This window comes from Cetorhinus maximus, unplaced genomic scaffold (assembly GCF_964194155.1).
Source record: "Cetorhinus maximus unplaced genomic scaffold, sCetMax3.hap1.1 HAP1_SCAFFOLD_2025, whole genome shotgun sequence".
NCBI classification, from domain to species: domain Eukaryota; kingdom Metazoa; phylum Chordata; class Chondrichthyes; order Lamniformes; family Cetorhinidae; genus Cetorhinus; species Cetorhinus maximus.
Window position 1 is genome coordinate 1 of NW_027597965.1, and position 58928 is coordinate 58928.

General features: G+C 44.8%; 3 non-coding genes and 2 pseudogenes across 3 annotated transcripts; 3 read left to right on the forward strand and 2 right to left on the reverse strand.

Annotated features, from left to right (window-relative positions):
• Positions 1-11727: 11727 nt before the first annotated feature.
• LOC144676858 (uncharacterized) lies at positions 11728-36422 on the reverse strand (annotated as a pseudogene).
• On the reverse strand, positions 25347-25418 carry trnae-cuc (transfer RNA glutamic acid (anticodon CUC)). The gene has a single exon. It is a non-coding gene; the product is annotated as a tRNA-Glu (tRNA).
• On the forward strand, positions 27519-27600 carry trnas-aga (transfer RNA serine (anticodon AGA)). The gene has a single exon. It is a non-coding gene; the product is annotated as a tRNA-Ser (tRNA).
• On the forward strand, positions 32779-32852 carry trnan-guu (transfer RNA asparagine (anticodon GUU)). The gene has a single exon. It is a non-coding gene; the product is annotated as a tRNA-Asn (tRNA).
• A 5059-nt stretch (positions 36423-41481) lies between the features above and the next one.
• On the forward strand, positions 41482-51830 carry LOC144676859 (uncharacterized; annotated as a pseudogene).
• Positions 51831-58928: the final 7098 nt, after the last annotated feature.

Consider the following 58928-nt stretch of genomic DNA (forward strand, 5'->3'; position numbering starts at 1 on the left):
CACAAGTTAGTTCCTTCTGAGGGATCACCCTCCCCCCTGTCTCCTCCATCCTCACCTCCAACAACAAGTGTGTGGAGCTCATGGAGCTTCTTTGTCACTAAGATTGAGACAATCCGATCAGCTGCCTCTGCTGCTTCCCTCCCTTCCACTAACCCACCGGGAAAAACTGTCTCTAAAGATCCCCCGTGTCTGAGCCCTGAACCCACATCTTTCTCCAGTTTCTCTCCCATCTCCGCTCGTGTCTTCTCAGTGGTCATCTTGTCCATGAGGCCCACCTCCTGCTCCATCGACCCTATTCCCGCTAAACTGCTGATCACCCAACTTCCCCATGTTCATTGACATTGTTAATGGTTCTCTCTCTTAAGGTAATGTCCCTCTCTCCTAATCTGCCATCATCACTCCCTCCTCAAAAACAAACCTTTGACCCAACCGTTCTTGCAATCTCCTGCTCCACCTCCAAATTCATGCTCCTCTCCACATGGTTTCAACATGCTGTCACCTTTCAAATACTGGGATTCTCAGTGTGAACAGGGTGGGATGTGTTTGGAGACAGGATGTCCCAGTTTTCCACCTTTAAAGGGACAGGGAGAGGACCAGCTGGGCTGAATGATGCTGCTTTATGACATCACTGCAGTGCCTAGTAACCATTCTCCCTGAGCCCTGCTCATTATGGGCTGGCTTTAGCTCAGTGCTGTTCCAGGGAGGGAAACAGGAGGAGGATTCGAGCTGTGTGGAGCTCAGGATTAATGGGGAGAGATACAGTATCAATTTCTACCTTACTGAGTGAGAAATGTCATTGTCCCGGACACTCCCTGTCCCTTGGTATCTGTATCCGCGGGACAGGCTGATGGGTTTACTCTGTATCTAATCCGTGCTGTATTTGATTGGAGGTTGTTTGAGTCTGACAGAAGCCGTTCACCTCGATGATGATGAGATAAAACCATCAGCTTCCCCCCTGGACACAGATCCTGAAGGACAAGGAGTATCTGGAATAGTTTGGATCATGTCCTTGATCCAGTTTTGAACTTTCTCACATCTTCTCTCATCTGGCTTAGTTCTAATGAAAAGACCCCCAGTTTCTCCAGTCTCTCCTCATGGGAAAGAGAAATTGGAATTAAGTTCGAAACTCAAACAGGAGCTTCACAGCAGACAGGTCACCATGAGAAAACATTTCATTCCACAGTCAGTTGTTATCATCTGGAATACACTGTCTGAAAGTTTGCTGGGTGCAGGTTCAACAGTAACTTTCAAAAGGGAATTGGAGAAATGCTTGAAGGAAAACATTGACAGGGCCATGGGGAATCAGTAGGGGAGTGACTATTCAGATCGCTCTTCCAAAGAGCTGGCAAAGGCACAATGGGCCGAATGGACCCCTTATTAGCTGGAGGCTCTCATCCGTGGTGTCATCTGTGAATCTCCCCTGCACCCTCTCCATGGCCTTGACATCATTCCTGTTATAAGATGCCCAGGATTTGACTCAATATTCTAAATGCAGCTTAACCAATGATTTACAAGTTAATTTCATAAAGAAAAGTGAAGTAACAGGTTCAAACAGCATTTTAAACTTGCCCTTCAAACTTAAAGATCTGTGTATCTGAACCCCTTGTAACATGGCTAAAATTATTTGAGGTAAATTCTCTGATATAACGTGTGTTATGGGATAGAGAAGTTTAGTCTGAATTAGAAACTCAAACAGGCTCTTCACTGCAGTCAGGTCACCATAGCAACACTGATAAGACATTCCATTGCACAGAATCAGCTCATTGGAAACTCGAATCAGATCAGGGAAAAGTTCAGAGTTTGTCTGTTATTAACCACAATATAAACTGAAACTAGAGTGAAGAACAGAATATATCAGATTATAATGTGTGATGTTTATCCCTATAATTGTGTAACTATCATAAATAACAGAATTAACAGTTGGCAGGGGAGTTTTTGGAGAATGAGAACATTCCTGAAGAAAAGTAATTGTTGGGAACCAGGGAATGTCTCCTTGTAAATCACAGGTTAGAGAAATTCCAGCTGTCTTTTCCTCACTTCCTGTCAAAACCCAGCAGGGAATCCAAAGAAGATTCAGGGGCCAGAGCTGCATCACCACAGGTTATAAAAGTGAGGGGACACTGATGTAAGGGGGCAGTCGGGACTGGAGATACCGGAGATCAAGCTCAGGGTGCCCAAGGTTCCATCCAGCGGGCTGACCTCGTGTAAGTGACTGTGGACACACGGGACTTGCATATTTACTCTGATTGATGGATCAATATAATATACAGTAGAGGACAAAGAATCTGCTCAGCTTTCTTAAAAAGGTACTAAAATTGTTAACACTGGACTCTCAAATCTACTGATTTATGAAGACAAATTGTTCGCTGGAATCACCCACCTCTTTACTGTTCTGACCTTCTACTCCCTTTAAACTGTTCCCATTCACAAATATCAAGGGGAATTTTTGACTGATTATGGAGCACCTGTAAATGGAGAAGAAATTGGAACCAGTCAGAGAACGTCTGTAAATGGAGGAGAAATTGTGACGGTCGAAGGAGAGTCTGTAACTGAACAGCAATGTGACTTGTCAGAGAGGGTCTGTAAATGAACAGCAATGTAAATGAGCAAGAAATGGCGTGGTCAGAGTGTGTCTGTACAGGAAGTAGAAATGGTCACAGAGACCCCTTGGTTACTTATGGGAAATTTTGGAGTTGGATGGAGTTGAGAGGGAGGAACATAGTGATAGGCTAAAGGGATAGATGGATAGAGCGAGAGAGAAAGAATAAAAGAGAGAGGGAGAGAGAGACCAAAAACTAATTAAAGAGGAGAAAAGGAGTCAGATTCCATGTGGCAGATAAACAGAATTTTTTTTAAGTATATACTGCTTTGACAGTTAGTGGTCTTAGAAAAGAAAAAAACAGCTGATGTCTGATCAGGAAAGAGGAAGCTGGTTGAGGGGCTTCAGTTAGTTTAACACAATCTCAGTAAATGGAGTGATACACAGACCAGCCTCCCATGCGGGTGAGTGGCAGCAGCAAGAACCACATGAAAACAGGAGATTGTGGAAGGTCCAGCAGTGTCAGGACCCAAGAATACAGGACCGACAGAGGTTATTCAGCCTATCAAGTCTGTACCAGCTCAAAGACCAACCCAGTTCATCCCACTCCCCCTCTTTCCCCGTACCCCCCAGTTGTTAACCCTAACAAAGGCCTGAAAGGTTGACTCTCTCTCTCCACAGATGTTGCCTGAGCAGCTGAGTATTTCAAACATTTTCTGTTAAATTCTTGGGAAATGAGTTTGTTGAAGAAACAACCCCAACCACCTGCCCTCATGCATCAAATATAAAATTAGTAAACAAACACCGACCCCCCTCAACCAATATAAAAGGAGTTTTGTTTTAGAAACAAATATATCTCTACAGGCTTTTCATTCTTGGTGTGTGGGCATTGGTAGCAAGTCTATTAATTATATTGCGCATCCCCAGTTAGTCTTTGTGCAGGTACTGATGGGCCACCATCTCCTTGACCCACTGTCTAGTGAAGGTGCCCCCACAAGGTCATGACGTAAAATCCTGAGATCCACTATTTTCACTCAGCGATAAAGGAGCAGTGAGAATATGCACAAGACAAGGTGTGTGACTGAGATGGAAAGATGGGGATAAGGGTGTTCCCCAGCATCTGCTACCTTTCTCCTTCTACGTGGCGTAAACCTTAGGGTTTGAAGGTTCCATAAAAATTCGGTTGTGTTGCTGATGTATAAAATCTTTGGTCATCACCTTGTCCCGTCTCACTCTCTCTCTCCTCAGGTAGGGACAAAGACCAGATGGCAGGTTCCACTCCCGTGATCTTGCTGGCTGTATCAATTGAATTAATAATGATAATATGGCTGGCGCCAATCATAATCGGAGCTCGGAATATGATTTTGTGTTTAACAACGTCACGGTTCAATGGCGCTGCAGTTACCCAGCATTCACCGAGAGGCAGAATATGCTCTATCTTCACTGGAGATCATCGCGCAGGCGCAGTTCCAGTCTATGGGCGGAGCATGCGCATTGTCAAGTTGTGGCAGGAGCATGCGCATTGTCAGGTTGTGGGCGGAGCATGAGCATTGTCAGGTTGTGGCAGGAGCATGCGCATTGTCAGGTTGTGGCAGGAACATGCGCAGTTGCGGTGCAGGGCGGAGAGTCGCGGTCGGGTGGGATCAGGGAGGAGAGCAGAAGAAGAGTGGAGCCAGCGGGCAGGTGAAGGCGCATGGAACCGGCGAGCGGGTGGGACGCCTTCATAAATATACACTGCAGGCCTCAAACTACGAATAAGAAGCATCCGACCCCGCGTTTGCGCCGATTTGGCGTTTGTCACGATATCAGGTGCGATTGATGCTCGTCATCTTTTTGGGACGCGTACAGTTCTGCGCATGCGTGGCCTTCATCTTTATCGGGGGCAATGGGCAGCAGTGCGCATGTCGGTCCGCCATATTTATAGGGGGCAATGGGCAGCAGCTGTGACCACAGTTGCAGCAATTAAAATGAGGAATTGTCAGCAATCCAGAATTAGAGAAAGTGAAGATATCTGGGGGGGACTGAGAGACTGGAGGAGATTACAAAGGAATGGATGAGAGTTTCAGCAGCAGATGAGCTGAGACTGGGGTGGAAATAGGCGGTCTTGGTGATGATGTGGATCTGTGGTTGGAAGCTCATCTTGGGGTGAAATATTTCACCATGGCTGTGAACAGTCTGGTTCAGTCTCAGACAGTTGTCAGGGAGAGGGATGGAGTCGGTGTCAGGGGAGTGGAGTTTGTAGCGGGGACTGAAGACAATGTTGAGTCTTCCCAATATTTAAATGGAGGAAATTTCTGTTCATTCAGGACTGGATGTCAGACAAGTCAGGACAGTGTGTTAGTTGAAGGGGAACTTGGAGGTGACGGTGTTCACATACACCTGCTACCCTAGATCTTCTAGCGCGTGGAGGTTGAGGATTCGGAAGATTCTGTCAAAGTTCTGGTTGAGTTGTAGAAATATAAAATCCCCCTGCTTTACCGGGTGCCTCTACCACCTCTCTCATTCTTGCTCTCTTCCCCTCTTCCCAGAGGGTCCATAGTCTTGTGTACACCCAGACCGGGCGGCAGGTTCCCTTCCCTGAAGGACATTAGTGAACCAGTTGGGTTTTTATGACAATCCAGCAGTTTTCATGGTCACTTTTTCCTAGTGCCGGCCCCACAAATTCCCAGATTCATTCAGCTCAATTTCACAATCTGCCTTTCTGTTTTTGTGGGTTCTCTCTCTCTTTCCCTTTTCTGTTTTAAATCAATTTCACAGGGCTTTAGAAGGGGAGGATTTGCAGTTGGGAAACTGAAACCAAACTACACATCAGGATCTGACGGAGCCGCCCAATTTATCGTAACCTCAATATCATCAGATTTTGAACATAGAAGGAAAAAGCACCGTTCACAGTGGGGAGAAACTGTACACGTGTTCTGTGTGTGGACGAGGCTTCGTCTGATCATCTGGCCTGTCAGAACATAAATCCTGTTACAGCCGAGAGAAACTATCGAAATGTGGGGATTGTGGGAAGGGATTCAATTACCCGTTTGAGCTAGAAGCAGATCGACACACTCACACTGCGGAGAGACCGTTCATCTACTCCCAGTGTGGGAAGAGACTCAGTCTCTCATCCAATCTGCTGAAGCATCAGCGAGTTCACAGGGTTGAGAGACTGATTAGTTGTCCAGACTACAGGAAGTGCTATATAAGTTCCAAAGACCTGATGTCCCATCAATGAGCTCACTCTAACAAGAGACATTTTAAATGCCCAGACTGCAGGAAGTGCTTTAAAAGTTCTGGGGAGCTGATGTCCCATCAACGTGTTCGCACTGACGTGAGACCTTTCAGGTGCTCTCATTGTGCGACTGGGTTCAAGACAGTAAATCACCTCACAGTACACCAACGAATTCACATTGGGGAGAGACCGTTCACCTGCTCCAAGTGTGGGAAGGGATTCACTCAGTCACCTGACGTGCTGAGACACCAGCAAGTTCACACTGGGGAGAGACCATTCACCTGTTCCAAGTGTGGGAAGGGATTCACCCAGTTATCCAACCTGCTGACACACCAGCGTGTTCACAAATAACTACCGTGATTGTATTTTGCTGTTAATCACATCCAGGACTGAACCATGTTCATTGGGATCTGTTTCTGTTGATGTTAATAAACCCCAGCCCAGCTTGTGGTTAATATCTGGATAAAGTCAACAAATCAGCTTTGAATTAAAAGCCTGATTTGAACAGACGAGAGAGGAGCAAGAGGAGGCCATTCAGCCCCTCAAGCCTGCTCCGCCATTTAATAAGATGATGGCTGATCTGATTGTGGCCTCAACTCTGGATTCCGCCTACCCCTGATAACCTTTAACTCTCTTGTTAGTTAAGAATCTATCTATCTTTGCCTGACTGATAAGCGATGACCCAGCCTCCACCCCTCTCTGGAAAAGAGAGCTGCTAAGACCAACAACCCTTCGAGAAAAAAAATCTCCTCATCTGTCTTAAATGGGAGACCCCTTATTTTTAAACTGTGTCCCCTAGTTCTAGTCTTTCCCACAAGGGGAAACATCCTTTCAGAATCCACCCTGTTGAGCCCCCTCAGGATCTTATATATTTCAATAAGATCACCTCTCATTCTTTTAAGCTACAATGGGTACAGGTCCAGCCTGTCCAACCTTTCCTCATAAGATAAGCCGCTCATCTCAGGTATCAGTCGACTGAACCTTCTCCGAACTACGAACACACTTATATCGTTTCTGAAATAAGGAGACCAAAACTGTACACAGTACTTCAGATGCTCACCAACACCCTGAACAACTGTAGCAAAGCACCCCTATTTTTATGTTCCATTCCCCTTGCAATAAAACAACACCATTTGACTTCCTAATCACTTGCTGTACCTGAATACTAACATTTCCTGATTCATGTAGCAGGACACCCAGATCCCTCTGTATCTCAGAGTTCTGCAATCTCTCTCCATTTATATAATATGCTGTTTTTCTATGCTTCCTGCCAAAGTGGACAAGTTCACATTTCCCCACATGATACTCCATCTGCCAAATTTTTGCCCACTCACTTAACCATCTCTATCCCCTTGCAGGCTCCTTAGGTCCTCTTCACAACTCACTTTCCTGCCAATCTTTGTGTCAGCAATCAGCAAATTTAGCAACCATACATTCAGTCCCTTCATCCAAGCCATTGCAATAGATTGTAAATAGTTGAGGCCCCAATATTGATCCCTGTGGAACTCCACTCGTCACATCTTGCCAGCCTGAAAAAGACCCAGTTTCCCTCTTCTGCTTCCTGTTAGCTAACTAATCCTCTATCCATGTGCATGTGTTACCCCTTCTCAATTCGGGACAAAATTAAGTCATGTGAGCAAATGTGGGTTAATTCAGGAACACCAGCATGGAATTGTTAAGGGAAAATTGTGTTTAATAAACTTGCTTAAGGTATTTGGAGAGGTAACAGAGTGGGTGATGAGGATGCTGCTGTTAATGTGGTGTACATGGACTTCCGAATGGAATTAGAGAATGTGCCGCACAACAGACGTGAGCAGAGTTAGCTCATGGAATAAAAGAGACAGTAGCAACATGAATACAAAACTGGCTGGGTATAGGAAACAGCGAGTCATGGTTAATGGATTTTTTCAGACTGGAATAATGTTTATAGTGGAGATCCCCAGGAGTCGCTGTGAGGACTCCTGCTCTCCTGAACCTATATAAATGACACAGACCTTGGTGTTCAGGCTCAATTTTCAAATTTATGGAGGAGTCTTGAGTGGGCACAGCGTGAATAGCGGCTTCCCTTCCCTGAAGGACATTAGTGAACCAGTTGGGTTTTTTAGGATAATCCAGCAGTTTTCATGATCACTTTTTCCTCGTGCCGGCCCCACAAATTCCCAGATTCATTCAGCTCAATTTCACAACCTGTCTTTGTGTTTTTGTGGGTTCTCTCTCACTCTCGTTTTAAATCAATTTCACAGGGGATTAGAACGGGAGGATTTGCAGTTGGGAAACTGAAACCAAACATCACATCAGGATCTGATGGAGTCGCCCAATTTATCGTAACCTGAATATGATCGAATTTTGAACATGGAAGGAAAAAGCACCGTTCACAGTGGGGAGAAACCGTACACATGTTGTGTGTGTGGACGAGGCTTCAGCGATCATTCGCTCTGTCAAAACACAAGCGCAGTCACACTGGGGAGAAACCGTGGAAATGTGGGGATTGTGGGAAGGGATTCACGTGTCCATCTGAGCTGGAAATTCATCGGCGCAGTCACACTGGGGAAAGGCCGTTCACCTGCTCTGAGTGTGGCAAAGGATTCGCTCAGTCATCCTACCTGCTCAAACACCAGCTAAGTCACACAGACAAGAGACCTTTTAAATGTGCAGACCGCGTAAAGTGCTTTAAAAGTTCCGGAGAACTGATATCCCATCAACGTGTTCACACTGACGAGAGACCATTCAGGTGCTCTCACTGCGGAACTGGGTTCAGGCGATCATCTGACCTCACTAAACATCAGCGCAGTCACACTGGGGAGAGACCTTTCACCTGCTCCGAGTGTGGGAAGGGATTCACTCAGTCATCCAGTCTTCTGGCACACCAGCGAGTTCACACAGGAAAGAGATCTTTCAAATGCCCAGACTGTGGGAAGTGCTGTATAAGTTCCAGGAACCTAATTACACATCAACGTGTTCACACTGATGAGAGACCGTTCATGTGCTCTCAGTGTGGGGCTGGGTTCAGGCGATCATCTGAACTCACTGTACACCAGCGAGTTCACACTGGGGAGAAGCCGTTCACCTGCTCTGATTGTGGGAAAGGATTCACTCAGTCATCCAACCTCCACAGACATCAGCGAGTTCACAGGTCACTACAGTGATGGGATTTTGCTGTCAGTTACTTCCAAGACTGAACCATGTTCATTGGGGTATGTTTCTGCTGAAGTTGGTAAGCTCCAGGACAGATATAGTGGTTCATATTTTGGATAGAAGTAAAATAAATCAGCTTTGTGTTAAATAAAGTGTGTTGAATCTTTTTACTATTTCTAATGCAAGTTAGTTCCTTTTGAAGGTCTCCCCCTCTTCCCTGTCTCCTCCATCTTCACCTCCAACAACAAGTGTGAGGAGCTCATGGAGCTTCTTTGTCACTAAGATTGAGACAATCTGATCAGCTGCCTCTGCTGCTTCCCTCACTTCCACTAACCCACCGGGACAAACTGTCTCTAAAATTCCCCCTTGTCTGAGCCTTGAACCCACATCTTTCTTTAGTTTCTCTCCCATTCTTATGCCCTCCCAGTGCTCATCTTGTCCATGAGACCCACCTCTTGCTCCATTGACCCTATTCCCACTAAACTGCTGATCACCCAACTTCCCCATGTTCACTGATATTGTTCACAGTTCTCTCTCTTCACGTACTGTTGATCTCTCCTTCAAATCTGCCATCATCACCCCCTCCTCAAAAATCAAACCCTTGACCACATCATCCTTGCAAACTATTGCCCAATCTCCAACCTCCCTCTCCTATCCAAACTTCCTGAACATGTGTCACCTCCCAAATCTGTGCCCAGCTTTCCCAGAACTCCCTGTCTGAATCCCTCCAATCAGGTTTCTGCCCCTGTCACTGGACGGAAACAGCTCTGATCAAAGCCACCAACTACATCCTATGTGACTGTGACAAAGGTACACTATCCCTTCTCAACTTGTCTGCAGCCTTTGACAAGCTTGACCACACCATTCTGCTCCAACACCACTCCACTGTCATCCAGCTGGATGGGGCAGCTCTCTCCTGGTTCACCTCCTGACTCCCCAAAGCCTGTCCACCATTGAGAAGCCACAAGTCAGGAGTGTGATGGAAAACTCCCCACTTGCCTGGATGAGTGCAGCTCCAACAACTCTCAAGAAGCTTGACATCATCTAGGACAAATCAGCCCCGCTTGATTGGCACCCCATCCACAAACATTCACTCGCTCCACCAATGATGCATAGTAGCAGCAGTGCATACCATCTACAAGATGCACTGCAGGAACTCACCAAGCCTCCTTAGACGGTATCTTCCAAACCCATGACCACGACCATCTAGAAGAACAAGGGCAATAGATACATGTGAACATCACCATCTGGAAGTTCCCCTCCAAGCCGCCCACCATCCTGACTTGGAAATTCCTTCACTGTTGTTGGGTCAAAATCCTGAAACTCCCTCCCTAACAGCACTGTAGGTGTACCTACGCCACATGGACTTCAGCGGTTCAAGAAGGCAGCTCATCGCCACCTTCTCAAAGGCAATTAGGAACGACAATAAACACTGGCCCAGCTGGCAATGCCTACATCCCAAGAATGAATTAATATGAAAAGAAGATTGATGGTCTGATGGCTATTTGTGGAATCTTACTGTGCACAAACAGGTAAACAGTAACAATTTGTATTTATATAACACGTTTAATGTAATAAAACATCCCAAGGTGCTTCAGAGAAGCATCCTGAAGAGAAATTTAACATCAAGTCACATACCATATTAGAGTAAATGGACAAAACCTTCATTGGAGAGGCAGATTTTAACAAGGACCTTTAATCAGGAGAGAGAGCTGGAGAAGTTCAGGGAGGGAATTTCAGAACTTCATGCCAGGCATAGCCAACAGTGGTGGAGTAATTAAAAGCTGGGATGTTCAAGAGGCCAGAATGAGAAGGGCACATATATCCCTGAGGGTTGAGTGATGGAGGTTGCAGGGGTAGGGAGACACGAGGCGACAGGGGGATTTGAAAACAAGGATGTGAGTTTTAAACTTGAGGCATTGCTTGACTAGGAGCCAATGTATGTCAGCGAGCCAAGGGGTGATGGGTGAACAGGACATGGTGTGAAAAAGCACACGGGCAGCAGAGTTTTCGATGATTTATGTTTCTGCGTGGGGGTGGGGTGAATGTGAGAAGCTGGTCAGGAATGTATTGGAATCATCAAGTCTCAAGGTAACAAGGGCAGGGATGAGGGTTTGAGCAGCAGATAAGCTGGGGTCAGGTGGGGACATGCAATTGCATGGAGATTGAAGTCCCTGGGGGACACTAAGTCGAAGGACTGTGCAGAGGAAAGTGAGTTTGGAGATGGGGTGGAATTTTAGGGTGGTGGGGTCAAGTGTTTTTTCAGGTGATAACAGTGGATTTGAAATTGAGAGAGACAGTACCAGAAGAAAGATAGAGAGAGCCATTAACAATATCAGCTGAGATAGGGAAGCTGGGTGATCAGTAGTTTAATGAGAATGGGGTCAATACAGCAGAGGACAAGATGAGTACTGAGAGGGCATGAGGGGAGAGAAACTGGGGAAAAATGTGAGTTTGGGGCTCTGACAAGGGGAACTTTAGAGACAGTTTGTCCCGGTAGGCTAGAGGAAGGGAGGGAAGCAGCAGAGGCAGCTGATTGGATTGTCTCAAACTTAGTGACAAAGAAGCTCCATGAGCTCCTCACACTTGTTGTTGGAGGTGAGGATGGAGAAGACAGGGGAGAGAGAGAGAGCCCGTCAAAAGGAACTGACTTGTGTTAAAGATATGAAAAATGTTCAACATAATGTGTGTTTAATACAAAGTTGATTTATTTGACTTCATCCAGAATATTTAGCACCTCCAACATGGTTGGAGCTTTTCAACATCAGCAAAAACAGACTCCGATGAAATTTGTTCAGTCCTGGATGTAATGAACAACAAAATCCAATCACTGTAGTTAATTGTGAACTCGCTGGTGTGTTGGCAGGTGGGATGACTGAGTGAACCCCTTCCCACACTCAGAGCAGGTGAATGGTCTCTCCCCAGTGTGAATTCGATGGTGTCTAAAAAGGGTGGATGAATCAATGAACCCCTTCCCACACTCTGAGCAGGTATACGGTCTCTCCCTGGTGTGTCAGCAGGTGACATAACTGAGTGAATCCCTTTCTACACTCGGAGCAGGTAAACGTCCTTACCCCATTGTGAATTCGCTGGTGTACAGTGAGGTGAGATGAGTGCCTGAATCCGGTCCCACAGTGAGAGCACCTGAACGGTCTCTCGTCAGTGTGAACACGTTGATGGCACAACAGTTACCCAGAACTTTTAAAGCACTTCCCGCAGTCCGAACATTTAAAATGCCTCTCATCAGTATTGAATCGCTGGTGTCTCAGCAGGTTGGATAACTGAGTGAATCGCTGCCCACATACAGAGCAGGTGAACGGCCTCACCCCAGTGTGAACTCGCTGGTGTCTCAGCAGGTTGGATAACTGAGTGAATCCCTGCCCACATACAGAGGAACAGGTGAACGGTCTCTCCCCAGTATGAACTCGCTGATGAGTTTCGAGCTGAGATGGGGAATTGAATCTCTTCCCACAGTCCTCACATTTCCACAGTTACTCCTCAGTGTAAACACTGCTTTTTCCTTCCATTATCGAGCTTGATGGATCGAGTGACTCTGTCAGATCCTGATGCGATGTTTGGTTTGAGTTTCCCGACTGTAAATCCTCCCCTTCTAACACCCTGTGAAATTGATTTAAAACAGAAAAAAGGGAGTGAGAGAGAACCCACAAAAACACAAAGGCAGGTTGTGAAATTGAGCTGAATGAATCTGGGAATTTGTGGAGCCGGCACGAGGAAAAAGTGACCATGAAAACTGCTGGATTGTCATAAAAACCCAACTGGTTCACTAATGTCCTTCACGGAAGGGAACCTGCCACCCGGTCTGGGCCTACACAAGACGCTGGCCTCTGTGGGAGGAGTGCGAGTGTGAGAGGAAGGGCAAGAGAGAAGCGAAGGAGAGAGAATATCTTGACCCTATACAAATAGAACAGAAATACATCAGGTTCTTGCAAACCATCAACCTCCACTACCTAGAAGGACCAGGGTAGCAGGTGTGAGTGAACACCATCACCTCAAAGTTCTCTTCAAAGTTACACACCGTCCAATACTGGATGAGCAGAAATTTCCTTCATTTAAATATTGGGAAGACTGAAACCATTGTCTTCAGTCCCCACTACAAACTCCACTCCCCAAATACCTACTCCATCCCTCTCCCTGACAACTGTCTGAGACTGAATCAGACTGTTCACAATCATGGTGAAATATTTCACCCCAAGATGAGCTTCCAACCACATCTCCACATCATCACCAAGACCACCATTACCTTCTCAATGGGTAACAAGAGATGGGCAGTTTATATAATAGACTTGCTACCAACGCCCACACACCCCGAATTAAAAGCCTGTACAGAAATATTTGTTTCTAAAACAATACACTTTTTAGAAGAACATAAGAAATAGGAGCGTGATGCTGCACCATTTAATAATCTTCTACTTCAACACCATTTCCCCATACTATCCCCAAATTAATTAACCTTCTGTAACTATTCTCACATCCTCTGAGATTTGTAGATATCTTTTATTTCTCTACTTTCTCTCATTGTCTATCCTTTGTCATTATAACTTCACTCATTGATCACTTCCTGTTTCCCCCTCAATTTTACATATCATTCATTGCTTTCTTTCTGTATTCTCTCTCTCTCAGAATCTGTGGGTTTGAGAGTCCAGAGTCAGCAACTTCAACACCTCATTAAGAAGCATATGCTGAGCAGATTCTCTGTTCTCTACTGTATCGTATATTGATCCATAAATCAGAATAAACATGTAACTCCCATGTGTCCAGAGTCACTTACACGAGGTCAGCCCACGGGATGGAACCTCGGGTGCCCTGAGTTTGATTTCTGGTGTCTCCAGTCCCGGCTGCCTCCTTACATCAGTATCCCCTCACTTTTATACCCTGTAGTGATCCAGCTCTGGCCCCTGATTCATTGTCTTCTCTGCTGGGTTTTGGCAGGAAGTGAGGAAAAGACAGCTGGAATTTCTCGAATCTGTGATTCACAAGGACACATTCCCTGTTTCCCAGCAATTACTTTTCTTCAGGAATGTTCTCATTCTCCCTAAACCCCCCTGCCCATTGTTAATTCTGTTATTTCTGATAGTTTCACAATTATAGGTATAAACATCACACATTATAATCTGATCTATTCCTCACTCTGGTTTCAGTTTATAATATGGTCAATAACAGACAAACTCTGTCCTTTTCCCTGAACTGATTCGAGTTTCCAATGAGCTGATTCTGTGCAGTGGAATGTCTTATCAGTGTTGCCGTGGTGACCTGTCTGCAGTAAAGAGCTTGTTTGAGTTTCGAACTCAGACTAAACTTCTCTATCTCATAATACACGTTATACCAGACATTTTACCTCAAAGTATTTTAGCCATGTTACAAGGGGTTCAGTAACATAAATCTTTAAATTTGAAGGACAAGTTTAAAATGCTGTTTGAACCTGTTACTCCATTTTTATTTATAAAATTAATTTGTAAATCATTGGTTAGGCTGCATTTAGAATATTGAGTCAAATTCTGGGTATCTTACAACAGGAAAGATGTCAAGGCCATGGAGAGAGTGCAGGAGATTCACAGAGACGATACAATGGATGAGGGGCGACAGCACAAAAGGAGGCCATTTGGCACATTGTGCCTTTGTCAGCTCTTTGGAAGAGCTATCTGAATAATCCACTCCCCTGCTGTTTCCCCATGGCCCCGGTCAATGTTTTCCTTCAAGCATTTCTCCAATTCCCTTTTGAAAGTTACTGTTGAATCTGCTCCCACCAAACTTTCAGACAGTGTATTCCAGATGATAACAACTGACTGTGGAATGAAATGTTTTCTCATGGTGACCTGTCTGCTGTGAAGCTCCTGTTTGAGTTTCGAACTTCATTCCAACTTCTCTTTCCCATGAGGAGAGACTGGAGAAACTGGGGGTCTTTTCATTAGAACAAAGCAGGATGAAAGGAGATGTGAGCAAGGAGTTCAAAACTGGGTCAAGTACATGGTACAAAATATTCCAGATACTCCTTGTCCTTCAGGATCAGTGTCCAGGGGAGAAGCTGATGGGTTTATCTCATCATCATCGAGGTGAATGGCTTCTGTCAGAATCAAACACTCTCCAGTCAAACACAGCACGGATTAGATACAGAGTAAACCCATCAGCCTGTCCCCCGGATACAGATACCGAGGGACAGGGAGTGTCTGGGACAATGACATTTCTCACTCAGTAAGGTAGAAATTGATCCTGTATCTCTCCCCATTAATCCTGAGCTCCACACGGCTCGAATCCTCCTCCTGTTTCCCTCCCTGTAACAGCATTGAGCTAAAGCCAGCCCATAATGAGCAGGGCTCAGGGAGAACGGTTACTAGGCACTGCAGTGATGTCATAAAGCAGCATCATTCAGCCCAGCTGGTCCTCTCCCTGTCCCTTTAAAGGTGGAAAACTGGGACATCCTGTTTCCAAACACATCCCACCCTGTTCACACTGATAATCCCAGGGTGGAGAACTGGGACATCCTGTCTCCAAACACATCCCACCCTGTTCACACTGAGAATCCCAGGGTGGAGAACTGGGACATCCTGTCTCCAAACACATCCCACCCTGTTCACACTGACAATCCCAGGGTGGAGAACTGGGACATCCTGTCTCCAAACACATCCCACCCTGTTCACACTGACAATCCCAGGGTGGAGAACTGGGACATCCTGTCTCCAAACACATCCCACCCTATTCACACTGAGAATCCCAGGTTGGGGAACTGGGACATCCCGTCTCCAAACACATCCCACCTTGTTCACACTGAGAATCCCAGGGTGGAGAACTGGGACATCCTGTCTCCAAACACATCCCACCCTGTTCACACTGAGAATCCCAGGGTGGAGAACTGGGACATCCTGTCTCCAAACACATCCCACCCTGTTCACACTGACAATCCCAGGGTGGAGAACTGGGACATCCTGTCTCCAAACACATCCCACCCTGTTCACACTGACAATCCCAGGGTGGAGAACTGGGACATCCTGTCTCCAAACACATCCCACCCTATTCACACTGAGAATCCCAGGTTGGGGAACTGGGACATCCCGTCTCCAAACACATCCCACCTTGTTCACACTGAGAATCCCAGGGTGGAGAACTGGGACATCCTGTCTCCAAACACATCCCACCCTGTTCACACTGAGAATCCCAGGGTGGAGAACTGGGACATCCTGTCTCCAAACACATCCCACCCTGTTCACACTGACAATCCCAGGGTGGAGAACTGGGACATCCTGTCTCCAAACACATCCCACCCTGTTCACACTGACAATCCTAGTATTTGGGAGGTGACAGCACATTGGAACAGTATAGGGAGGAGCGGGAGCTTGGAGATGGGGCAGTAGTTTGCAAGAATGGTGGATAAAAGGTTTATTTTTGAGGAGGGGGTGGTGATGGCAGATTTGAGGCAAAGAACAGCACCTGGAGAGAGAACCAGTAACCATGTCTTCAAACATGGGGAAGTTGGGCCATCAACATTGTCATAGGAATAGGGTCGATGGAGCAGGAGGTGGGTCTCATGGACAAGATGAGCACTGGGAGGACATGAGGGGAGATGGGAGAGAAACTGGAGAAAGATGTGGGTTCGGACATTGGGGAACTTTAGAGACAGTTTGTCCCGGTGGGCTAGTGGAAGGGAGGGAAGCAGCAGAGGCAGCTGATCGGATTGTCTCAATCTAAGTGACAAAGAAACTCCATGAGCTCCTCACACTTGTTGTTGGAGGTGAAGATGGAGGAGAGAAGGGAGAGGGAGAGCCCTTCAAATGGAACTGACAGAGATGTTTAACAGATTCAACACACACTGTATTTAACAAAAAGCTGATTTATTTAACTTCATCCAGAATATTAGGAGTCGATGAACATCAGCAGAAATGGGCCCCGAAGAACATGGTTCAGTCTGGATGTGATTAACAACAAAATCCAATGGCTACAGTTACTTGTGAACTCGCTGGTGTCTCAGCAGGTGGGATGAGGTAGTGAATCGATTCCCACAATTAGAGCAGATGAACAGCCTCTCCCCAGTGTGAATCCATTGGTGAACGGTGAGCTCAAATGATGTCTTGAATCCAGTCCCGCAGTGAGAGCACCTGAATGGTCTCTCGTCAGTGTGAACATGTTGATGGTATATCAGGTTCCCAGAACTTTTATAGCACTTCCCACAGTCTGGGCATTTAAAAGGTCCCTCATCAGTGTGAAGTCGCTGGTGTGTCAGCAGTTGAGATGATTGTGTGAATCCCTTCCCACACTTGGAGCAGGCGAACGGTTTCTCGTCAGTGTGAACACGTTGATGGTACATCAGATTCCAAGAACTTTTATAGCATTTCCCACAGTCTGGGCATTTAAAAGGTCTCTCCCCAGTGTGAAGTCGCTGGTGTGTCTGCAGGTGGGATGACTGAGTGAATCCCATCCCACACTCAGAGCAGGTGAATGGCTTCTCCCCAGTGTGAATTCGCTGGTGTACAGTGAGCTGAGATGATGTTTTGAACCCAGTCCCACAGTGAGCACCTGAATGGTCTCTCGTCAGTGTGAACACGTTGATGGCACATTAGTTCCCTGGAACTTTTATAGCACTTCCCACAACCTGGGCATTTGAAAAGTCTCTCCTCAGTGAGAACATGCTTGTGTGTCAGCAGATGGGGTAACTGAGTGAATCCATTCCCACACTGGGAGCAGGTGAACGGCCTCTCTCCAGTGTGAATTCTCAGGTGTACAGTGAGATCAGATGATGTCTTGAACCCAGTCTCACAGTGAGAGCACCTGAACATCCTCTCATCAGTGTGAACACGTTGATGGAACATGAGTTCCCCGGAACTTTTATAGCACTTCCCACAGTCTGGGCATTTAAAAGGCCTCTCATCGGTGTGAACTCGCTGGTGTTTCCGCCGGTTGGATGACTGAGTGAATCCTTTACCACATGTGGAGCAGGTGAATGGCCTCTCCCCAGTGTGACTGCGCTGATGCTTTTCCAAGTCAGATGGGTATTTGAATCCCTTCCCACAGTTCCCACATTTCCACGGTTTCTCTCCATTGTGACTGCATTTATGTCCCATTAGGTCAGATGATTGATTGAAGCCTCGTCCACACACAGAACACGTGTACAGTTTCTCCCCACTGTGAACGGTGCTTTTTCCTTCCATGTTCAAAATCTGATGATATTCAGGTTACGATAAATTGGACGGCTCCGTCAGATCCTGAGCTGATGTTTAGTTTCAGTTTCCCGACTGCAAATCCTCCCCTTCTAATACCCTGTGGAATTGATTTAAAACAGAAAAAAGGGAGTGAGAGAGAACCCACAAAAACACAAAGGCAGGTTGTGAAATTGAGCTGAATGAATCTGGGAATTTGTGGGGCCGGCACTAGGAAGAAGTGACCATGAAAACTGCTGGATCGTCATAAAAACCCAACTGGTTCACTAATGTCCTTCAGGGAAGGGAACCTGCCACCCGGTCTGGGCCTACATAAGACTCTGGTCTCCATAAGAACTGAAGTAATAGGAACAAGAGAAGACCTAACACCCCGTCGAGCCTGCTCCACCATTCAATACGATCGTGGCTGATCTTGGGCTTCATCTGCAATTTCCCACCCACTCCCCATGTCCCTCGACTCCCTGAGAGACCAAAAATCTCTCCATCTCAGCCTGAAATATATTCAATGATGGAGCATCCACAACCCGCTGGGCTGGAGAATTCTATGTGACAGAAGGAGAAAAGGAGAGAGAGAGAAAGTCAGAGAGAGGAGTGGGAGAAGCAGGGGGTGAGGAGAGGGCTTTTCATAGACCTACAAATAAACCAGAACTTTGACAGAATCTCCCAAACCTTCAACCTCTACCCCGGAGAAGGACCAGGGTAGCAGGTGGATGTGAACACCATCACCTCCAAGTTCCCCTCCAAGTCACACACTGTCCTGACTTGTCTGACATCCTGTACTGGATGTACAGAAATTTCCTCCATTTAAATATTGGGAAGATTGAAGCCATTGTCTTCAGTCCCCACTACAAATGTCACTCCCTAGACACCGACTCTATCCCTCTCCCTGACAACTGTCTGGGACTGAACCAGACTGTTCACAACCATGGTGAAATATTTCACCCCAAGATGAGCTTCCAACCACATATCCACATCATCACCAAGACCACCTATTTCCACCTCAGTAACATCGCCCGACTCCACCCCTTATTTTCAAATTCCTGTATGGCTGCTCCCTGTTGCTGGAAGCTCCTCCAACATAACAACCCTCGGAAATATCTGCGCTCCTCTAATTTGGCATACTGAGTGTTCCTGATTTCTATTGTTCCACATTCGTGCCCATTCTGTCACTTTCCAAGGCTCCAAGCTCTGGAATTCACTCCCTAAACCTCTCCCATTCTCTACCTCATTTTCCTCCTTTAATTTACTCTGTAAAACCCACTTCTTTGACCAAACGCTTGATCACCTGCCCTAATATCTCCTCATGTGGCTCAGTGTCAAACCTTGCTTTGTAACATTTCTGTGAAATGCCTTGGAACATTGTCTTACATTAAAAGTGCTTTATAAATACAAATTGTTCTTGTTGATTTGGACATATATCACTGTTCCTTCATCATCACTGGGTGAATAACCTGTAACTCCTTACCTAACAGCATCGTGGGAGCACCTTCACCACACGGACTGCAGCGGTTCAAGAAGGTCAAACATCATCTTCTCCACAGGCAACTGGGAATTGGCAATATTTGCTGGTATCTGTGGAGAGGGAAACAGAGTAAACATTTCAGGGTTCGCAGAATGATTTACAGGGAGTAAAATTGCTGCAGAATTTGGTGATCAACATAAGCTCAGAAGTGGAATAGAAATGGACTATAGCGCAGGAAAAACAGTTCCTGACTATGAAAGATACTGTGGGAAGATAAAGCTGGGAAACCAGCAGCACATGGTCAGGGGATGGGCAGCGGAGGAAACCTCATTGAGACACAGTCCGCAGAAGTAACAATAAAATACTAAACATAACTCAAATAGATCCATTATTAGAGACAGAGGAAGGTGGACAATGGTAGAGAGGTGATCAGGGAGGGCAGAGGTGAAACAGAGCAATGGATGGACATGGATTCAAATCCTCAGTAAAGGAGCCACACCAGTCCCAGAGACTTGGAACCTCTCACAGAAAACATCACAGCACTAAAAGCTCTAAATTGTAGATGGATGGTGAAAAATACTCACCTCTGAAAGAATATCACCATTTTCAAATTTAAACTCTCCTGTTGCAGCCTGTAGCTAGAAAGATATCAGAAGCACTGGAGTCAGTGAAAAATCTCCCAGTTGAGGATATACCTGGGGAGCGGGGTGATGTCACCGTGTAATTGTTGATGTGTGATGATGTCACAGTGTAATTGTCGATGTGTGATGATGTCACAGACACAGAACATCTGGGTCTGTGCAAACCAGTGATCACCACACATTATGAAGGATGTGAGGGTCCTTGAGAGGGGGCAGAGGAGATTTATCAGAATGGGTCGAGGGATGAGGGATTTTAATTGTAAGATTAAATTCAAGAAACTGAGGTTGTTCTCCTTGTAGTAAAGGAGCTTGAGGGGAGATTTGATAGAGGTGTACAGTATTATGAAAGGTAGTTAAATTAAAGCTGTTCCCATTGGCTGATTATGAAAGGATTAAGGGACAGAGATTTAAGATTTTAGGTAAGACCCACAATGTGAGGAAGAGATTTTTTACCCAGTAACTGAAAACGACCTCAATGCTTACATTCAAAGGCTGGTGCTATTCAGGTCCTGGTGAATCAAGAGACTTTCAGATTTTGTCATGATGTTTGGTTTCAGTTTCTCATCTCCCTCAAGTATCCCTTGAGTTCCTCCTCTTCTAACATCCTGTAAATGGAATTCAAAAAATCCATCACGGTCAATCCAGGATTGAAATTCAGAAAGAACAAACGTTTCTCTTGGTTTGAGTTTGCTGTGTCTAAATCCTCCCCTTCTTACCCCCTGTGAAAGGAGTTTCCAAAATCCATCCCTGTCGGTCCGGGATAGAAATGCACAACAATCTCTCCTCCTGCTACCTGGACAAGGATGACCGCGCATGCGCCCTGCTGCACATTGCCCCCTATAAAGATGGCGGCCGTTACCCCGGGCCTGGAGAAGGGAGAAATCCAGACTTTTTCGGCCCGTTCTCTGCAAATACAAGACCGGTACCTTGTTATTTGAGGTCTGAGGCCTGCGCTGTGTCTTTATGAAGCCTCCCTGCCCACTCCGCTGGCTCCATTCCTCCTCACACACCCACTAACTCTGTTAGTTTGCTCCACTCGACATTCTCTCACCCGCTCTGAGCAGCTTCAGTCACAGACCAGCACTGCGCATGCTAATGGATCCGACCGCAATGCGCATGCCCCACCACACTCAGCACTGCGCATGCGTAGGCGCTGCTGTTGTGAAGAGAGGGCACATTCTGCCCCGCAGCGAATGCTGGGTGGCCGCTCCGCCATTGAAATATCACGTTGTAGAACAGAAACCGCTATCCTGTAATCAGAATACGATGGGTGCCATAGGGGCAAGACATAAAATTGTTGAATCAATGAAACAGCGGCCAAATTGCTAAGGGGTCCACCGCAATTCTCACCTGGATGCAGAACAAACCCCGACAGTTAGATCTGAACTCAGTGTAGTCTCAGCAGATGCGGTGAGCTGGTAACATTTCCCCCGATACATGGAACATTTAAGAGAACAGATCTCTGCTCTGATTGTTGATCAAATCTTTTGAACTTTTAAAGTTGGAGTGTTAACGTGTGGGCAAACTGAATAAAGCACTTTGCACACGTGAAGTATCTGAATGGTCTCCCACCAGCAAGACTGTGTTGCTGTGTCAGTAAAAGGGATGAGAGTGAATCCCTTTCCAATTTTAACTGGTGAACAATCTGTTTACAGTGTGGGTTTACCTACACATTTTCAGCTCAGACATGGATCTCGAAATTGACTGGTAATGGGTTCCACATTCTTAGCACTACATAAGAAAAAGGAACAGGAGTAGGCCATTCGGCCCCTCAAGCCTACTCCGCCATTTAATAAGATCATGGCTGACCTGATAGTCACCTGAAATCTGTATCCCACCTATCACTGATAACCTATCACCCTCTTGCTTCCCAAGGACATATCGACCTCTGCCTTAAAAATATTCAAAGACTTTGCTTCCACAGCCTTTTCAGGAACAGAGTTCCAAAGTTTCACGACCCTGTGAGAGAAAAAAAATCGCCTCATCTCCATTTTAAATGGGTGACCCCTTGTTTTTAAACAGCGATTCCGAGTTCTAGATTCTCTCACAAGAGGTAACATCCTCTCCAAAACCGCCCTGTCAAGTACCCTGAGGATCTTATATGTTTCACTGATCAGGTAAAGTAAAGCAAATTACTGCAGATGCTGGTTATCTGAAATAAAAATAGAAAATGCTGGAATTCTCAACAGCTCTGGTAGTGACTGTGGAGAGAGAGGCATGGTTTTCATTTCAGGTCCGTAACCTTTCATCAGAACTGCACTGCATCTGAAATGTTAATAATGCCTCTCAATCCAAAAATGCTGCCAGATGTAGTAAGGGAACTCAAGAAGGAAATGAAAATCCACTTTGAGGAATGGAATCCAATGCGAATGAAGGGTGACCTGCCCGACTGACCAGAGACAGTCAAGGCACCTTTCCTTTCTTTAAGACGCTGGAACAGTGACACTAACGTTATCAGTGAAATTAACTGATTTGAGACATTGAAAGGATTCTCGTTACTGCACATCAGGAATTCAAACCTAATATCGGCTTCGGGACTATCAGAATACTTGGTAACAGATAAGACAATGAAAGGCTCAAAGGGAGATGGCACCGGTTGTAGGAGAGCTGGTTCCCGGTGACATGGATGTGTCTGAAGTGGGTGGGATCAGACTGTTTCCATATATCTGGAATGAATGTCCCACCCTTTATTTTGGAAGAGTAAAACTGACAGAGCGTGATAGCTATCTGGGTAGTGGAAATCTGAACATTAGACTCACTGACACCCTGGTTTGGATACCTTGTCAGTTAGGTTTGTGTAAGTGTCTGTGGCGCAATTGGTCAGCGTGTTTGTCTGTTAACTGAAAGGTCGGTCATTCAAGACCACCCAGTGGTTTAAAATTTTTACTGTTTTTCCCCCTCAGCACCATTCATTGTCACCCATTTCCAGGTTGTCATTGGGTACTTGGGCTGCAAGATATCCCCAAACGGTGGCAGGTCTTCTGTTGTCCAGTGAGCTCCCACAAAAACAGCTTCTTTTTAAAATTACGTTTTCTGTCAAATACAATGAGAAAAGATTTGGACCCACTCTGTACCTTCATCTAACCCATCAGAAATTCATGAAATTATTGGAATCAAACGAACCCCTCAATTATTCTCTCTTCCTCAACTCCACAGTGAGTGAGACAGAGAAAAGCAGAAAAGCAGCAGTGTTCCGGCTCCACACTCTCCAATCACTCGCTGCCAGCAGAAAGCGGCGACTGCAGCTTCAATCAGCGGGTTACTGCCCATCCCTGGAATGCAAGATACTCCAACCCGGGCCAAACCTCCCAATACACCGAGCACAGGCTCAGGAAAACGCAGGTAGATTATATCCCGGTCACTAAACCTCCGAACAGCATTTACAGAATACCCGAGTGACTGAGTCACAAATAAAAGTCACACCAACTTTCTAAACTTTTCACTGTAAAATTCCTTCATTTTATTGAAAATCTGACTGTTGTGAATCTGAAAATGAGCACCATGGGATTTGTGTTACCGAGTGACTTGTTTTCCATTGTTTGCCCGTCAGGTTTGCAATTCAAATTGTGTTGGATATTGAAGCGATTCTGATTTCAAAATGAGGACACGAAGCAGGTAAATATTAAATCCAGGAGAAAATCCTGAGGAAAATGGATCACAGTATTTGGAAGGAGGTGCAGCTAAGAAGTGGAAGATGTGAATGATGTTATTGATGATTGAGGGGAATGCATTGCAACTTTGGTGCATTTGTCGGCCGATTACGTTCCACACTTTAAAATTCCGGTCAAGCTGAGGTATCAGGTAGAAAGCAGCAGGTTTAACCATGTATATTGAGATACAAAACAATTTTTCATGTTCCTCACTAGCTTACTTGGCAGAGCATGAGAATGTTAATCTTTGGGTCATGGGTTCGAGCCCCACGCTGGTGCTCTAATACTTTGAAAATCTGAATAAAAGTCGTACTGTCTGGAAACATTGACCCTCGCTCCAGCTGCTGAGTTTTTCCAGCATATCCTGCTTTTGTTTCAGATTTCCATCATTCAAGGTAATTTGCTTTTATCTTTTTAATTTGAAATCTTGCTGCTTAAATAAAACACCAACTGATCACTGCGGCTCCTGTGAAACTTACAAGACAGACATTCACCACTGAAATTCAAAGTACGTTCATGTCGCATCTCTTTCTGCTTCTGTCTCGCCCCCAGCTCCCTCTGCCCGTCCAGCTCCCAGGTCAATTAGGTGCTTCATGCAGACACAGTGAATTCGTGGGAATGGGTAAAACTCGTGGGTAAAGAGACAACTGGATCTCATCTTCCTGATTCTCCCAGATACTGATTACAGGAAACTCTTTCGAGTTACCAACAGTCACAGATTGCAACTTCTTTCGAGTACAATCACAGTTCTTGGTTTTCCAGGAGTGGGACATGAACCCACAACCCTCTGATTCAAAGGCGAGGGTGCTATGAACTGAGCCACAAGTACCCACAGTCACTACCCTCCAAGTTGTTCAGCTTTTTAATTGATTTTCACACTGGGTTTCAATGTGAAGAAAGCAAAGCTGTGATAAGCTTATATTGTTCAACAGATGTACTGCAAGAAGATACATGACAGGCCGATGATAACAGTGCTCTTTGGACGCGGTGAGCTCCAGTGAAGGATTGGCACCATTAATGTATCGCCCAATTAGTCTCGTGACAAATCTCGTGCTGGAAATGACAAGAAAACTCGTTGAATTTGGTCCGTGTTTTGGTTTCAAAAGAGCCGAATACAAGGTAAGAAAGTACATCTCGCTCGAGTGGGTTATAAAATGGCAGAATGACCCGTGCTGTTGCTTTAAAATTATAGAAAGTTACAGCACAGAAAGAGGCCATTCGGCCGGGCGTGCTGCTTTCAAAGAGCAGTAGTGATTGTTTGATCCATCAGGAGTGATATTTGTGCCGGTGCAAACAGTAGGCAGCAAAATTCGTACTTCTCCCACTCATATTTTGCCTCACACCAACATTTCTATAGTCAGTGCTTTGCAACTTTTCCTCTTCCTTCATTCCCTCACTCCACTTGAACCAAGTGTGATGTTTTCCAGCTCTGAGGCGAAACTTAAACTCTCACTTCTCTGATTCTGGTGGAGCTTTTAAACGTTTCCAATCAATGAAAAATCAACATTCATTCCAACAAATTCAATAACTCGACATTCCCTGACCGGGAATTGAACCAGGGTCGCGGCGGTGAGAGCGCCGAATCCTGACCACTAGACCACCAGGGAATCTGCACCAGCAGTTTTTGATTTGGCTTATCTGCGCTGCATTTGCCTATTGTTTTTCAGTTCAGATCTCCTTCACCACAAAACTGCCTGTTTAGGTTCAAGATAAACGACTTCTTCAGCCAATGAAAACAACGGTTGCTGTGATCTGGAACATGAAATTGACAGTGAGGTGAAATAGCCCCACAAGCTGCTCATGTATAACTTTCAATTTCCAAAACCCTCCACCCTATTCGCTGTTGGTCCAATGGAAGCGCCGATTCCCAGTCACTGGACATCAGGGAAACTACCAACAAGGCTTGACATTTGGATTATGGAGGCAACTTATGACATTTTCTTTTTCATTCCCGATCTCCTTCACCAGAGACAACTTTCTCCGACTAATTGGTCTGTTTGGGTTGAACACAGGTGACTTTTCCCCAATGAGAAGAACCATTGCTGATGGCTGGAACATGAAATCGGTACTTTCCTCCTTTTAGACAGTTCTTAAAGCCTCCCCCTTTGACCGAGCTTTTAGACATCTGACCGAATATGTGTCTCAGTGTCACACTTTGTTATACAATGCTCCTGGGGAACGTCTTATGACGTTTCATTCGGTAAAAGGCACTGTTGTTGTAGGCTATATATAGAAAGTTTCAGTTTTTTATCTTTTTACTTTTAAAATTTTGCTGCTTGAAATAAAAAAAAAACACCAACTAATTACTGCGGCTCCTGTGAAACTTACAAGACTGTCATTCATCACTGAAAGCAACTGACATACATCTAATTCAAAACACTTTCATATCGCATCTCATTCTGCTTCTGTCCCTGTTTGGCCTCCAGCTTCCTCTACCCGTCCAGCCCCCAGGTTAATTAGGTGCTTGATGCAGACACAGCCAGTTCGTGGGAATGGGTAAAACTCGTTGGTAAAGAGACACCTGGATCTCATCTTCCTGGTTCTCCCAGATACTGATTACAGGAATGTGCCTAGTGCCGATTATCCACAGTCAGTCTCCTCCCAGTTGTTCAGCTTTGTAATTGATTTTCACACTGGGTTTCAATGTGTAGAAAGCAGAGCTGTGATAAGCTTTATATTGTTCAGCAGATGTACTGCAAGAAGACACATGACAGGCTGATGATAACAGTGCTCTTTGGACGCGGTGAGCTCCAGTGAAGGATTGGCACCATTAATATGTCGCTCAATTAGTCTCGTGACAAATCTCGTGCTGGAAATGACAAGAAAACTCACTGAATTTGTTCCTTGTTTAGGTTTCAAAAGAGCCAAATACAAGGTAAGAAAGCGCATCTCGCTCGAGTGGGTTATAAAATGGCAGAATGACCCGTGCTGTTGGGAAATATAAAATTACAAAAAGTTACAGCACAGAAAGAGGCCATTAGGCAGGGCGTGCTGGTTTCAAAGAGCAGTAGTGATTGGTTGATCCTTCAGGAATGATATTTGTGTCAGTGCAAACAGTAGGCAGCAAATTTCGTACTTCTCCCACCCATATTTTGCCTCACACCAACATTTCTACAGTCAGTGATTTGCACCCAGCCTTTCCCCTCTCCTCTTCCTTCATTCCCTTACCCCACTTGAACTAAGTGTGCTGTTTTCCAGCTCTGAGGCAAAACTTAAAACCACACTCCCCTGATTCTGGTGGAGTTTTAAACGTTTCCAATCAATGAATAACCAACACTCGTTCCAACAAATTGACATTCCCTGACCGGGAATCAAATGCGGGTCGCAGCGCTAAGAGCACCACATCCTAACCATGAGACCACCAGGGAAGCTGCACCAATAATTTTCGATTTGGCTTATCTACGCTGCTTTTGCCTATTGTTTTTCAGTTCAGATCTCTTTCACCACAAAACTGCCTGTTTAGGTTCAAGATAAACGACTTTGTCAGCCAATGAAAACAACGGTTGCTGTGAGCTTTGTAAGCTTATGTGATCATTCTCACTCTTTCATTTCCAATTTGGTGGGAAGAATGAGGAGAGACAGAATAAATTTCAGGGTTCTGGGGAAAAGGCCAGGTAATGGCCATGACAAGACGGGCAGAAAGATCGCTTTCTCTGCTGTAACCTTTACGATTTCATACAACTAATAATGGTATAGGAGCAACCTCTGTAGTCGTGGCCGAGTGGTTAAGGCGATGGATTAGAAATCCATTGGGGTTACCCCGCGCAGGTTCGAATCCTGCTGACTACGTTTCCTGTTATTTCTGACTTTAACTGCACGCAGACAGAACTAATTATCGTTTGAATCGAGGAAAAGAGATCCAAACACATCCGTGATTTCTTATGTCCATTCATTGTCAGCCTTCTGCAAATCTCCAGTCGGAAATGAAAAAAAAGAGCCAGTTTGGTGACATGATTTCATCCTGGCATTTGCCTCTCCTTAAGCCCATGTCACTCTCGATGTATAATCTCTGTTTGTTCTTGTGTGTGGGTCAATGTGGTTTAGTTCCCCGAGGAGGTGAACACATTTTTACGAGCACAAACTGTATTCACATTCGTGGTGCAACTTCACATTACAATGTTACAGTGAAAAATATCAGGATGAAAGAGACAACAGGAGTCTGTCTTTTTCTCTGTATGGAGTACAACAACAACTTATATTTATAAAGCTCCTTTTACCTCATGAAACGTCACAAGGCGTTCCCCAGGAGCATTGTATAACAAAGTATGACGCTGAGCCTCATATTCTGTCAGATGACTAAAAGCTCTGTCAAAGGGGGAGGCTTTAAGAACTGTCTTAAAGGAGGAAAGTATCGATTTCATGTTCCAGCTCTCAGCAATGGTTTTTCCCATTGGCTGAAGACGTCACTTGTGTTCAAATGACATAGACCATTTGGTCAAAGAAACTTGGCCCTGGAAAAAGGGATCTGGAAAGGGAAAATGCCACAAGCAGCCTGAATGTGTCAAACTGCTGGGTTAGTGGTTAGAATGCGGTAATTTTATCAGTACAGCCTGCGTTCGATTCCTGGTTAGGGATTTGAAACTTATTCCTCCTGGGCGAGCTGATCAAATCAATGTGATTAATTTGTTGGTTGTAAATAACACTGTAAAGCTCTGCTAGAAATGATGGAGTAAGAGTGTAAATTTCACATCAGAGCTGGAAATGTCACAAGGGCAAAACTCGGGAATAAACCCAGAGTCGGAGTAAGGGAGTGAAAATAAAAGAGAAGGACTGTGGTAGGTTACAAAGCACTGACTATAGAGCTGGTGGTGCGAGGCAGAATATTATTCCTGTATTACCCATGTCACATGCAGCTCTAATTTCCTGATTTATCCCATGCCCAACATTACCACTACAGTTTAGTGGCCTATAAACAACTCCCACCAATGTTTTCTGCCTCTTGTTGTTTCTTAGCTCCACCCAAACTAATTCCATATCTTGATCCTTCAATCTAAGATCCTCTGTCACTAATGTACCGATCTCGTTCCTTATTAACAGCGCGACCCTGCCTCGATTTCCTTTTTGTCCATTCTTCCTAAAAGTATTCAGGTCAACCAATCACACTGTTCTTTGAAAGCAGCACACAGGGCCGAATGGCCTTTTTTCTTTGCTGTAACTTTCTGTCATTTTATTTTTCCTAATACCACGGTTAAGATGAATTTTCTGACCTTCCATATGATGCTTTGAATTCAAGACATTCAGCAAATTCAGCGAGTTTTCTTTTCATTTATGGCAGGGAATTTGGAACCGGACTCGTTGAGCGGCAATTAAATGTTCTCAATCGTCAGATGCAGCTCACTGAGTCCAAACAGGCACTGTCAGCATCAGCCTGTTATGTACATTCTTGCTGTGCATCGTCTGAGCTATAAGCTAATCACAGCTCCACTTTCTGCACATTGAAAGACAGTATGAAAATAAGCACCATTTCAAATCTTAACAACACGCATATTTGTGATTTTCTGTGTGTGTCAATGTGGTTCAGTTTCCCATTTTTACCACCCAAACATTGGCCATGTTAGTTCTGTGGCTTCATGTTAAGATGGTACAGGGAAAAAAAGAGCAGTTTTAAAACATTTCTCTCTTTTCTTTGAGTGTAAACTGTTCAGCAACTAAACGTCCGGATGTTACTGGGTGATGATTGAAGTTTTCACATGACCTTATTAAGTAGCTGAGAACGCTCGAGGGGCCGAATGGCCAATTCCTGATCATAATGTTTTATATTGTGTTATGTTATATTATATTATATTGTGTCAATGTTGGTGAAGACAATGTTTGTGTCTAATCTGAATGTGGTAGTGAGGCTGAGTGGGCTCAGCCGCTGGTTCAGGTTTCGATCTCTCTGGTGATTTGGGCTTCACTCCCACCGCTGCCAAACTTTCTGGTGGTTTGTTATTTGAGGCGCTTCCCAAAAATTCTCCGTGCGGTGAAGGGGCAGCTGATCTGTGCCGTGTTGTATTTCATTTGGAAGAATGAGGAGAGACAGTATAAATCCCAGGGTGACTGGGAAAAGATGGGACAATGACACAGACATGAAGACCTCCTTTCACTGGAACTCCCTGTATTCATTCCCTAATTTTAAGCAACATGCAGCCTTTACCCAGTTGTCCTGGCCGAGTGCTTAAGGCGTTTTTCCACATGGTTCGAATCCTGCCAATTCCCCTTCTTCTCATTCTTGATTGACATAAACTGTCTGCAGAGTAAATTATCCATCAAATGAAAAAGAAAACCACCCAAATACCCCCGTGTTTCTTACTTTTGTTCATCTACAAACATTCACTACATTTGGCCCCTGAAATGGAACAATAATTGACCAAGTTGGTGACATCCTTGCTTTCTGGGTGTTTGTCTCTCCTGAGGCCTCTGTCACTCTCGGTGTATGTGTCGGTTTGTGTTCCTCTGTGTGTGTCAATGCGGTTCAGTTCCCCGAGGTGGTGGACACATATTCACTTCATAAACTTGACTCACATTAATTGTGCAGCTTCATATTAAAATGTCAAAGAGAAAAATATCAGGATGAAAGATGCAAGAGAGAGTTTGCAATGTTTGGAAGGAGGTGCAGCTAAGAAGTGGAAGATGTGAATGTTATTGATGATTGAGAGGAATGTATTGTAACCTTGGGGCTTTTGTAGGCCGATTACCTTCCACACTTTGAAATTCAGAACAAGCTGAGGCTCCAGGGAGGAAGGAACATTGATCTCCCTGAATTTTTGCATAGGGAGCAATGACTGTGCATTCCCAGCTAGCTTACCCGGTAAAGCGTGAGACTTAATCTCAGCGTCGTGGCTTCGAGCCCCACTCTGGGCGCTGCCGTTTTTTTAAAACTTTGATGGGTGATCCCCAACTCCCCATCCCTCCAGCAGTGTCACCGCTCAAACTGAGTCTTTCTCCATCCCGCTTTGTTAATATCACAGCCGTTGGCTTCTGAATGAAAACAGCCTCGGCTTCACTGGAAGTCAAAGAGCCTCGTGCTTCGGATTTAATACTTTCACCACCACAGCCCAGGTTCAACTCCTGATCAGGAGCTAACTTTTTTCTTACCGCTGTGTGAACTGTCACAATGCACAGGAATTCCTCGTGTAAACTGTTAAAGCGAACCTGAAATTTAATGTAGGGAAGTGTGAAGTGATTCATGTTGGTCGGAAGAATGAAGAGAGGCAACATCACATAAAGTGTACCATTCTGAAGGGGCTTCTGTGTTACAGAGCGAGTGGTTAGGATCTGGAATGCACGGCCTGAGAGTGTGAGGGAGACAGATTCAATCGCGGATTTCAAAAGAGAATTGGACAGAAAATTCAGGTCTCCGGGGAAAAGACGGGGGACCATAACATTCTAACATGAAGTTGCACGAATAATGTGAATGAAGTTTGTGATGGTAAAAAAGTGTTCATCCCCACAGGGAACTGAACCACATTGACACACACAGAGGAACACACACAGACACATGCATCGAGAGTGACAGAGGCCTCAGGATCCACAAACACCCAGAAAGTTAGGATGTCACCAGCTTCTCCAATTATTGTTCCATTTCAGACTGCAGATTTGGTGAATGCTTGCAGATGAACGGAAATGAAGAAATGCGGAGGAGATGCAGGAGAAACACACGGGAGTGTTTGGAAAGTTTTTATTCCATTTCACCAACAATTAATTTAATTCTGGATTCACCTAAAGTGTGGAGCAGCAGACATTGAGGATTCAAACCTACATGGGGAGAGCCCAGTAGATTTCAAACCCATTGTCTTAACCACTCATCCGCAATTACAGGTCTCGCATCAATTTCAATCTTGTTCATATGAAATCACAGAAAGGTTATAACAGAGGAAGAGGGAATTCGGCCCCAAATATCCCCAGTCACCCTGCAATTCATACTGCGTCTCCTCGTTCTTCCTGCCAAGATGAAGATCTTAAGACATCGACGGCCGTGAGCCCATGCTCAGGTGAAGTGGCTGAAAGAACAAATCAACTGAAATTTCGAAACGAACCCACGAAGAGAACAGAGCCCAAACAAAATACCTTAACCCAGCCGGCCACGCTCCCACTATCAAAGGTAAACTAACCATTGCCTTGGGTGGTAACAGCTCCAAAATAGAACATAACAAATAGAAGCAGGAATTGGCCATTTGCCTCTCCAGCGCCTCATAGTGTCAGAGAATCACAGCTAAGGCTACACACAGATGGAGGCAATTCAGCCTGGGTCGGAGGAACAAAGGTCTCAGGGGCAGGAGTGGGCCATTCAGCCCCTTGACCCTGCTTTACCATTCATTGAGGTCACGGCAAATCTGGTTGTGGTCTCAACTCCGCCTTCCTGCCCGCCCCCCATAACCTTTGACCCCCTTGTCTATCAAAAATCTGTCCAATTCTGCCTTGTGTAAATTCAATGACCAAACCTCTGATGAAAATAATTCCACAGGCGAATGACCCTATGAGAGGAAATAAATCTCCTTAACTCCGTCTGAAAAGGGAGATCTCTTTCTCTTCTGGAAACTAACTCACCTGGTCCCACTCCCCCGCGTTTGTCCCTGGAGACCTGCATTTTCTGTCCAATTCTCTTTTGAAATCCGCGATTGAATCTGCCTCCCCCACACTCTCAGGTGGTGCATTCCATATCCTAACCACTCGCTGTGTAACAGAGAAACCCCTTTAGAACTACCGGCTTTGGGACAAGCAGAATACTCAGTAACAGACAAAACACAGGGAGGCTCGAAGGGAGACGGCACCGGTTGTAGGAGAGCTGGTTCCCGGTGACATGGATGTGTCTGCAGTGGGTGGGATCAGACTTTTTCCATGTGTCCACAATGAATGTCCCAACCTTTATTTGGGAAGAGTAAAACTGATAGGGAATAATTGTCATTGCAGTCACGGCAATCTGAAGCTTTCTCTCACTGAGCCATTGGTTTAGGATATCTTACAGAGTGCCAGCGTCTCCATCAAGTCTCTGTGGCGCAATCGGTCAGCGCGTTCGGCTGTTAACCGAAAGGTTGGTGGTTCGAGACCACCCAGGGACGAAGCTGGCATTTTTTCCTCCCCATCATTACTCATTAACGCTCTGATTTGTTTTGGGGCCCTGAAACTACAAGAAAATCCATCCCACCCCCCACGTTGAAAACTCGGCTGTCACCCACTGAGTTCCCACACCAAGCTCTGTTTATGGATATTCATTTCAGATATAACAAAGAATATGAACGATCATGAACCCCCATCTAAATCAATAGAGATCTATGAGGCTATTGGATTGAAACAAGCCCATCAATTCGTCGCTCTTGCTCAGCTCCACAGTGAGTGAGACAGGAACAAGTAACAATATTCCAGCCCTGCACTCTCCAATCACCCGCTGCCAGCTGAAACATCTTCTTATTTTGCTGAATGTTATCTTCAGAAATGGTGAAGAGCGAATCTAATGTGGCTGCAAGATCCAGCATTCAGCTCACATTCAACAACAAACAGGAATGGGAGCGATACAACTTTTCCACACAGTTGGGTGATATCTCTGAGATCTCCTCGAACCCCACACGTCTCTGAGATATCTGTGCCCCTCTAATCCTGGCCTGTTGTACATTCCCAATCAGAATCGGTCCACCATTGGTGACCGAGGTTTCAGTTACCGAGGCCCCAAGCTCTGGAATTCCCTCGACCTCTCTTTCCTCCTTTAAGACGCTCTGTAAAACCTATCTCTTTGACCAAGCTTTTGTTCACCTGGCCCAACATCTCAATATGTGTGTCAGTGTCAGACTCTGTTACATAATGATCCTGTCAACCATCTTTGGAGGTTTAATTACGTTAAAGACGCTATCTAAATGTAAGCTGTTGTTGTAATGGGGCATATAGAGAAGGAGACAAGCTCCTCTTCCAACTTTCACCCTGATATTTTTTTGATCTGAAGTTGCACAACTAATGTGAATAAAGTTTGTTCTGTTAAAAATGTGTCCATTCCCTTGGGGAACTGAACCACATTGACACACACAGACCAACGGAAAGAAGAAACCACGGGAGTGTTTGTGTGGTTTTGATTCCGTTTATCCAATAATTAATTCCATGGGCACCTTATTAAAATCAAGAATGATGAGAACTGGAGCCGGTAGGATTTGTACCTCTGTGAGGAGACCCCACAGGATTCCAACTCCATCCCCTTAACCACTCCACCGTGAACACAGGGCCGATAATGACGTCACTGCTGTTTGTATAAAATCATAGACGGCTACATCAGACGGTCATTCAGCATCTCTATGCAAGAGCAACTCAACTACTGTAATTCCAGACCCCACCTTTTCCCCACAGCAACTCTCCTCGTCCTCCTTGTCAATATGAGGTGATATCTGCTTGTGCTAATGGGGCTGCTAAATGTTGAGCAGCGGTGGGACGCGAACTCATGACTTCGTACATACTTTAAGCCAGCGCCTTAGCTCGCTCAGCCTCGCTGGGCGAAATTTGTGAACCACTTCCTTCACAAGTTTTGGCACTGAAATAGAACAAAAACTATAGATTAGGAATAGGCAAAATACTGCGGATGCTGGAAATCTTAAACAAAAGCAAAAAATGCTGGAAAAACTCAGCAGGTCTGACAGCATCTGTGGGGAGAAAGGCAGGATTAACGTTTCGAGTCCGTATGACTCTTCTTCAGAGCTAAAGGGAAGTAGAAATATGAAGTCCTACTTCCCTTTAGTTCTGAAAAAGAGTCATGAGGACTCGAAACGTTATCCCTGTCTTTCTCTCCACAGATGCTGTCAGACCTGCTGAGTTTTTCCAGCATGTTTTGGTTTTGTTTCAGAGTAGGAATAGATCATTCGGAACCTCAAACCTGCTCCGTTAGTTAATCAGATCATCCTGCACTTCGTAACAAACAGAAATCATCTCCACTCAAAAACACAACGAGCTGCAGTGAAGGGTCAGCACCATTTAAACTCAATGAACTGGTCTGGTTCCAAATCTCCTGCTGGAAATGGCAAGAAAACTTCTCATTGAATTCACTCCGGGTCTTGACTTCAGAAGGACAGGACACAAAGTAACAAAGTACATTTCGACAGAATGGGTTATAAAATGGCATAATGACTGGGAAAGAGCATCCGTGCTGTTGGGAAACATAAAATTATGGAAAGTTCCAGCTAAGAAAGAGGCCATTCGGCCTGGTCTGCTGCTGTCAAAGAGCAGTTGTGATTGGTTGATCAGGAGTGGTCAATTACTCTTCCATTTACGACTGTGAATTTAGTGAATATTTGCAGATGAACAGAAATAAGAAACACGGGGTATTTGGATGTTTTATATTCAATTTAACGGATAACTAATTCCACAGACCGTCAGTTAAAATCAGGAATGATAAGAAGCATAAACTACAGGGCTCAAACCTGCGTGAGAAAACTCCAGCCAATTTCCAATCCATCAGTTTAACCAATTCGCCACAATACTGAGTGAAAGTTCGCTATTGTTTGTATAAAATAATAGAATGGAGACAGAAAGTAACAGGGAAAAAAGATTTTCAGTCCGTGCCATTGCCCCAACCACCTCTCCCCATTCCCCCAACCAAAATGCAACACTGCACAGGTCAGCCGTCCCCTGGCCGCACGGAGGATTTTTTGGAAGCGTCTCAAACAACAAAGCACTGGAAAGTTTAGCAGCCGCGGGACTGGAGCCCAAAGCAGGAATGCCTCGGCCAGCATCTTAGCCCACTCGGTGACTCAGTACCACATTTAGAGCAGAAACAACCATTGCCTTGACCGGCCTCGGCTCTGAATTAGAGTGTGGGAAAAATATGATCAGGAATAGGCCATTCGGCCCCTCGGGCATTCTCAGCTATGTAATAAGATCATTTGAAAACTTCAATCATGCTCCGCTTTGTAACATCCGGGCATTTAGTAGCTGAACAGTCTTCACCCAAAAAGAAACAGAAATAAATGTCCTCTTGCACCTTTTAAAACAGCGCTTTTGTTTTCTCTGGACCATCTTAATATGAAGCCACATAACGATCGTAAACAATGTTTGGATGGTACAAATGAGGAACTGAACCACATTGACACACACAGAGGAACACACACAGACATTTACACCGAGAGTGACAGAGGACAAGGGATTGTTTCTAAGGAGAGACAAACACCCAGAAAGCAAACCTGACACCAACCTGGCTCCGTTTTTGTTCCATTTCCGACTAGACGTTTCGTGAATATTTTCGTGAGTGAACGGAAATAGGAAAACGCCCGAGTGTTTGGATGGACTTGATTCAATGTAACCGGTAATTAACTCTGTAAACACAGAGTTAAAACCAGGAATAATGAGAAGCGGGAAACCCCAATGGATTTGGACTCTATCGCCTTCACCACTCAGTCACCACGACTGACTCAATGCACAGGGTGATGTTGCTAATATGAAATCATGGGTGGCTACAGCAGAGAAGGAGAACATTCTTGTCCGTGCCGGCTCTCTGGAAGAGCAGTTTAACTCGTTCCATAACCCTCGTCTTTTTCCTCACAGCAATTTATTTTGAATCTGTCTCTCCTCGTCCTTCCTGTTAAAATGAAACACCGCACACAAACCGTACAATTCGATTTGAGCTGGCACTTGTTCAACTCGCTGTTCAAGCTGCTCATGTAGAACTTTCAATTTCCAAAACCCACCAACCTCATCACTGCGGCTCCTGTGAAACTGACAAGGGAGCCCACGACAGAAATTCATCACTGAAAGTAACTGACACACGTCAAATTCTAAACGCGTTTACCTTGGTAGGAGGCTGTGGCACAGTGGTACTTTCACTGGTTTGGGATTCTGGGGATCAAATCTCACCATGGCAAATGGTGAAATTTGTTTTCAATGAAACATCTTGTGATCATCACTAATGGCAGTAGGGACGAAAATCTGCTGTCCCAGCAATAACTCTTATATACTCTCTGGAAGAGGGCTGACCTAGCCAGGGACTACCCACCCGTCCAGTTTATGAACTCAATCTTTCCCTGGAAAGCAGGGAATGGGAATGTAGGACACGAGAAGGGTTCACAGGACCTGATTGTCCCAGACACTGATAATAGGAATGTGCACAGTATCAATTATCCACAGTCTTGTGTATGTTGTTAAACATTGAAATTATTTTGAACTGATTTTCAATGTGAAGAATCGGAATGAGCTTATTTTGTTCAGTAGATATACAAGAAGGTACATGCTCATGTGCAAGCACTGTGTGTTTGAAACTCAAGTGAATGGTTCCGATCATTTCTGCAGTTGTACTAGTCTGGTTTCAAATTCAGTTCCTAATCCGTTTAGTGTCTGAGATTCAAAGTGTTGGATAGAAGGGCAAGATATACATCTCGCGAGATTAAGTTATGAAATGCCAGAATAACTTAGAGAGATGCAACCGGGGTGTTAGGAAACACAAAATGACAGAAAGTTACAGCAAATAAAGAGGCCATTTGGCCCTGTGTGCTGCTTTCAAAGAGCAGTGTGATTGATCTGAATATTCAAGGGTATTCGTAATTTAGGAAGGATAGACAAAAAGGGAAAGGAGGCGGGGTCGCGCTCTTAATAACGACAAGATCGGTACATTCATGAGAGAGGGTCTTAGATTGAAGGATCAAGATGTCGAATCAATTTTGGGGGAGCTAAGAAACGGGCAAGAGGCAACAAACATTGGTGCGAGTTGGTCAACAAACTGCAGTGGTAATGTTGGGCACTGTAATAAATCAGGAAATTAGAGCTGCAAGTAACATGGGTAATACAGAAATAATATTCGGCTGTGCACCACCAGCTCTATAGTCAGTGCTTTGTAACCCATCACAGCCCTTCTCTTTCATTTTCACGCCCTCTGGATCTGTTCTTGACTTGTTGCACGTGTGACATTTCCAGCCCTGATGTGAAACTTTGACTCTCACTCCCCTGACTCTGACAGAGATGTTCTGTGTTGCTTTCAGCCAGGAAGACAATAACATTGGTTTTAAAAGTTCGCCCAAGGGCAGTAAATCCCAATTTCCTGACAGGGAATCGAACTGGAGGTACAGCAGTGAAAGTGCTGAACCCTAACCAGTCGGCCATCAGGGAAGCTGTTAACAGGGCTGGAAATTTGGCTCATGAAGGCTGATTTTGGCATTTTTTCATTCCCGATTCCTTTCACCAGAGATAAATTTCTCTGACCAAATGGTCTGTTCAGGTTGAACACAATGAGCCAACGAGAAGAACCATTGCTGTTATCTGGAACATGAAATCGATAGTTTCCTCCATTAATACAGTTCTTCACCTTTGACAGAGCTGTTAGTCACCTGACCGAATATGTGACTCGGTGTCACACTTTGTTATATAATGATCCTGTGGAACACCTTGTGGCGTTTCATTAGGTTAAAGGCGCTTTATAAATATAAATTGCTGTTGCAGTTTAACATACAGAGAAATAGACAAACTCCTCTTGCATCTTTTACCCTGAGAGTTTTTCCTTGTAATATTTTAAAATGAAGTTCCACAACTAAAGTAAATGAAGTTTGTGCTGGTAAAATGTATTCAATCCCTCGGGGAACTGAAGCACATTGGCACATACAGAGGAACACACACAGACGGATACACCGAGTGTGACAGAGGCCTAAGGAGAAACAAACGCCCAGAAAACAAGATGTCACCAACTTGGCTCAGTTTTTGTTTCATATCCGACTGGAGACTTGCAGAAGACTGACACAGAAATGGATTTGTTTGGATGGTTTTTCTTCTATTTGAATGAGAATTAATTCTACAGTCAAGCAGAAATAACGAGAAGCACAGTCAGCAAGATTCAAACCAACGTCAGGAGGCCCCAATGGATTTTAAACCCATTCAACTTAAACATTGGACAACAACTACAGAACTTGCTAACATGCTAATATTATTTGTTTAAAATCATAGAATGGTTACAGCAGGGAAAGTGGGCCTTCTGCCCGTCCTAGCATTGCCATTACCTGACCTTTCTCCAGAACCCTGCAATTTACACTGTCTGTCGTCGTTCTTCCTACAAAATAATAGCATGTTTAGTTAAAACACAGAAGACTCGTTCAGCCAATAACAGCATCGAGTGTGTTAGACATGAACATGAAGTGAACAGTGAGGTGAAATAATGCCACAAGCTGCGGATGTACAACTTTCAATTTCCAAAACCCACCAACCTCATCAATGCGGCTCCTCTGAAACTTTCAAGGTAAATATTGATCCTTAAAAGGGGCCGCCCCCAGATCTATTCACAGTCCTCCAGGTGTGATCTAACCAGGGCTTTGTATAGCTGTAGCAAACCTTTCCCTCTTTTCTATAACAATCTCTGTAACAGGTTGTACAGCAAAATATATTAGATTGTATATTTCGACTGAGAAAAATGAGGAGGCGCTTGAACTCACAGCCATGTGTCCTGGTCAATGTTCACGAATATTAATCCGCAATATAATGAAAAAAACATTTAGGCCGGCATCGAGCCCCTCCGAAATCTATAGAATTATTGGATTCAAACAAACCCATCATTTATTCTCACTTCCTCAGCTCCACAGTGAGTGAGACAGGGAAAAGCAGAAAAACAGCAATATTCCGGCCCCGCACTCTCCACTCACCTGCTGCCAGCAGAAAGCAGCGACTGCAGCTTCAACGAGCGGGTTACTGCCCATCCCTGGAACACAAGATACTCCAACCCGGGCCAAACTTCCCAATTCACCGAACACAGGCTCAAGGAAACGCAGGTAGATTATATCCCGGTCCCTAACCTCCGAGCAGCATTTACTGAATACCCGAGGGAACGAATCACAAACAAAAGTAACACCAACTTTCTAAATCTTTTTATTGGATGTGTTCATTTCATTTTAAGTTCTGTAGATGGGAAAATGGCCGAAATAGAGGTTGGTGAATAACAGCTTGGAACCTTGTTCCTCTCGCCCACTGCAATGCTGATCCTTCCAATTTACAGGTATTTGGGGGCAATTATCAGTTTGATACTCAGATTAGCTCCGTCTCCATATTATAAGATGAATCTAGAAGCACTGGAGAAGGTAGAACCATAGAACCATAGAACACTACAGCACAGAAAACAGGCCATTCGGCCCTTCTAGTCTGTGCGGAAATATTATTCGACCAGTCCCATTGACCTGCACCTAGTCCATAGCCCTCCAGACCTATCCCATCTGTGTATCTATCTAATTTATTCTTAAAACTTAAGAGTGAGCCCGCATTTACCAGGTCAGATGGTAGCTCGTTCCACACTCTAACCACTCTCTGAGTGAAGAAGTTCCCCCTAATGTTCCCCCTAAACCTTTCCCCTTTCACCCTAAAGCCATGTCCTCTCGTGTTTATTTCTCCTAATCTAAGTGGAAAGAGCCTACTCGCATCTACTCTGCCTTTTCCCCTCACAATTTTGTTAACTTCTATCAAATATCCCCTCATTCTTCTATGCTCCAAGGAATAAAGTCCTAATCTGTTTAATCTTTCCCTGTAACTCAACTCCTTAAGACCCGGCAACAATAAAGATTTACTGGATTGATGTTAGAACTGAAAAGTTTTAACATTCAACAAAGATTGAATTGATTAAACAGGTTTTCTCTAGAAAACAGGGTGAGGCATGACCCGATCGAAGCCTTTAATATTCCGAAAGGGTTTGGAAGATGCTTCCACTTATGGATAGACAAGAATAAATAAAAGTTGGTCACCAGGAAATCCAATGTCCAATTCAGAAGCAACGTCTTTAATCAAAGATGGAAGCAGAAAATGATGGAAATACTCAGAAAATCTGGGAATTAAACTATGTCTCTCCTCAGACGCTACCAGACCTGTTTAGAATTCGAAGTTCTGTTTTTATTTCAGATTTACAGCATCGCCTTTCATTTTTTTCTTCAGAAGAGAATGTAGAGCCCATTGCCAGAGGATTAGAAATCCAAGTCTGTGCTGGACACGCCTAGGTAAAGTCACACTGTGAAAACATCATTCAGCAGCTAATTATGGAAAAAAGTTTACTCGATCATCTGATTAGCTAACACAGCAGCAGTCACATCTGATGGAGAAAATTTAGAGATTTCTTGCGTGTGAAGGCATTTACTCAGTTTGGCCACCAGTGAACAATCCAGCTATAAAAGTTCAAAGGATTTGCTCCGCAATAGGCGCATTCTTACTGACAAGACGGAGTTTAAATGCTTGGTGTATGGAAGGAGAAATCACTTCTTCACCTCAAATGCGAAGAATCCAGTGAATTGACATCTAACTGTAGGGGTTTGTTTTGTTGTTAATTACACCCAGGACAGAAGCATGGTAGAGGCCGATACAATTTATCGTATCAATTGATTGTATAATTTAAACCTTGACCATAAAGCTGCAATTACCATCGGATCATAAAAATTTATTGGATATGCAATTACGTCCTCCCACCCAGCATTCAATGCGGGACAGAATGTGCCCTATCCAGAGCGCCAGGGTCGTACGCATGCGTATTGCGGAGTCTGATTCGCACCTGCGCATTGCGGGCTCTTGGCTGAACATGCGCAGTGCTGTCCTGTGACTCGAGTGGCAGAGTGGGTGAGAAAATGGCGACTGGAGCAGAATAACAGAGTTAGTGGGTGTGCGGGAGAAATGGAGCCAGCGGAGTGGACAGGGAGGTTTTATAAACACTTGGTGCAGCCCGCAGAGCCTTAATCAGAAACTACAGGCCCCGCGTTTGCAGCGAACAGACCGGATATGGCTGGGTCTCCCTCTGCTCGGCCCGGGGGCGCGGCTGTGCAGCAGAGCGCATGCGCGGTCATCCTGGTCCAGGTAGCAGGAGGACAGAATGTTGTGAATATCCTGGACTGACAGGGATGGATTTTGGAAACTCCTTTTCCAGGGGGTTAGAAGGGGAGGATTTACACACAACAAACTCAAACCAAGAGAAATATTTCTCATTTTCTGTCCTGGACTGACAGTGATTGATTGTTTTGTAATCTTTTCATAGGATATAACATGGGAAGGATTTGCAGATGGGAAACTCAAACCAAACGTCAGATCAAGATCTGACAGACTCACTCGATTCATCAACCTTTGAGAGTAAGTAATGAGTTTCAGGTCATTATCACTCATTGTGTAAAATTTTTGCTCACACCCCTCCTGTAAATCTTGCTTCTTAACTTAAATCTGTGTCCCATAACCCTTTTATGATCAGATAATGTGAACAGCTTTTCTTTAACTACCTCATGTAAACCAGTCATTAACTTGTATACCTCTATCAAATTTCCCCTCAATCTACTTTGCTCCAAGGAGAACAACACCAGTTTTTCCAAACTAATCTAAAATCCTTCACCCGTTGAACCACTCTGGTAAGTCTCCTCTGCACCCTCTTAAGGACCCTCTCATCCTTCATAATGTGTTGTGATTAGTGGTTTACACAAACCCAGATGTTCTGTGTCCATGTCTGTGATGTCATCACAGATCGACAATTACACTGTGACATCAGCACACATCGATAATTACACTGTGACATCAGCACACGCCGACAATTGCGCGGTGACATCACCCCGCTCCCAGGGTATTTCCTCAACTGGGAGATTTTTCTCTGACTTCAGTGCTTCTGATATCTTTCCAGCTACAGTCTCTGGCAGGAGTTTCCAAAGCTGAAAAGAGTTAAATTGTTTCACAGGTGAGTAGTTTTGACAATTCATCTACAATTTGGAGCTTTTAGTCCTCTGTTATCCGTGTGAGGTCCGACAGCTCTGCGGCTGGTGTGACTCCTTTACTGTGGATCTGATTCTGTGTCTATCCATTGCTCTGTTTCACCTCTGCCCTCCCTGATCGCCTCTCTGCTGTTGTCTAACTTTCTCTGTCTCTAATAGTGGGTGTATTTTAGCTCTTTTTAGGATTTTACGGTTACTTCTGCCAACTGCTGCCCTGACCATGTGCTGCTGGCTTACCAGCTATAGCTTCCCACCATGTCTTTCATAGTCAGGAGTTGTTTTTCCTGCGATATAGTCCATCTCGCTTCTACCCCTGAGCTTATATTGATCATCAGCTTCTGTATCATTTTTATTCCCTGTAGTTCATTCTGCACCCCTGAAATGTTAACTCTGTTTCTCTCTCCACAGATACTGCCTGACCTGCTGTGTATTTCCAGCATTTTCTCTTTTTATTTCAGATTTCCAGCAGCTGCAGTATTTTGCTATTATTCTATTGGCAGGCAAAGTTACTGAGGTGGAAATAGATGGTCTTAGTGATATGTAGTCAGAAGCTCAGCTTAGGGTGAAATATGACACTAAGGTTGTGAACAGTTTGGCTCAGCCTCAGAGTTGTCAGAGAGATGGATGGCATTGATGGTTAGGGAGTGGAGTTTGTAGCAGGGACTGAAGACAATGGCTTCAATCTTCCCAATATTTAAATGGAGGAAATTTCTGTTCATCCAACACTGGATGTTAAACAAGTCAGGATGGTGTGTGACTTGGAGGGGAACTTGGAGGTGATGGTGTTCACATACATCTACCCTGGTCTTTCTAGGGGATGGAGGGTGAGGGTTTGGGAGATGTTGGTAGAATTGCAGATGCATAAAATCCCTTTCCTTCACCCCCTGCCTCTCCCATCTCCCTCTCTATTTCCCCCAGTAGATGCTGGTGTTTTGTATAGTCCCTGACCAGTTGGCAGGTTCCCTTCCCTGAAGGACATTAGTGAACCAGTTGGGTTTTTATAACAATCCAGCAGTTTTCATGGTCACTTTTTCCTGGTACTGGCCCCACAAATTACCAGATTCATTCACCTCAATTTCACAACCTGTTTTTGTGTTATTGTGGTTTCTCTCTCATTCACTTTTGTCTGTTTAAACTATTTCCCCAGGATTTTCAATTGTGAAACCCAACATTTCATCAGAATCTGACGGTGTCGCACAATTAGTCGTAACCTGAATTTCATCGGATTTTGAACATGGAAGGAAAAAGCACCGTTCACCGTGGGGAGAAACCGTACACGTGTTCTGTGTGTGGACGAGGCTTCAGCCGATTATCTGACCTGTCAAAACATAAATGCAGTTACAGTGCGGAGAAACCATGGAAATGTGGAGACTGTGGGAAAGGATTCAATTATCCATCCAGGCTGGAAACTCACCAGCGCACACACACTGGGGAGAGGCCTTTCACTTGTTCTGTATGTGAGAAAGGATTTGTTAATTCATCCACCCTCCTGAGACACCAGCTCATTCACCTGCTCCGAGTGTGGAAAGGGATTCACTTGGGCATCCAACCTGCTGAGACACCAGCGAATTCATTCTGGGGGGATGCCATTTACCTGCTCCGAGTGTGGGAAGGGATTCATTCAGTTATCCTACCTGCTGACACACCAGAGAGTTCACACTGGTGAGAGGCCATTTACCTGCTCCGAGTGTGGGAAGGCATTCACTCAGTTATCCAACCTGCTGACACACCAGCGAGTTCACACTGGTGAGAGGCCATTTACCTGCTCCGAGTGTGGGAAGGGATTCAGTCATTCATCCCACCTGTTGACACACCAGAGAGTTCACTCTGGGGAGAGACCATTCACCTGCTCCGAGTGTGGGAAGAGATTCACTCGGTCGTCAAACCTGCTGATACACCAGAGAGTTCACTCTGGAGAGAGGCCGTTCACCTGCTCCGAGTGTGGGAAGCGATTCACTCAGTTATCCAACCTGCTGACACACCTGTGAGTTCACACTGGGGAGAGACCATTTATCTGCTCCGAGTGTGAGAAGGGATTCGTTAATTTATCCGATCTGTTGAGACACCAGCGAATTCACACTGTGGAGAGACAGTTCACCTGCTCCCACTGTGGGAAGGGCTTCACACAGTCATCCCACTTGCTGAGACATCAGCGAATTCGTACTGGAGAGAGGCCGTTCATCTGTCCTGTATGTGGGAAGGGATTCACTGCGTCCTCTGACCTCCTGAAGCACCAGCGAATTCACACTGAGAGAGGCCATTCAGCTGCTCCTGGTGTGGGAAGGGATTCACCTGGTCATCCCAACTGATGAGACACCAGCGAGTTCACAAATAACGAACAGGATGTTGCTGTTAATCACATCCAGGACTGAACCTTGTTCATTGGAGTCTGTTTCTGCTGATGTTAATAAACTCTAGCCCAGTTATTGGGGCTAATATTCAGGATAAGGACAAATAAAATATATTTGTGTTAAATATAGCATATTGAGTTTTGTTTATATCTCTAACACAAGTTAGTTTCTCTGGAAGGGCTCTCCTTCTCCCCTCCATCCTCACCTCTAACAACAAGTGTGAGGAGCTCATGGAGCTTCTTTGTCACTAAGATTGAGACAATCCGATCAGTTGCCTCTGCTGCTTCCCTCCCTTCCACTAGCCCACCGGGACAAACTGTCTCTAAAATGTTCCACCTTGTCCAAGCCGTGAACCCACATCTTTCATTAGCTTCTCTCCCATCTCCCTTCCTGCCCTCTCAGTGCTCATCTTGTCCATGAGACCCACCTCCTGCTCCATCGACCCTATTCCCACTAAACTGCTGATTACCCAACTTCCCCATGTTCACTGATATTGTTCACAGTTCTCTCCGTTCTGGTACTATCCCTCTCTCCTTCAAATCATCACCCTTTCCTCAAAAAACAATTACTTAACTCTACTGTCCTTGCAAAGTATTGACCCATCTTCAACCCCCAGTTCCTCTCTGAACTCCTGAAAAGTGTTCACACCTCCCAAATCCATCTCTATCTTTCCCAGAACTCCCTGCTTGAATCCATCCAATCAGGTTTCTGTCCTGCCACTGTACTGAAACAGCTAAGATCAAAGCCACCAATGACACCCTATGTGACAGTGGCAAAGGGAAACTATCCCTTCTCGACCTGCTTTGACAAGGTTGACCACACCATTCGGCTCCAACACCTCTCCACTGTCGTCCAGCTGAGTGGGGCTGTTCTCTCCTAGTTCCATTCTTCTCTATCTAATCATAGTCAGAGAATCACTTGGAATGTCTTCCCTTCCCACTCCCACAGTTACCTCTGGTGTCCTCAGAGGATCCAGCCTTGGCTTCCATTTATTTCTCAGCAAAATTCTCCCCACAGCGACATTATCTGAAAACACAGTGTTAGTTATCACGTGTACACTGACAGTGCCCAACTCTACCTCACCACCACCTCTCTCCACTTCTCCACTTTTGTTAAATTATCAGACTGTTTGTGGATGTGCAGAAATTTTCTCCAATTAAATTTTGGGAAGATTGAAGCTATTGTTTTCATTCCTGAGCTACCAACTCCATTCTTTATCCTATTTCTATCAGGTCATCTCTCAGCCTTCTCTATTCTAGAGAAAAGAGCTTCAGGCTGTTTAGCCTTTCCTGGCGATTATAATGTATCCGTTCCTGTAACATTTGTGAATGAACTTTTATGTCCCTGGCCCTTGCAACGCCTGACAGCAGTTTCGAGTCTGTATGACCCTTCTTCAGAGGGCGTCTCTATTGGACAGAGCGGTTTCTGGGCCGCAGAGAATTGTGGGATTTTGAAAATGGGAGAAGAAAGCACCGTTCACAGTGTTCTACATGTGGATGAGGTTTCAGCTGATCATCTGGCCTGGTCAAAACGTAAATGCAGTCACAACTGAAAGCAGCTGTGCAAATGTTGACACTGGGAAGGGATTCATTTACCCATCGAAATTGGAAACTCATCAGAGCATTCACACTGGGGAGAGGCCATTGACCTGCTTAAAGTGTCAGAAGGGATTCACTCCATTATCCCACCTGCAGACACGCCAGCGAGTTCTCACTGGGGAGAGGTCATTCATCTGTGCTGTGTGGAAAGAGATTCATTAATTTATCCAACCTGATTGCACATCAAAGAGAGCTTTCAAATTTCAGGACTGTGGGAAGTGCTTTACAAATTCTCAGGAACTTGAACGACCACCAGCAAAGTATTCATACTGATGAGAGACCGTTCAGATGCCTTCTTTATGGGACTGGGTTCAGGCAATCATCCCACCTCTCTCTACACAAGTGCTCTCACACTGGGGAGAGGCTGTACACCTGCACCAAGTGTGGCAATATACGCATTCAGTCATCCCACCTGCCGAGACACCAACGAGTTCACAACGAACTACAGTGATTGGATTTTGCTGTTATTAATGTACAAGAATGAACTATACCCATTGGGGTCTGCTTCAGCTGATGTTAATAAACTCCGGCCCAGTTATAAGTTTAATATTCTGGATAAAGGTCAAATAAATCAACATTCTGTCAAACACAGAGGATGTTGAATTTTTAAAAACATCTCTAACACAAGTTAGTCCTTGTTTTGGACTCTCCCTCTCCCCTGTCTCCTGCATCCACACCTCCAACAAGTGTGAGGAGCTCATGGAGCTTCTTTGTCACTAAGATTGAGACAATCTTGAGAAAATTGAGATCAGCTGCCTCTCCTGCTTCTCTCCCTCCCACGAGTACATCCTTGACGCCGACATCCTTGCAATTCTTATTCAATCTCCGACCACTCTTCTGTCTCCAAATTCATGCTCACCTCCCAAATCCATGCACAATGGTCCTGCAACTTAGGGGTAAAATGACATTGTGAAAGGATTGTTTACCGGCTGAATTGTGACGTTCTTACTGACAAGACAGAGTTTAAATGTTCTGTGTATGGGAAGAAAAAATAATTGTTCACACCGCCTACTGAGATTCCGGTGAGTTTACATCTAAATGTCGGGGGTTTTACTGCAGTTATTTACACCCGGGACAGTATTATGGCAGAGGACCCATGCACTTTGTTTGTCATACCAATTGACTGAATAATTTTGTATATTGGTCTTGGGCTTCGTTCGTCATCAGATCACAAAACAGAATTTTCTATTCAAAAAAACGAACTCTCAATGGCAGCCTCGTTACCCAGCATTCAATAGGGGCCAGAATGTGCCCTATCCTCACAAAAGGAGCTCCCTACACATGCGTATTACGATGTGTGTTTGGAGCATGCGCAGTGTGGCCCATTTCATGAGCATGCGCAGTGCTGGTCTGTGACTGAAGCTGCTCAGAGAGGGTGAGTGAATGTCGAGTGGAACAAACTAACAGAGTTAGTGGGTGTGTGAGGAGGAATGGAGCCAGCGGAGTGGGCAGAGAGGCTTCATAAAGACACAGTGAAGGCCGCAAACCCCAAATAACAAGGTACAAGTCTTGTGTTTGCAGAGAACTGGCTGAGAAAGTCTGGATTTCTCCCTTCGCCAGGCCCGGGGTAACGGCCGCCATCTTAATAGGGGGCAATGTGCAGCAGGGCGCATGCGCGGGCATCCTGGTCTAGGTAGCAGGAGGAGAGAAGATTGTGGAATTCTACCCTGGACTGGCAGGGATGGATTTTGGAAACTCCTTTTACAGGGGGTCAGAAGGGGAACATTTACAGACGGGTGAGATCTGACAGAGTCACTCAATTCATCAGGACCTGGATCCTCCTTTTTTAATGCTCTGTACAAACCATTTCCCAAACCTGCCACACTCAGTCCAGGATAGAAATTCAGGACCTGGATTCTATCGGCCTCTGACTGTAAGCATTGAGTTCCAGGTCATTACCACTCACTGTGCAAACACTTCTTTCTCACATCCCTCCTGTACATCTTACCCAAAATCTTAAATCTGTGACCACGATCCTTTCACGATCTGCTACTGTGAACAACTTTTCTTTAACTACTTTATGTAAACATTTCATAATTTTGTACACCTTTTGTTAAATCTCCCCTCAATCTACTTTACTCCAAGGAGAACAATCCCAGTTTCTCCAACCTAACCTTGCAACTAAAATCCTTCATCCCTTGACCCATTCTGGTAAATCTCCTCTGCCCCCTCTCAAGGACCCTCCCATCCTTCATAATGTGTGGTGATCACTGGTTTGTACAAACCCAGATGTTTTGGGTCTGTGTGTGTGACATCATCACACATCGACAGTTACACTGTGACATCATCACACTTCGACAATTACACGGTGACATCATCACACATCAACAATTACACGGTGATATCATCCCGCTCCCCGGGTATTTCCTCAACTGGGAGATTTTTCTCTGACTCCAGTGCTTCTGATATCTTTCCAGCTGCAGGAGATTTTAAAGTTGAAAACTGAAATTGTTTCAGAGTAGAGTATTTTTGACCATTCATCTACAATTTGGAGCTTTTAGTTCTCTGCTCTGTTATCTTTTAGAGGTTCCATCGCTCTGGGGCTAGTGTGGCTCCTTTCCTGTGGATCTGAATCCATGTCCATCTTTTGCTCTGTTTCACCTCTGCCATCCCAGATCACCTCTCGGTCATTGTCTAACTTTCTCTGTCTCTAATACTGGGTGCATTTTAGCTGTGTTTGGCATTTAACTGTTACTTCTGCTGATTGTGTCCAAATAAGGTTTCCACTGCTGCCCATCCCCTGACCATGTGCTGCTGTCTTACCAGCTTTATCTTCCCACAGTATCTTTCACAGTCAGGAATTGTTTTTCCTGCGCTATAATCCACTTCTGAACTTATATTGACCATCAAATTCTGCACCATTTTTATTCCCTGTAATCCATTCTGCACACACTGAAATGTTAACTCTGTTTCTCTCTCCACAGATCCTGCCTGATTTGCTGAGTATTTCCAACATTTTTTTATTTATTTCAGATTTTCAGCAGCTGCAGTATTTTGCTATTATTTTATTGCAGGCGTTGGTCACAGAACTGAGTCACAGACGGACCAGTTAAGAGCTGGTTTGTATCAGGGTGGGTGTTGGTTACCAGAAGTTGGTCCCTGGCCTCCAGTGTAGGTCCTTTCTCATCAAGTCACAGAATCACTGAATGATGGCGATATAGACGGAGGCCATTTAGCCCATTGTGCACATGCTGGCTCTCTGCAAGAGCAAGTCAGCTAGTCCCACTCCCCTGCCCTTTCACTAACAAGACCAGCAAATATCGCCAATCCCCAGTTGCCTGTGGAGAAGATGATGTTTGACCTTCTTGAATCGCTGCAGTCCGTGTGGTGAAGGTGCTCCCACAATGCTGTTAGGTAAGGAGTTACAGGTTATTCACCCAGTGATGATGAAGGAACAGTGATATATGTCCAAATCAACAACAGCAATTCGTGTTTATATAGCACCTTTAACGTAATAAAACTTTCCAAGGCATTTCAAAGAACAGTATGCGTTTATAAAAAGCATTAGAGATTAGGAATGTACAGTCAAAGCTCTCTGCTGTTGACTGAGTTCTGAATTGGCTGATTGATGGACACTGTAACCAGGTCAGTCTGAGTTTCCTCGTGGTGAGTCTGCAGTGGGACCTGAGTCTGAGGAGGACGAGAGATTAACCCTATGAAGACAGAGTAAAACAGAACAACTGCGCTTGCACAATGGCAGCAAACACAGCCTTTAAAATAAGGATGAGAATTTTATAATTTAGGTTCTGCTTAACACGGAGCGTTTGTAGGTCAGTGAGCACAGGGGTGATGGGTGAACAAGACTTGGTGCAAGTAAGCACACGGGCAGCAGAGTTTTGGATGACCTCAAGATTACAGGGAGGCTGAATGTGGGACGCCGGCTGGGAGTGTGTTAGGATAGTTAAGTCTAGAGATAACAAAGGAATGGATGAGAGTTTCAGCAGCAGATGAGCTGAGACTGGGATGGAGTTGGGCGATGTTACTGAGGTGGAAATAGGCGGTCTTGGTGATGATGTGGATATGTGGTTGGAAGCTCATCTTGGGGTGAAATATTTCACTATGGTTGTGAACAGTCTGGTTCAGCCTCAGTTGTCAGCGAAAGGTGCAGAGTCAGTGTCTGGTGAATGCAGTTTGTAGTGGGGACTGAAGACAATGGCTTCAATCTTCCCATTATTTAAATGGAATAATTTTCTGCTCATCCAGTACTGGATGTCAGACAAGTCAGGACGGTGTGTGACTTGGAGAGGAACTTGGAGGTGATGGTGTTCACATACCTGTTACCCTGGTCCTTCTAGGGGGTGGAGGTTGAGGGTTTGGGAGATTCTGTCAGGGCTCTCCTGCATCTCTCACTTCTCTCTCGCTCTTTCTCCCTCCTCTCATAGAAACCTGAATCTTGTGTAGGCCCAGACTGGGTGGCAGGTTCCCTTCCCTGAAGGACATTAGTGAACCAGTTGGGTTTTTATGACAATCCAGCAGTTTTCATGGTCACTTTTTCCTCGTGCCGGCCCCACAAATTCCCAGATTCATTCAGCTCAATTTCACAACCTGCCTTTGTGTTTTTGTGGGTTCTCTCTCACTCCATTTTTTCTGTTTTAAATCAATTTCACAGGATATTTGAAGGGGAGGATTTGCTGTCGGGAAACTCACACCAAGACCTGAGAGAGTCACTTGATTCATCAGGACCTGAATATTATCAGCCTTTGAACATGGAAGCAGAAAGTGCTGCTCACGCTGGGGAGAAACCGTGTAAGTGCGGGGACTGTGGGAAGGGATTCAATTACCCGTCTGACCTGCAAACTCATCGATGCACTCACACTGGGGAGAAGCCATTCACCTGCCCTGAGTGTGGGAAGGGATTTACTCAGTCATCCACTCTGCTGACACACCAGCGAGTTCACACTGGGGAGAGACCGTTCACCTGCTCTGAGTGTGGGATGGGATTTATTAGTTCAACCAACCTGCAGACACACCAGCAAATTCACAATGGGGAGAGACCATTCACCTGCTCAAAATGTGGCAAGGGATTCACTCGATCATTCGACCTGCTGACACACCAGCGAGTTCACACTGGGGAGAGACCGTACACCTGCTCTGAGTGTAGGAAAGGATTCACTAGGTCATCCCACCTACTGAGACATCGGCTGGTTCACTCAGACCAGAGACAGTTTACATGCTCAGTCTGCGGGTAGTGCTATAAAAGTTACCAGGACCTGATCTTGCATCAACGTGTTCACACTGACGAGAGACCGTTCAGGTGCTCTCACTGCAGGACTGGGTTCAGGCGATCATCTGACCTCATTGTACATCAGCGCAGTCACACCGGGGAGAGGCCGCTCATCTGTTCCATGTGTGGGAAGGGATTCACTCAGTCATCCAACCTGCTGAGACACCAGCAAATTCACACTGGAGAAGGGGCTGCTCACTTGCCCTGACTGTAGGAAGGGATTCATCAATTGAACCTACCCACTGAAACACCACCGAGTTCACACTGAGGAGAGACCAGTCAGCTGGTCTGTGTGTGGGAAGCAATTCACTCAGTCATTTGTGCTGCTGAGACACCAGCAAGTTGACAAGTAACAGCAAAATCCAATCATTGTAGTTAATCACATCCTGGCTGGAACCATGTTCATTGGGGTCTGTTTCTGCTGATGTTAATAAACTTCAGCCCAGTTATAGAGGCTAATATTGTCGATACAAATCAATTAAATCAACTTGGTGTGAAATACAAGGTGTGTTGAATCTTTTTAATATCTCCAATACTCTCCTTCTCCCCTGTCATCTCCAACAACAAGTGAGAGGAGCTCATGGAGCTTCTTTTTCACTAAGATTGAGACAATCTGATCAGCTGCCTCTGCTGCTTCCCTCCCTTCCACTAGCCAACTGGGCCAAACTGTCTCTAAGGTTCCTTCTTGTCTGAGCCCTGAACTCACATCTTTCTCCAGTTTCTCTCCCATCTCCCCTCATACCCTCTCAGTGCTCATCTTGTCCATGAGGCCCTCCTTCTGCTCCCTCGACCTTATTCTCACCAAACTGCTGATTATCCAACTTCCCCATGTTAGCTGATATTGTTAATGTCTCTCTCTCTTCTGGTAATGTCCATCTCATCATCAAATCTATCGTCATCACCCATCCTAAAAATAAACTTTTGACCTGACCATCTTTTCAAACTACCGCCCCATCTTCAACCTCCCTTTCCTCTCCAAAGTCCTTGTACTCGGTGTCCCCCGAGGATCTATCCTTGGCCCCTCCTATTTCTCATCTACATGCTGCCACTCGGTGACATCATCCAAAAGCACCGTGTTAGTTTTCACATGTACACTGACAACACCCAGCTCTACCTCACCACCATCCCTCTCCATTCCTCCACTGTTACTAAATTATCAAACTGCTTATCCTACATCCGGAACTGGATGAGCAGAAATTTCCTCCAATTAAAAATTGGGAAGACCAGAATCATTTTTTTCAGTCACCATTACAAATTCCGTTCCCTAACTACCGAGTCCATCCCTCTCCCTGGGAACTGTCTGAGGTTGAACCACACTGTTCACAATCTTGGTCTTTTATTTGACCCCAAGATGAGTTTCTGACCACATATCCACACCATCACTAACACCAGATATTTCAATCTCCATAACGTCGCCTGTCTCCACCCCACCCCCAGCTCATCTGCTGCTCAAACCCTCATCCATGTCCGTGTTACCTTTAGACTTGAAAATTCCAATACATTCCTAGCCGGCCCCTCACATTCACCCCATCCCCACACAGAAACATGAGATCATCAAAAACTCTGCTGCCCATGAGCCTTCTCACATCAAGTCCCGTTCACCGTTCACCCCTGTAGCCATTGACCTAAATTGGCTCCTGTTCAATTTTAAAATTCGTAACCTTGTTTACAAATCCCTTCATGGCATTATCCCTCCCTATCTCTGTAACTCCCAGTCGCACAACCCTCTGAGATATCTGTGCTATCTCATTCCGTACTCTTTAGCATCCCTGATTTTAATTACTCCATCATCGGCTGTGCCTAGGTGCAAAGTCCTGGAATTTCCTCCCTAAACCTCCCCAGCCCCTCCAGCTCTCTCTCCTGATTAAAGATGCTTGTTAATATCTGCCTCTCCAATCAAGGTTCTGCCCATTGACCCGAATATCTCCCCATGTCACTCGATGTCAAATGTTTCTTTATGAGAGTCCTGTGAAGCACCTTGACACATTTTGTTACATTAAACGTGTTTTATAAATACAAGTTGTTTCTGTTTCATGACAGCCAGTTTGTGCACAGTAAGATTCCACAAACAGCAATCAGACTAACTGATTAATCCAGTTTTATTTGGTGGTGTTAGTTAAAACACGAATGTTGGTCCCACTGCACCAGGAGAACTCCCCTGTGGACAGGATGTGGAGTTGTTGAGCTCTCCTGAGCTGAGAGTGGAGCTGATTGAGCTGTCGGGCCTGCAGTGTACCTTGCAGAGCCGCTGTCTGGGATCTTTCCTCTAAATTTACTGACTCCCAGCTGACGTTGTTTCTGCAGTTAAATAGTTAACTTTGAATATCGATCCCAATTTAATCTTCGGAGCAAAATCTGCAACTTTAAATCAGCTGCAGAAGAGAAAGAAATTTCTTGTGTTCATTTATCATCTTTCACACCCTCAGAAAATCCCAAAGTGATTCACAGTCAATGATGTATTTTGGAAGGAAGAATGAGGAGAAGCAGAATAAAGTAAATGGTACAATTTTTAACAGAGTGCAGCAACAGGGTGACTTAAGAGTGTATGTACACAAATATTTATATGTGACAGGACAAGTTGATCAAGCTGTTTAATAAAAAGCTAATGGGGTCCTCAGTTTATTCATGGAGAACAAAAGCATGAAAGTTATCCTGAATCTTTACAAATCAATGATTATTCCTCAGCTGAAATATTGTGTTCAATTCTGAGCACCACACTTTAGGAAAGATGTCAAGGCCTTGGAGAGGGTGTGGGGAAAATTTCCCAGAATAGTATCAGGGATAAGGGGTTTCAGTTCTGTGGAGAGACTGGGATTATTCTATTTTGAGCAGAGAAAGTTAAGAGGTGATTTAATTGAAATGTGGACATTTTTGAGGAGTTTCCCTCCACATAGGGAGAAGTAGTTTTGATTGGCAGGATGGTTGGTAACCGCTGATCACAGCTTTAAAATAACACTGTGTCTCCTGTCAATGTAAAATATCTGTCTGCACATGCTCAGTGGTCCATGCAGATGTCACTCTGCTGCTCCCAGTCTGTCAGAAAGCCTCTAAATAGAAACATGTGTATCCTTCAGAAACAGCAGCTTCCCACTTTGTTACACAGCACAAGGGAGGAGAAATAGAGAGTATGGAGTGAGAGACAGTTTCAGAATGAGTCAGGGCTGAGTCACAGATGGTCAGACATAGTATCGGTTCCAGAAAACCCTGTAAAGCCTGGTTTCACCTAGAAAACCTCTATTGGAGAGACAGAAGATGCAGTCTCATCTCTGACTGATATTGTATCAGAGACAAACACAGTATTAATCTCGCACTCAGGGGCAGTGCCAGCCAGTGATAAAATGTCCCATATTTGACCCTCTCTTACCTGTTGTAATCTCTGCAGATTTCAGAGAGAAAGGTCTTTCACTCACAAATCCAAACCTGCGCTAGACATGGCCCCTTCCCCACTCTCTGCAATAAACAGAGGGAATGTCCCTGTCTCTTCAGAACCCGGGATGTGTCCGGGTGCAGTCAAAGTTTCTGTTCATTTCCTTTTTCACAGATTCAGGGTGACAGTCTGTGAAACAGTGAACATGGTGGAGAAACAGTGCATGTGCGGCATTGGCAGCAAACACAGCCTTAAAATAACTGGCAATAAATCCATGGTGGAGATGAGGTGAAATGCCTCAGGAAGTGGCCAGACTGACAAATGACATTTTCTTCAGAAGTTCAGGGTCAAGGATACGAGCCTGTCCAAGAGAAGGATAGCTTCATCGACACTTTCCTGACTGTCACTGTAATGCCCATGGATGCCAGATTTTCTTTATTCTTTCATTTTCATCAAGGTCAGCATTTGTTACCTAATTGAACTGAATGCCTTGCTAGGGAAGTTAAGCAGCAACCACATGTAGGCCAGACCAGATGAGGATGGCAGATTTCTTTCTGAGGACATTAGTGAAGCAGATGGTAGCTGAGATCATTTCCTAGAATCAATTAATTTAAGTTAAATTCCACCAGCTGCTATGTTGGGATTTGAGCCCATGTCCCTAGAGAGATTATTACTCCAGTGACATTACCACTGCACCAGTATCTCCCTCGAGGATTGATTTATTCGATTGAGCAACACCCAGGATAAGTTATTTCAATTCCAAGTTTGTACTGTGATTTTATTCTAAGTGGGGCATCCCATTAATGACAATTCTATCTCATTCATGAGCCCTAGAGAAACCTCAATGATTAATTCAATTTTCAGAATACTGTTTGAAGATCAGAGACAGAAGTAGTTGCAATCAGTTTGGAGGTAACTCCCATATCTCCCGTTCTCAAGCACTTTACCTTGAAAGATAACAAATGGAATGAAGCCAAATCTTTAACGTGGCAAAGTCTGCAGTTTAAATTGTCAACGTACTGTCAATGGAAAGGGTTAACTTCTCTGCTTCTTTGCAAAAGGGTGGATCAAACATTCACAAATATGCACAATTGTGTCAACTTTACATAACATTATTTTCAGGTCAAAGATGAACCAAACACCATTTTAATCTGCTTTTAAAATCTTTTGCTTTTTTCTCAGCTTTTCTTCAGGCATCTTTCCAAATAAGTGCAAAAAAAACTGAAGAAAAGTAGAACTGGAAAAGTTTCCTTTCACAAATAAACAAAAACTTCAACTTTCTGAGACTAAAAAGAGTTAAAGAGGGTGGAGTGTCCCACAGCTTGTGAGCTCCACATCATAACCTCAAGGCTGAAGCTTATCTTTAGGGAATCCAACTTTTCGATGCCTTTTACAATTGTACAAGTTCTTTGTAATTCATACTTAAAGGTTTACTTTCACTCAGTAATTATAACCTTTCACTTTTCTCAGCACAGAAGCTGGCAGCATTTTATATTCAATCCCAATTGTAAACTTCTGTTGGAGCTGGAGAATGGAGAAGATCATGTTCACTGTAGATCTGCCAGCACAGAAACTGCACTGTGCTTCTGGATACACTCGGTCTGCAAGTAGATGGAGTCTTTCAAGCCTGACCCTAGTGAAGGTCGTCCCTGTGACGCTGAGGAGTGAGATGTCCCTGTAAATGTGACAATCTCCTCTGTCACTCTTGTTTTTGTATAATGTGAGGATCTTTGCATCATTCGTGTCATGTGGAATGATCCTATCTCCCAACAGAGGAGGAGGAGGTAATGAGCTGTGACAGTGGATGGGACTTTCCGGGTTGGGGCATTTCAGCTGGAATTCCATCCTTGCTGAGTGTCTTTCCGCTTGCTAAACAATCAATGGCCTTTTCGAGCTCAGGTGATGAGGGTTCCTCGTCCAACTCAACCTTGCAGGAAGCTGCAAGAGACAGTCAAACAGAGACTGGGAGATGTATGTCCGTCGTGTTCAACCCAGTGGATATCTATTTACTTCTGTCAGTGAGAACTTCGCCATCTGCTTATTTCAGGGGCAACTTTGATGATGGTCGGGCCAAGCACCCTCCTGATCCCATCATACACAGCACGTAGATTTCCATTGTCACAGGCAGTTTGGGTTTCTTTACGTTGGCTGATCCAGTGTTTATTTACACAGTATCTCCCTGTCTTTTATACAACTGTCTCAGCTAATTACACAATGCTCTAGCTGTTGGGTTTATGTTGTAATCAGGTAGACTTTGCTTTTTGCTTCAATGTCAGATTCATCTCTGCTGAGTAGGTCTCAAGCCAGTCTTTGTTGTGGGTACCACCTTTACCAAATGTTGCTGCTGCTGTGTCAGAAACGATTGAACTCAGCAAATTCCAAGATCCATCAATATCAATGTTGTTTGATGAAGCTTTTGTCAATGTACCTGTAAATATTTCACTATTTTGTTTATGTTCCTTGATAATTAAGTTTCACCAATATAAAAGTAGGGAAGTTTTACAGCAGCTGTACAGGGCCTTGATGAGACCACATTTGGAATATTGTGTACAGCTGTGGTCTCCTTATTAGAAATAGATATAATTGCATTGAAAACATTCAGCGAAGGTTCACTCAACTCATCCCTGAATCTTCTGAAGAAAATTTGACCTTTACCCATTGGAGTTTAGAAAAATGAGGGGTGATCATATTGAAACAGATAAAATCCTAAGGGCACAAAAACAAAAAATGCTCACAAAACTCAGCAGGTCTGACAGCATCCGTTGGGAGAAAGACAGAGATAAAGTTTCGAGTCTGTATGACTCTTCTTCAAATCCTGAGGGGATTTGATAGGGTAGATAGCAGGAGGATGGTTCAGCTTGTGGGACACACTAGAACGAGGGGACACAGTTTAAAAATATGTGGTCTACAATTTAAGACGGAGTTGATGAGAAATCAAAGACCCTTCTCTCAAAGGGTCATTGTTATGTAGAATTATTTTCTACAGAAAGCAGTGGGGGCTGGGTCATTGAATGTATTCAGAGCTGAGTTAGACAGATTATTGATAAACAACAGAGTCAAGGATTATGGGGGACAGACAGGAAAGTAGAGTTGATACCACAACCAGATCAGCCATGATCTAATTGAAGGCTGAAGCAAACTCAAAGAGCTGAATGGCCTCCTCCTGCTCCTAAGTCTTATGTTCCTATATGTCTCTATAATGAAGGTATCACCGTGAAGAATGTGCAAGTCAGTAAGAATTGTCAGCAAGGAATAATCAGCACTTTCTAATTGGAAATGTTCATCAGTGGAACCTCTCAGACACTGAATTGTAGAGTTTGCACTAAAGATGAATTTATGATTGAATTACAAGTTCATAACTTTATTGAAACCAAGTTCCTGTCGAGAATTCCTGAATTAAGGGGCGAGATCACAGATGGTGCTTTCAGAAAGCAACAATGCGGCCATGAAAATCAATGACATACCCAGAGTATAAAACTCCAGCCAGTTATAGGGTTGATAACATCAACACAAACAGACCAAATACAGTCAGACTATCAGTCCTGCATGTGATTAAGACCAGCAATAACAGCAGAATCCAACCCCTACCCCTGCTGGTGTCTCAGCAGCTGGATAACCAATGGAATCCCTTCCTGCAAGTGAACGGCCTCTCTCCAGTGTGAACTCGCTGGTGGGCTGTGAGGTTGCCTGAATACCTGAACCTCTTTCCACAGGAAGTGCAGCTGAATGGCTTCTCCTCAGTGTGAATTCGCTGGTGAGTTACTTGTCACAGGGTTCCTAGCCTCTGACCTGGACTTGCAGCCACAGTATTTATTTGGCGATTCCAGATCAGTCTCTGGTCAAGTTACCCTCAAGTGGTGGACTCAGTGATGATAATGCCATTGAACACCAAAGGGTGATGGTTGTATTCTCTCTTGTTGGAGATGATCATTGCCTGGC